The sequence below is a fragment of the Camellia sinensis genome, chromosome 3 (assembly GCF_055761805.1).
Source record: "Camellia sinensis isolate YWXY chromosome 3, ASM5576180v1, whole genome shotgun sequence".
NCBI lineage: Eukaryota > Viridiplantae > Streptophyta > Magnoliopsida > Ericales > Theaceae > Camellia > Camellia sinensis.
The window spans coordinates 64,020,968-64,093,056 of NC_138963.1; the positions used below are offsets into that span (position 1 = coordinate 64,020,968).

Here is a 72,089-nt window from a genome sequence, read left to right on the forward strand (position 1 = left end):
ATTATTATATTTTTGGTACCAAATTTTTTGTCTAAAAAAATAAACCATTTTGAGATCAAATTATATTGTTCCTAAAAGTCTATTTATTAGTTTTTTTCAAAATTTTATAGCTAAAAGTCTTATTTTTGACTTTTCAGGGCAACCTTTTAGCAACTATCCTCACGACGATGGAAATTAGTCTCTAAATGTCTTTCATAACAAAATTTTCACTTCTAGAAATTAAAAAAAAAAAATGATCTCTAAAACTCATATATTGTAGTGTTAGAAGTGAAAATATCATAAAATTAACAAATAATTAAATAAGTTACCAACACAAAAAATGACTTATCAAAAGATTATTGGATATGTTTGGTCTATGAAGCACGGACACGGACACGCGACACGACACGGACACGCAAAAACGCAAATTTTCAAAAAATAGGGGACACGACACGCGGGGGACACGTTCAATATATATAATTAATTTTATTTATTATATGTCATAAAATTATTAAAAAAAATCAAATAAAGGTAATAAAATATACAAAATAACACTATTAAAATTATAAAAAATAAACATTTAATTGATTTAACATCATATATATCGTTCACAATTAACATAAAATAGCATTCCATCACTACATAACATGTCATTCGAAGCTACCAACCATCATTTGTTACAAAATGCATGAAAATCAAACCACAAAATATAAAATTATCCAATGTACCAACAACTATTACAAAATCCATAAATATCAACCTAAGTAGAGGAAACTATTACAACATCTTCACCACCGCCTCCATCTTTTCCTTCATCTGTAAATAGGACCGCCTCCATAGCCGATTCATCAAGTGAGAGGTTAGCTATCCCAAGCATTCTAATTTCATTAAGTGAGTCAAAGTTATCTTCGGCAATGTCCCACATTTTTGTCTCTCCTTGCAAGTATTGGGAGCTCCTCCTTGATAAAAGACGAAGATTGCTATAAATGAACACCAAATCCTCCGCTCGTTGAGGGACCATCTTGTTCCTTCTCACTGAGTGAATAAAGGAATAAGTACTCCAATTTCTCTCACAACAAGATGAAGAGGCAGGTTGCACAAGCAATCTCAAAGCTAGTTTTTTAAGAGATGGTGCATATGCACCATATGCACACCACCAAGTATAAGGATCCATGTGCCACCTATTATGAATGGAATTATACTCTGAGAATGCTTCAACATAACCCGGAAATTTTTCCAAACTCAGTTATCACCTTGGTTCGCTTCGTGATATCTTCAAAATACCTCTTAAAACACTTGTTCCTCTCACGTGTCACCTCTTCATCCCTATGTGGAGGAACTCTATTTTGATCCTCATGGAGCCACTCATCACTATAATACCTACAATCCAAAATAGGAAAAATAATTATTTCAAGAAAGACTAGATAAGTCCATTAAAATGAAATATCTAAAACAAATTTAAATGTCGTACTTACTTTGGATTCAATGAATGTGCCATACAATGGAGAGGAGTATTGTTTTTATTCCAACGATCCACGAGAATTTGATGCACCACATTGTAAAATGTAGATTCCTCATCTATTCTTTTCCCTTCATGCCTATAAATTGACATCTTCACTTTCTCTATCATTGAGTCCCACATATCATATACTAAGTGAAGGCAAGGTTTGTCCGTATCACAAGCCCTAAGCATGTCATGTATAGGACCCATGAAGGAAAGAATATAATCAATGTAATCCCACCACACATCATCCAAAATCTTTTCTTTCACAAATTTTGCCTTCCCAACATCATCCTCTCTATAGCGATTCCACTTGTCACTAATTACCATTGCTTGAAGACCACGTTTTATAAGCTTTAACCTTTTGAGCATAACAATTGTGGAGGCAAATCGTGTTTTGGCAACCGAAAGCAACTTCAATGACACAAATTCATTATACATAGCCAATCGCATTGTGTGATTAGAGATAAAATTCTTAATCATCAAACCATCTCCGGCAATATCACTAATCCAACTACATTCTTCATATGTGACTTCATTCCTCTCAATATTCTTTGCAGCACAAATATTTTTCAAAGCTAGATTTAATGTGTGCACCACACAAGGAGTCCATAGAATATGAGGGAATTGAGCTTCAATGAGTTATCCGGCTGCCTTACAATTATGAGCATTATCCGTGATGACTTGAACCACATTACTTGGCCCAACCTCATTAATCACTTCTTTCATCAAATTTGTAATGAAATATTTGTCTTTAGTTTCTCCAGAACAATCAACTGCTTTAATGAACATAGGCCCACTTTCACTCACTGCCATAAAATTAATCAAAGGCCTCCTTTGAGAATCACTCCAACCATCACTAACAATGCTCACCCCTTTTTCCTTTCATGTGCCCCTAATTGGTTGCAACAATTTATCAATATTTGCCCTCTCTTTTTGAAGTAATGTGGTTCGGAACAAATTATAACCGGGAGGCAAATATCCAGGAATATTATGATTTGCAGCAAATGTGTAAGAGCTAACATAGTAAGGATTTCTTGCAAGATTAAAAGGTACCCCCCGAGTAGAACATCCTAGCAATTTCAAAATGCAATTGCTCTCTATCCCTTCAAGTTGAATGCTTTCTCAATAGCACTCCCACTCCCACTCCCACTCTCACATGTTCTCCTCTTCTTTGATTCATAAGCATAACTATTACCCACTAATACAGTGGAAGGAGGGAATGGTACATTTTTGGGAAGAGCATTTTTAATTCTCAGCTCAGCAGCATCATTCTCATTTTGCAGTTGTGAAAGTTTTTGACTTGTCACTTTCTTACAAGCACCAATTCCCTTTCCTGGGAGTTTTAACAAGTGTGCCCTTACTCTTGTATATGAACCTTTGAAAGTATTATTACAAAATTTACATTGTAATTGGCAATTTCCTCCTCCTTCCCCAGATTTTGCTAATTTAGTTATATATTTCCACAATGGTTTGTTCTCATCAAAATCATCATCAGGTATATCATTAGAACTACCACTCGTAGCCATTGTTTCAGAATTAATAATTGGTCCCTATAATAAAATTAATAAATATACATTATTAAAATTATATCCTCAAATAATAGAAAAGAAAAAATAAAATCAGAATATAAAAAAAAGAAAAGAAAAGAAAAAATAAAATAAAACAAAATCAGAATTAAAGAAAAAGAAAAGAAAAAATTAAATTAATAAAAGAAAACAAATAAAATAAAAATCAGAATCAGAATAAAACAAAAAAATGAAATAAAAGAAAAAAATGAAATAAGGGCGAAGTAAATTGTGAGGAAAGAAGAGGCTGAGACAGAGAGAGAGAGAGCTATCGAAGAGAGAGAGAGAGAGCGATCGAAGAAGATCGAAGAAGAGTCGTACCTTAACGAAGCAGAAAATCGACTGAGGATCGCAGATCAAACAAAGAAGATCGAAGACCGACGACAGACGACCGACGAGGAGCAACGATCGACAAGAGAAGACAAACGACGAAGTCAGTTCCTCTCTCTTTCCCTCTTTCTCACCCTTTCTCTGCTGTTTATCTTCTATTCGAAAGCCGATTCGAAGTAGATTAGGGCAAATTTGATCTATTTTTGATTATTTTCAAATCGACCCCAAAAAAATTTAATAAACTGTGAAATTGCCCCCCGTGCGTGTCCCAAACGTGTCTATAGCGTGTCCAAAACGTGTCCGGATGTAAAAAAAATTTTAAAAAAATGGGACACTCTCCCATGCGTGTCGGACACGTGTCCACCGCGTGTCCGAGGCGCGTCCGTGTCCGACACGTGTCTGACACTGGTACGGAGCCCTCGGAGAGGTGTCCGTGCTTTCATAGTGTTTGGTATAATTTTCAGAAATTTATTTAAAAAAATAAAAATTAATTTGGTTAAGAAATAAAAAATTAAAAGTCACACTTGCTAACAGATGCATCACACTTGCACACTTGCTTATTGACATTGCTAGAATCTCTCTTTCTCTTTTCACCGTATGGACTTCAAGTTGGGAAGCTCATGTTTGCAATCTGCTACACTTGTTTTCATGATTAACTTCATTATGGTCATATGGCTTGGTCACGATCACGGTCATGGTCATTCTCATTCTCAATCTCATCATGCCTGCACAGACAAAGATCACAGTTACGAGAGCGGGAAGCTATGTGCAAGAAATGACAAAGAGAGTGCTAGTCTGATCGTTGGCACGCCAGTGAAGACCAAAAGACTGAACATAAATATTCACGGGCTTACTTGCATGTGATGGCTGATCTGATTCTGTAAAAAATTAATGTATTATTGATTGATCATATTGATGTTATATATATTACAATGATTCATGATTCCTATATATAGAAGAGGGTGAGTGTGTAGTAGGTAAGGAGTAGGTGAAGTGGAGGTGGTAGTGGTGTAGTGGGTTAGGTTTAGTGGAGTAGGTTTAAGTGGGTGAAGTAGGTGATAGGTTTTAACAGCCCCCCGCAAACTCAAGGGGGATAGGAACTAACCAACTTGAGTTTGGAGAGAGTTACAAAACAAGAAAATACATAAAAATAAAAGAGGATAGGTGACACTGTATGGTCGTGTCAGACTATTGGTGAAGACACTGGATGGTGGTGTCATAACGTTGTAGAGGACACTGTATGGGGGTGTCATAACGTTGTAGAGGACACTGTATGGTGGTGTCATAACGGTGTAGAGGACACTGGATTGCGGTGTCAGACTGATTGAGAAGACAGTTTATGGGGTCATGTCGGACCGTTGTAGCTGACAATGTTGTGACAGTTGTTGTGACAGTTTACAGAGTCTTGCTGGACCCTTGTAGAAACTAACCGGAATCAATGTCGGGACAGTTTACAGAGTCTTGTCGGACCCATGAAGGAGCTAACCGGAATCAATGTCGGGACAGTTTACAGAGTCTTGTCGGACCCTTGAAGGAGCTAACCGGAATCAATGTCGGGACAGTTTACAGAGTCTTGTCGGACCCTTAAAAAATACACTGTATGATGGTGTATATAGGCTGCCCAAATATATATATATATGGATATATATAGTGAGCCCTCAAAAATCGCGCCCTCAAAAGGCGAGCCCACTTCATCAAAAGGCGTGCCTGACAGAAAGCGTCGAGCCATCAAAAGGTGAGCCAGAGACGCGGCGAGGCACGTGAGCGACAGAGTGGCGTGTCGGCCTCGGCTATTTAACCAAGGTTGAGGCGGAGGCTGTGCAAACCAGTCTGAAACCGCCGAAAATCCTTTGAAAAAAAAAACTCTTCCGTTTCTGAGAAAGAGATTCTGGAACACTCTGTTGCCATTCTGTAACCAACCTTTCTCTGAAACACTCAGCAACCCATAACATGGCCTCGTCTTCCCGTTCAGCTACCCAGAATATGGCCTCTTCGTCCCGTGGTCTGCTCACTCTCTTTCCTGACCTCAACGAGTCAACAAGAGAGATAACTGGTGCGGTGGCCAGTGAACCTCAACCAAGCGCCTCTGGTTTTGCTCCGTTGAACTTTCCGATGCGGTCGGTGGAGCAAAAAATGGCGGTGCAAACTGATATTGAGGCCAATCAGTATACTTTGAAGTCATGTGTGGAGACCATGACGGCGGTCACAAACCTGTCGCACCGGCTGCAGACTAGGACAAATGAGGTGCAACAGTTAAACTCCCAGCTGGCTCTGCTCCAACGCATGTATAAGGATGCGCGAGCAGAGATAAGTGTGCTAAAGACAGAAAACAAGGAGCTGAAGCGGAAGGCCACCGTGATGTTCCGATTTGGAGGTCCGCCATATGCTGCAGTGGAGGAGCAGGGAGTAGTGATCGTGCCCAGTGGAGTGGGAAACACGGAGGCAACACCGTCAAGGACCGCCCAGGACGGAGGCAAGAAGAAAAGACCGGCGGAATAGGCGAAGAAGTGAGGTCGGTGGGTGGCCGTCGGCAGAAAAGAAAACAAATCTTTGGGTGTTTGTGTTTTGGGTTTTTTTTTTTTTTGTGTGTGTAAAATTGTGATCGGGGTTGATCCCTGAGATGAATAAAATATGGTTTGGTGTGCAAAGCTATATATATATATATATATATTTTTTTTTGTTTTGTGTTTTTTTTTTTTTTTTTATTGTGAAAAATGGAACACAAAAAAAAAAAAGATAAATAAATAAAAATTCTATTTTGTGGTGAGGGAGGTGCAAAAGGTGATTAAAAGAAATAAATAAAATAAATAAAGAAAGAAAAGAAGAAAAGAAAATGGGTTTGTGAGTCTGTGCAATATGTTATAATAAACATATATATATATATATATAGATATATATTAAAATAAAAGAAAGTTGAGTGGGTTGATTTAAAAAAAGGATTGTGGGTTTGAAAGTGGAAAATAAAGAAAAGAAAAGAAAGGGGATCATGTGGTGAAAGAAAAAGGAGCTGTGGGTTTGAAAAAGTAAAGTGAGAGAGAGGAATTTCGATGCAAGTTTTCTGACTCTTCTCAAAAACAACACAGTAGTGTTGACATCCTTGGGCACCACATCAAAGATGAGAGAGAGAGATGAGATGAATCTGTTTGGAACAGCCACAGCCATGTACTTCCCATGGCGATGGAACAGCCACAGCAGCGTTAAACTCCACAAATGCCTTCTCTGGATCTTGATTCCTCAGAAAATTCTTTCCAGATTTCAAATGGGAAATCAATTCATGCTTCCTTGGATTAACAATTACTTCATTTTCTTGTATTCTACCACTAACAAGAGCATAACTCAGAGTGGGGGCATAAGACTCGATCTTTGCTTGCCTTCTTAGTGCTGCATTGATCTGGCGCAACTGCTCATTCAGCCGTTCCAATTCTCCTCTCCTGTGTCTTGCAAGCAGTCCTCCAACTGTGGCCCCTACAAGGGCTACAAATAGCAGTAAGGGCATGTCGAAAACAGATCTATCAGCCTCACATGTTTCTGCCAGAGCTTCAAAAGGCATACGCAACATCAAGGCATTAGTGACAATAAGTGCCATGGCTGGGGATCTTACAGGAACCATCACCTGAGCAACTAAGTCTTCCAGAGTGGTGTCATAATCTACTTGTGTATGGACAGTATCACAAGTTCCTTCTGATACAGAGGTGTTGACATCATTTACTCCTGTAAGCATAGACCGACTGCCTAGCAGTGGCAAAGACATGGAGTTTGAGAGGAATTTGGCCGGAGGAAGATGAGCGGCGGTGAAATACGGCGGCGGAGTGAGGGCGTGTAGAAAACTTTAGCGGAATTTGGTTGAGGTCCGGCGGACGGCTAAGGTGAGATTGCCGCCCGCCGGTGAAGCGAAAATATTAGGTTCTAAACCTGCTCTGATACCATGTAAAAAATTAATGTATTATTGATTGATCATATTGATGTTATATATATTACAATGATTCATGATTCCTATATATAGAAGAGGGTGAGTGTGTAGTAGGTAAGGAGTAGGTGAAGTGGAGGTGGTAGTGGTGTAGTTGGTTAGGTTTAGTGGAGTAGGTGAGGTGGTAGTGGTGTAGTGGGTTAGGTTTAGTGGAGTAGGTTTAAGTGGGTGAAGTAGGTGATAGGTTTTAACAATCAATCAGCTGGGTGATGATTGTCGGATCCATCATATTTGTGAAACTCGATTGGTTGGTGGTCGATCTTGTTTGTACCCTCTTTTCGGTTTTCCCTCTTGGTGTTACTATACCGATGCTTAGAGACATTACTTGTATATTGATGGAGAGGACACCAAGTGAAATTAATATTGCTAGTCTTGAAAAAGATCTCAAACGTATCAAAGGAGTTCATGATGTTCATTACCTGCATGTTTGGGCCATCACAATTGGGAAAACTATATTGACTTGCCATGTAATAGCTGAGGCTGGTGTTAACTCAAATGAAATTCTTGTCAAGATTAAGGATTACTGTGAAAGAACATACAACATTCATCATGTAACTATACAAACTAAACAGGGATTATAAACTCTAGTTTGTTTTCTGTCTTTCTTTTCTGTTTCCTTTTTTCTTTGTTTCTTTGCTTGTATGCAGAAAGTTAGTTAAACCACCTTGATTTTGTCAAATGGGATAGAATCTGTTGATTTTTAACCTGGACAAAATTTAATTTTCCCCTTTATCTTTTGAGACTAAAGTATTTTATCCTTTATAATCCAAAAAGAATCAGCTGTTATTTATTTATTTTTTCATCTAAATTAATGAAAGGTGTAATATGCTTTGTCAATTTCAAGAGTGGGCCTTTTCAAAAATAAGATAAAACACTAGTACCCTCATCTTCATCAACTACCTCCAAACCAAAGAACCCTAACTCTAACTAGCAATACCAGTCCTCCTCCTCCAGCCATCCTTTCTCTCTCATCTATCATCTATGACCATTGCCGTGACATGCCAAGGGAAAACAACTTCAATAACTCCATGAAATGCCTCTTGCCTAGATTGACGAGATTGTCGGATATTTGTATGCATTCTTGTGTTGCATCAATGGTCCTCCTAGTTTCCTCAAAGTTTCAATTTGGTCTTTATACTTTCTGTTTTGTTCAATTTTGGTTCTTACTACTTTACAATCCTGACCCTAAGGTTTAGTGACTATATTCTTGCCTAGGAGGTATTTGTCTCTCCAACACGTTGCGAAACTGCATTACATATTAAAGAACTCACTATTCAAGACGCAATTCAACAAGAAGAACAAAGAGGAAGATGCAAATAATTATATAGTGACAATCTATTAAAGTTTTGGCATAAAGATAAAAGTATAGCTACATTAAATCTACTAGATCCTAATAGAATTATTTGAGTAAAACAAGTGGTATATACTTATAATGATATAAAAGAGTTTAAAATAGAAATCGAAAAACTCAAAACACGCAAAGATTTAATAATTAAAAGGGAGTTCAATAATTATAATAATATAGGGTCTTATAGTAATTAATAGAACCCTTGGGTATATATTTTATTTTTTATATAACCTTCAAGGACTAAATTGTACTTGAGGAGCTTAATTAACACAATCATAAAAACTAATACGAAACAAGGGTCAAACTCGATTTTAATTATAATAATATAAGGTCTTATAGTAATTAATAGAACCCTTGGGTGTATATTTTATTTTTATATAACCTTCGGCGACTAAATTGTACTAGAGGAGCTTAATTAACACAATTATAGGAACTAATACGAAACAAGGGTTAAACTTGAGACTATGGCTCTAATTCATCTTGAAATAAAAACACTTCTACCCTTATCTTCATCAACTACCTCTAATCCTAACCCTAATCCTAACCCTAACCCTAACCCTAACCCTAACCCTAACTAGCAGTACCCTTCTTCCTCTTCCTCCATCCATTTTATCTCTCCTCTCTGATAATCGCCCCGACTTTCTCACCCATCTCTCCTCTATGACCATTGCCATGAAATGCCATTTAGGAAAAACAACTTCAACAGCTTTGCGAAATGCCCTTTGCCTAGATTGACAGATAGTTGTATGCATTCTTGTGTTGCGTAGAGAGCATTCTTGTGTTGCGTAGAGATCATTCTTGTGTCTTTGTTTTTTTTTTGTTTTTCAAATCTTTCCATTTTTGTATGATTTAAAAAAATCATAATTAAATTAAATTAAGTTAAAAAGTTAGGAATACAATAAATAATTAGAAATTTAGAATTAATTTGTGATTTAATTGAATTAATGTTGGTTAAGTTAAAAATAGTGTATGATAGAGGAGAGAGACAAAATAAGAAATAGAATAGAAAACTTAAGAGGTATTAAAGTCATTTCACATCTACCATTAACCGAGTTAATTATTATACTTTAATTCAAAATCACATTTGAACCATAGGCCGCCATAGGTTGTAAAGTACCGTGGCCATTACCGAAGTGAATTTTGCCCTTTTAACATATCCTAGAGAGTCCCCATCTCAAAAAAGAAAAAAAGTCAACTTTACATCAACCATCCATTTCCTCCATTCTCTGGAAAAACTTCTGTCGTTGCAACTTGAAGTGGAATTGTCATCTACAAGATTCAGCAGTCACAACTTAAAAACTCCAAAAAACAAAGATTCCAAAAAAAGTTTGAGGCACATGACATGAAGTGAAGACCAAATAATAATCTCATAAAGATGGCATGGTTTTTATTACAGAAGTAATCCAACAAACATCAGTCCAAAGGGAACGCCAAACTTACAATGCCACCGATTTTGCCCTACAGTATCTCCCAATTGAGATATTCAACTTCCCACCCAAGAGCCGCCTCAGCATCAGTCATTTTCTGCTAACCATATTTTTAGTTTCAACTGTCACAAGCTTCCTTTTCATCACAACTGGGAAAAAATATTCTACAAGTCTCTATCTTGCCTAAAAAAAGGGGGAAAAGAAAAAGAAAAAAAAAGTTTGTGCTTGGTATTGAATCTTCGGTTCTTCCATTGAATGTCAACTAAGTAGAACAGCAACCTCCCTTTGTATTCCCTGATGAATCGCTGACATTGATAGTTGTCCCTTGACCAGGAATTGCAGTGGCAGCGGCTGCTTCCTGGGCTGCCAATGCTTTCTTGCTTATGATGTGGTATATCTCCGTCAAAATGGTTTGGAATGCCTTGTCGATGTTGAGTGCTTCCAATGCTGATGTCTCGAGAAATGAAAGTCCTTCCTTCTCAGCCAAGACCTGACCATCCTGCTCCGAAACAGCTCTGAGATGGTTTAGATCAGACTTGTTTCCAGCCATCATGATTACAATGTTTGAATCTGCATGGTCTCTTAATTCACGGAGCCACCTCTGGACATTGTCAAAGGTTTGCCTCTTAGTTATGTCATAGACGAGGAATGCACCTACTGCTCCCCTATAGTAAGCACTAGTAATAGCTCGGTACCTCTCCTGGCCTGCAGTATCCCATATCTGTGCCTTAACTGTCTTTCCCTCTACCTGTATCAGAAAAATTGTAAAATATGCATTAGAATTGGCATCATTTCTTAAACTAAATGGGAGAGAAAAATTAGAGAGAACACTCAATTCCAATTTTGATATGAAACAAGTGCCACACATAAGCACACATAATAAATTGTGAATCCGAGCTATTATAGATTAGCATATGACTAGTAGGCAAGTAATCGAGCCAGAAGAGCCTTAATGAACTAACTGTAATTGGAATGGGCTAGAAATGTCTGCTTACATGGCATAAACAAGTACCAAGGCTAGTACTATTAAAATTCCTAGATTACTTACTGGGCAGTTTCCAATTTCCTTAGTATAATTGAGTTGAATCAAAATTGTAAACTGCAGCAAATAAAAACTAAATAATCAATTTCATCAATATTCATAAACTTCATGAAAAATGTTGGTAAAGTGAAACCATATCCTGGACACCGTTATGAAAGTATCATACATACATATCCTGGACTCCGCTACCAAAGGCTATTTCTATTGAAGAAAGTATGCACATCAATCCATTACAGATCATAAGGTCCTGTAAATTTTATGCTGCAATTGGTCATCCCATTCAAACTCTCCTTACAGATACAATACAAGTTCCATTCTGTTTGGCAGCATGGAATCTAAGCCCTGGTTTGTCATTTGAGGATATTATTATAGTCAAACTTTAAAACTAAGATGGCTTCCAGTTCCAATGCTAGTTGAATTCTATGGTGCCAAGTACAATCATAGAGCATTCACCTGAAGTGGAACTTACCATCCAAAGACTCTTCTTGAGTTCTTGACATTCAGTATTAGAATTTCACACTTGCAATTTTTCCTCACTGACCCCTAAACCCACTCTATTTTTCTGCCAGAGATTTGCTGACCAACGTGGAGGGGTCGCACTTTGCATGGGTCTCGGATTAGTTGGGGTTTACCCGGATACCCAATTATTAAAAAAAAAAAACACCAAAACCTACTGTGCTACAACTTACAACCAACATAGTGTCAGCATTAAATTTCAAACTTGAAGTATGTAAGATGTAAATCTACATAAATGAAAATAGCCATACTGCAAGTTTGCAACAACTAATAGTTAAAAGAATTTAATGTCAGATAAAAATAGGCACAAAGTTATATACACATGTGTGCAATATTCATAAACATATTTTTGAAAAATCTATTGTGGGATATTTGCAGCGGGACAAAGTGCAGGGGATCCACGCAAAAAAACTAAGACCAAACAATTAAATTAAAAAAACCCAGAAACGTCAGAAGTTCTAAACAAACATTCAAATTAGACAAGTCAAATTCAAGCCCGATTGACAACCAAAAAAAAAAAAAGTGAGGGCATCAGAGAGTAGGGAGAAACTTCACCTGAAGAGTTCTGGTAGCGAACTCAACACCGATCGTGGATTTGGACTCCAAGCAGAACTCATTCCGGGTAAATCTCGAGAGAATATTGGATTTCCCAACCCCAGAGTCTCCGATCAACACGATCTTGAATAGATAGTCGTATTCGTGATCTACTTTATGCGCCATCGTTTTACCTTCTCTCTCTCTCTCTATCTCTTCTCCCTCAAACCTGCCATAAAAGCCACAAATTCAGATCCAAACCATTCAATACCACACAGATCTCATCATCAATATCAAATCAAACCCTAACAATCAATCAATCAATCACACACAAGCAAATACATAAATATTACCGTAATGTAGAGAGAAGAAAGCAAGTGTAAATCGTCGATGAGAAATACAGGAATTGCTGGGACTATGACGATGATAGAGATTCTAGTCTACCATGTGTTTGTTGATTTGCCAAGGAGAAATGAAACGGAACAAACAATGAAAAATAAAAATAAAAAGGTTATTCTGAAACGGCTCGTGTGCAGATAGGCTGATATCAGTTACGGTGGCATGGAATGGTATCGCCAGATAGATTTTATTTTATTTTAGATTATGCTTACAACTGTTTTTATTGAGCGAATCTTATAATGTCAAAAAAATATATAAACAAAAAGGAGGAAAATTCTCATAAAAATATGTAAATTGAACATAAATTTAGCTCCGTTTGGAAAGTTGATTTCTAGGCTTTTTTAGTTATTTTAATAACAAAAAATAAAATAAGATTTTTAGCTCAATAAGACAAAATATCACATCTAATTCATAATCATTATATTCTTTCTCTCACAAAAAAGTCAAAAATCATTCCCTAATCAGGTTTTTTAGTCCTAGACTAAAATAGCCAAAAAAATCAAAAAGCCAACCCACTTCCCAAACGAAGCTTTTGTATAAGTTTAAAATTTATGTAATTTTATAAATTTCTTTAAATTTGTGTTCAACTTACCTAATTTTATATTAGGGATATTAATCACTTTAAGAAACCACTTAAAATAGTCAAAAGTAAAAAAAAAAATTAGTTGACCCGTCCTAAAATATTGCTCTCTTATTCTATTTTTAATTATCTTAAAATATTAGTCTATTTTAAAAAATTAAGGACTAGAATGACATGAATTTCTTATTTTTCCATTTTTTAAAATTTATTAATTATAACAATTGATATTTTCAAAAAAAAAAAATTAAAAGGATAATTTTGAAAATCTAATATTTTTGAAGTGTAATAATTATACTATCAAAAATAATTATACTACCAAAAAGTCAATTATTCCTTCAACTTTTCTGCACGTCTTTGTAAAAAATCAAAAAATCAACAAAAATAGTTTCCAAATATACCTTGAAATTGGCTTTTCTCCGGTCTATACAAACTAGAGAGAACCTTTCAACCTTGAGGAGCAAGTCTTTTTAAGATTTCATCTTCTACGTAACTCTTAAGACTTTATTTTGACAATCTCGTGGGGTTCTACAATGACCTTTGTTACCTTAGATCTGTTCTTCAAAAGTATGTTGGTGATTTGAACCGTTTATCTCATAGGTCTCGAAAAGAAAACATATATGCAAAAAAATAGATTAATTGGGTATCGATAAAATACTGTGGGAGCCGAGTTTCGAGGACTGCAGAGAGGGCCGTGTACATACTTGGAAGCTTATTGAATGAACATCCCTATTCGGCCCCACCTTGCATCTTTCGGAAGACGAACGCCTTAATCGGCCTCTGAGCCAGTTAAGCGGGGAGCTGAGCGAAAGTTGATTTATAACGGAAAAAAGCCGAGTGAGCATTGGCAGGGTGGATTAAAAGTGGGCCAGACCCTGAGGCCTAGGGGGCAAGTATAAATATAGGAAAAATAGCCACAAAAGAGGTATGTGAGAACTAGTACGTTTAACTTAAGATACAAGCAATCGAGAGAGTATTTACTGACTTATCCGTCGGAGTGCTAATTCCAGCACCCCCCACCGGAGTGTGCATTTTTTTTCAGGTCACTAGCTGAGGATCTCGAGTGCCCCGTTGGATCAAAAGAGTATTTCCAGAACCACTCCCCCATAATTGGCGCCATCTGTGGGAATACTCAAGCACATCCATAATGGGCGTGACGGAAGATCCTCCAATAGTCGCTGACGACCCTACGCCACAAGATGAAACCACTCTAAGCAACATACTTGGGCCAGAGAACATTACCGCAAGAAGGGTTTTGCACTTCGATTCACCCTCAACATCAGCACAAGAGACCATGCAAGTGATTATGGAGCAAGCGAAGCAAAACGAACAGCGGTTGGAAAACATGATGGTCGAGAACGAGCGCCTTCGACAAGATTTGGCCTTGGAAGTGGCAAAATCCCAACAAACCGCACATCAAGACCCGGGATAACCTCTGAGAAGGGATGGTTGACGATCTCGAATTCGGAGACATGATAGTGGCAGTGGCTCTGACTCATCATCCTCAAAATCTACAAAGAAGAGACGAGTCAACATCTCTAGTTCTTCTGAGGGAAGTCCGCGTGCACGGAAGAAGCGAAGAAGAAATGATTCAGATGAAGAGGATCAGCATGACCCATTTGTGCGACGGATTGCAAGGGCAGTGCTACCCAAAAAGTTCAAAGCACCGTCATTCACCTTATATGATGGTAAATCAGACCCCACCAATCACATTCGCTATTACAAACAAGCCATGACGCTCCATGCAGACAATGAGGCCCTCATGTGTCGAATATTTCCAAGCAGTTTGGGATCACTAGCTGTCAGGTGGTATTATAAACTGGAGCCAGCTTCAATCAAGAGCTTCCACCAACTCCAAAAATCCTTTAGGGCAAGGTTCATCACTAATGAGATCCAGTTGAAGCAAGCTGATTCTCTGTGGGCAATGCAAATTCAACTGGGGGAAACCCTTCGTGTGTATTCGGTGCGGTATTGGGAATGTTTTAATCTAGTAGATGATGCCTGCAATGACTCCATGGCCATTACCGCCTTAAAGATGGGGTTACATCCAGACAATGCCCTCCACAGCTCTTTGACTAGACGGCTGCCAAAAATGGTCTGGCCATTGATGAAAAAAGTTGAGGAATACTGCAAAGTAGAAGATAATGCCCTCCGGGTCAAAGACGGGCATAAAGCCACTAAGTCGGCCTCGCCTGAAGTCGTATAGCCGATAAACTCTGTACCACCACGAAGCCCTGAATCACAGAATCGGGCTAAGCGAGATAGAAGACGGGATTCACGTCGATTAAACGACTAATGTTTACACCGAGCTAATGAGCAGCTTCAAGTAGATAGCAAGCGCGCGAGGCATGCCGACAATAAATACACGGAGTTATCGAACCTCCCGACACCTTCCGTTCTTCACCTTCCGTTCTTCAAATGGCCATAAAAAATGGTAGGACCTCCCGACACGAAGAGACGGGATAGGCGGTGCGAATATCACAAAGATCACGGTCATGATACCGAAAGTTGCTATTCTTTGAAAGACCACCTTTAGGAGTTGGTACAAGACGGTCGACTCCAGCAACACGTCCGAAAGAACAATTCAACCAACACAGTTACCCTATGGCAGGATTCACCTCCGCTCGGCGTCATCCATATGATATACAACCTGCCAATAGCCCCAACCATACATGCAATTCGGTCGCATCCAAGCCTCCAAAAACAAATCACACCAGCCAAACGGCCCCATAAAGCTCCGAATATTACCTTCGACGATTCCGATTTGATCGGTGTAATACTTCCCCACATTGATCCATTGGTCATCGAACTACGCGTAAACTGATTCACCTTTGAACGCGTTCTCATAGACCAGGGGAGTACTTCGGAGGTTATGTATTACAAGACTTTCATCAAACTCGGGTTCGCTGAGTCAGACTTGTCTCTGGCTCCTTATCCATTATTCGGCTTCAACGTAATCCAGAATACCCGTTGGGCAAAATCACACTACCAGTTCGAGCGGGCTCCCGAACAGTGGATGTGAAATTCTTGGTCGTCAAGCTGCCTTTGCCGTATAATCTTATCATGGGACAAACTTGGTTGCATACCATGCAGGCCGTGCCAAGCACCTATCATCAACTACTTCGCTTCCCAACAGAACGCGGCATTGAGCATATCCGTGGCTCCCAGAAAATTGGCACAAGCATATTATCTCCTTGCTACAAAGACACCAAAAGAGCTGGAAGTGAATTCTATTAAGGTGCCGGATCGAGGGAGCCTGGACGATGTTGGGCGGCTCCCAAGTGAAAAGGCCACGGAAGCCTTAGATCGAGTTGAAATTGACGGAAATCCAGAAAGGTTCTTCATGGTCGGTGCCTTCTTGAATGAAGCTAACATACAGTAGCTAATTTCCTTCTTGCTCAACAACCTTGATGTATTTGCGTGGACACCATATGAGATGCCGGGTGTGGATCCATCTGTTTCGCAACATCGTTTAAACGTTGACCCTAAATTCAAGCCGATTATTCAGAAAAATCGGCGGCCAGCCGCAGAACACACTGCTGCCGTTGTTGAGGAAGTTGACTGGTTGCTCGATGCCGGGGCAATCCGGGAAGTCACCTACCCTACATGGCTGTCGAACACTGTGGTTGTTAAGAAGAAAAATGGGACATGGGGTGTTTGCGTGGATTTCACAGACTTAAATAAAGCTTGCCCCAAGGATTGTTTTCCTCTCCCCAGAATAGACCAACTTGTAGATACCACGGCGCGTCATCAACGTATGAGCTTCCTCGATGCCTACAGAGGCTACCATCAAATAGCCATGCATCTGGAGGACCAAGATAAAACTGCATTCCTCACCCCAAGAGGAACCTATTGCTATAAGGCTATGCCTTTTGGGCTGAAAAATGCAAAGACAACTTACCAAAGACTAGTCACCGCCATGTTCAAGGAACAACTCGGCCGTGCTATGGAAGTGTATATGGTGGTTAAGTCCAAAGAAGAGCAAACTAATCTAGCTGATCTGGAGGAGACATTCGACATTTTACGAAAGTACAAAATGAAGCTGAACGTTTCCAAGTGTGCATTTTGGGATCGGATCCGGCAAATTCCTTAGCTATATTGTCAACCACCGACGAATCGAAGCCAACCTGAGGCAAATCACAGCAATCTTGGAACTCGGCTCCCCTCGATCGGTAAAAGAGGTTCAAAAGTTGATGGAGATGGCCACCGTACTCAACAGGTTAATTCTTTCATACCTTATGGCAGGGTAAGGCTTTTGAATGGATCTCTGAGTGCGAAGCTGCTTTCAACGGTCTGAAGACCTACCTCCGATCAGTTCCACTCTTGACAACACCTTTAGCACGTGACCCGCTAATTTTATATCTGGCAATCTCCGACCGGGCCGTCAGCGCCGTATTGTTAAAGGAAGAGCTTGGGGAGCAACGACCAGTGTATTATGTGAGCAAGGCAATAGTTGATACCGAAACACGTTACTTTCTGTTGGAAAAACTCATCATTGCCCTTATCATGGCAACAAGAAAACTGATGCATTACTTTCAGGGGCATACCATGGGGGTACTAACGGACTACCCCTTCTGGGCAGTACTTCGCAGTGCAGAAGCATCAGGGCGGGTTTTAAAGTGGGCTCTTGAACTCAGCCAGTATGATATTCAGTTCCTGCCTAGAACCTCAATCAAGGGGCAAGTGCTTGCTGACTTTGTGGCCGAATTCACTGGGGGTCTTTGCCAACTTGAAGTCTGATCAAATTCAACCTAAGTCGAACTGGAGAATTTATGTTGGGGACATTTGGCAGTTGTACTGTGATGGATCATCCAATCAACGCGGCAGCAGAGCTGGAGTAGTGACCATGGCTCCCGATGGAGCAATAATTGAGCAGATTGTCAAACTCGGCTTTGAAGCATCAAACAATGAGGTCGAATACGAAGCCCTGTTAACCGGCTTGTGGAATGCACATCTCCTGGGTGCTCGGTGTTTGCTTATATTTTGTGATTCAAAACTTGTGATCAATCAACTAAAGGGGGAGTATGCGGCCAAAAACGACTGTATGGCTGCTTATATGAAAACAGCAAATTCCTTGCTAGCAAAATTTGATCATCATGAATTGAACCAAATAACCCGTGATCAGAACACACATGCAGACGCCCTGGCTTGCCTAGCCTCTGCCATTAACTCAGAGACTAAACGGACAATTGGAGTGGGTTTTATCCCTAAGCCGAGCATTGGCCCTTCAAAAGAAGTCCAGATCATTGTCATAGAGTCAGGTTCGAGTTTGATGGACTCCATTGTTACATTCCTATCTTTCGAACAGCTCCCCTCGGATAAGAAAGAAGCACATAAGTTGCGAAACAAAGCCCTGCGATACTACTTGGATCCGCAAGGAAAGCTTTACAAAAAATCCCTTTCTGGCCCATACCTAGAATGCGTTCATACGGATAAAGTCAAGGAACTCCTGACTGAAATACATGAAGGTAACTGTGGTGCCCATTCTGGCGGGCGCTCTTTGGCCCATCGAGCTGTAACACAGGGGTATTATTGGGCGACAATGAGAGCTGATGCCGAATTTATGTGAAAAAATGTGAACAATGCTAGAAGTTTTCTCCCTTAACCCATCTGCCCGCTGAAGAGTTAAGCTCTATAACCAGTCCCTGGCCGTTCGCCCAATGGGGACTTGACATCGTCGGACCATTGCCTTGCGCCCCGGCCAATAAGCGATTTTTGATTGTCGCAACAGATTATTTCACAAAATAGGTGAAAGCGGAGGCACTAACGCACATTCGGGATACTGATGTGAAGCGTTTTGTATGGAGAAATATCATAACATGATTCGACATTCCGAGAGCACTTATTTCATACAACGGCACCCAGTTTGATTGCGATGTCTACCGAGAACTGTGCAACAAGTATGGTACTCGGCCCTATTTTTCCACCCCGGCTTATCCTCAGAGTAATGGTCAAGCTGAAGCCTCTAACAAATCTATTTTGAACGCCATCAAGAAGAGGCTGGAGAAAGCTAAAGGCAGATGGGTCGACGAATTACCGAGTGTGTTGTGGGCTCATCGAATTACTCCGAGGCGGTCCACTAGGGAGACGTCGTTCGCTTTGTGCTTTGGAACGCAGGCAATCATCCCCTTGGAGATTGGCCTCCCAACCTTGAAATCAAAAGTTTTTGATATGGGCCGAAACGACATGATGCTGGCTTTGGATTTAATTCTGATTGAAGGACGAAGAGACCGTGCTCTTGCATCCATGGCACGGTACTAGCAGCAGCTTGCTAAGTCGTATAATTAACGTGTTCAGCTGCGCCGCTATACACCAGGAGAGTTAGTCCTAAAGAAAATACTTCCAGCTACCAGGAATCCGGCTGATGGAAAATTGGATCCTAACTGGAACAGCCCCTATCAAATCGACTCCATCGCAGGAGTAGGGGCATATCGGCTCAAAGATATGTTTGGGAGGAGCCTGCCACGGCCTTGGAATTCAACGCACTTGCGTAAATTCTATCATTAAACCCGACATGTGGGACATGATACTTGTTTTGAATGGTTCACCATGTACATATTTCACTATTGCAATGCAAAGTTTCCTGTTTTCTCATTGCGAAATTCAGTTCAAAAGTCTTCTGATTAAGCCTCCAGATTCGGAGCGGCCTTCGTGGATCTCGCAATTGGCCAAGACAAAAAAGCCTCTGAATTCGAAGCCCCATTAGTGCATGACACTTTTGGGCCGATTAAGCCTCCGAATTCAGAGCGCCCTTCGTGTATCACAATTGGCCAAGATAAAAAAGCCTCTGAATTTGGAGCGCCCTTCGTGTATCACGATTGGCCAAGATAAGCCTCCGGATTCGGAGCGCCCTTCGTGTATCACGATTGCCCAAGACAAAAAAGCCTCCGAATTCGGAGCCCCATTAGTGCATGACACTTTTGGGCCGATTAAGCCTCCGGATTCGGAGCGCCCTTCGTGGATAGCTTGATTGGCTAAAATTTAAGTCTCCGAATTCGGAGCCCCATTAGTGCATGACACTTTTGGGCCAATTAAGCCTCCGGATTCGGAGTGCCCTTCGTAGATCTCGCAATTGGCCAAGACAAAAAAGCCTTCGAATTTGGAGCCCCATTAGTGCATGACACTTTTGGGCCGATTAAGTCTCCAAATTCGAAGCGCCCTTCGTGTATCAAGATTGGCCAAGATAAAAAAGCTTCCGAATTCGGAGCCCCATTAGTGCATGACACTTTTGGGCCGATTAAGTCTTCGAATTCGGAGCGTCCTTCGTGTATCACGATTGGCCAAGACAAAAAAGCCTCTGAATTCGGAGCCCCATTAGTGCATGACACTTTTGGGTCGATTAGGCCTCCGGATTCGGAGCGCCTTTCAAGGATATCACGATTTGCTAAGATTTAAGTCTCCGAATTTGGAGCCCCATTAGTGCATGACACTTTTGGGCCGATTAAGCCTCCAGATTCGGAGTGCTCTTCGTAGATATCATGATAGGCTAAGATTTAAGGGTGTGTTTGATTAGGGGGATTAGGGGAGGGACTATTTACTATTTGGATTGCTTATTTGAAAGAGTGAGTAGTCCATCATTTGTTTTTTTTTTAGTCCGCCGGACATGGAGTCCAGCCGGACTCCTTATCCCCCATATGGGGGATTATACTATCCTAGGGGGGGTGTGGGAGAGTTTTAGAGGGATTATTTACTGTTGGGATTAGGCGATAAAACGACCATTTTGACCCTCTACTATTTAATTATGTATTATATTTAGTAAAATTCAATTAAATTTAAATGTCACAATTTAAAAATAAAATAATTTTATTTAACTTTTTATTGATGTTTTATTTATTTAATTTTTTAAAATAATTTTTTATAGATATTTTATTGATGTTTTACTTTAAAATTTTGTTTATATTTTATTTAATTTCATTATTTAAATGTTAATAGATGTTTTATTTAATTTCATTGTTTAATTATTATTATTTTTAAAAACAAATTTATTTAAAATTTTAATTAAAAAATAACATATATTTTTATTGATATTTTATTTAATTTATTTATTTAATTTAAATAATAAATTTATTTAATTGTGTAAAAAATAAAATAAAATAATTTTTTATTTAATCTAGCTAAAAATAATTAAAATATTAAAGATATGTTTAATATTGCTATTACTTAGTAAATAATTGAAAAAGGGTAAAATAGTCTTTTGTTCATTTATCCTATCCGGTCCGTCTAATCAAACGTTGGATTCACTAAAAATAATCATTTCCAGACATCTAATCCCATGAAAAAACAAACACAAGATACATATCCAATCCAATCAAATAGTCTGGGGGATTCACAGTCCCAAGACCCCGGACTCAAGTCCGATGGATTCTAATCCTTCCTTATCCAGTCCGTCCAATCAAACACACCCAAGTCTCCGAATTCGGAGCCCCATCAGTGCAACACTTTTTGGCCGATTAAGCCTCCGGATTCTGAGCGCCCTTCGTGGATAACACGATTGGCTAAGATTTAAATCTCCGAACTCGGAGCCCCATCAGTGCAAGACTTTTGGGCCGATTAAGTCTCCGAATTCGAAGCGCCCATCCGCACATGACGCGCTTGGGTCGAATAGTAATCTGGATTCAGCGTACTTCTCATGAATGTTATGATTAAAAAACACGTGTTGTTGACAAAAGATAAAACATGCAAGCATCTAAAATGAAGCTAAAATGAAATGTTTCATTACATTGACCAATTGGCTAGAATGTATAAGCTTAAGCTGAGACATGCAAACATTTAAAACAGGATGTTTTATTAAATTGACCAATAAGTACATAATTTGCATCTAATCTGTGTTGGAGCGTTTACAAAATGTTCAATTTTATTCGGCATCACCCTCATCGTGGCTTTTCTCGATTTTGAAAGCGCCAAAGGGAAAGTGCTGACGTTGGTATAACGGCGACGCCGATTCAACGCATGTTCCATGGAGAGCCTCTACGGCTTGTAGAGCCTTAATCCACTCGTGCCTGAAACCCCCGTTCTCGCATCGGCATACTTCCTCGGCGATTTTCTCCTTGGTCTTATCTATCCCCACCTTCCGGCCGTCGTGGAAGCCTTTCTCATAACCCTTGGACCTTGCGGTCTCTACTGTAAACATGCTTGCCGTATCTCGATCGGCAATCGCATGACTTATCAGCCGTTGGGTCACCTTTCCTCCACGACTAGGTTAGATTGGCCGGCAGCACGCGACTCGGCAGTTTTGGCCTTCCTTAGTTCACGCTCGGCTTTCTCTGTGCGAGCCTCCAAGTTTCGAATTCGTCCGTTCTTCTACTTTATCTCCCGTCGCGCGGCACGTAGATGCATGCCGATTTCATAGGCGGTATACAGTCCTTTCACTACTCCGTGGATGCCTTCCCAAAACACTTTGAAGTCCTGTCGATCGACCATCGACTGCTGGACTTCTGGTGGAAAAATCTGTCGAGCGAAGTCGACTGCAATGTTTGGGTCGTGAACAATTGAATCTGCCTCAATTATCAGTTTATTCTCCATAAACACCGCAAAACTCAACGGGCGTAGTGTCGCACCGGATTCATCTCTCGGTCGTGATCGAGGGGAGTTGCCCTATTGCTGTTTTTCCCTTCGGAGAGACGACGATGTGGGGACTGACATTTTTCCCGTTCCTTCGAGGTCCTACTTCTCGTGCGCATGGGCTCGGCACTTAAATTCATCTCAGTATCCAGCTCAGGGATCTAATCGGCCCCATATCTAAGCCTGGTGTCGATCTACTTATGAGCTGCAGCCACTCTACGAACTAGTTGCATCCGGCCTTCCAGTTCAAGCATTGGCTGGGATAAGGGCAAATTCGCTAATCTAATCGACCCAATATCTAAGCCTAGAGCCGATCTACTTATGAGCCGCAGCCACTCCACGAACTAGTTGCATCTGGCCTTCCAGTTCAAGCATTGGCTGGGGCAAGGGCAGATTCGCTAATCTAATCGGCCTAATATCTAAGCCTGGAGCCGATTTACTTATGAGCCGCAACCACTCCACGAACTAGTTGCATCCAACCTTCCAGTTCAAGCATTAGCTGGGGCAAGGGCAGATTTGCTAATCTAATCGGCCCAATATCTAAGCCTGCAGCCGATCTACTTATATGCCACAGCCACTCCATGAACTAACTCTGTTCGGCAGCTATTTATTTGGCAGCTATTCTTTGGGATGTTTAAGTTATTCATCTTATGTTCCTACATCCTATCGGATCGATGGTTAGCATGCACAACAGACAGTAACCATTTTATCCAAAGTAGTGAAAAGCAAAACTCTTCATTAACAACAATTGAGTACAGGCAATAACGCAAAGCAAGGGAAATTTTCATTCATAAAGTGAATACAGATAGTCATCATTTTATACATGAAGATTATCTTAAGTGAATAAAAGTCTACTAAAAAAACAAAACATGTTTGCAAGAACATACATTCAAAATTCCAAACAAAACTAAAGTATCACCCAAATCAATCTTCGGAGTCAGACTCAAGCGGCTCAACATCTACTTGCTCGTATGGAATCGGCATGGCCAATTTCACATCAGCGGCAACAAGGGCTTTGAGCCAGCTGTGTTTGAATCCCCGATTCTCGAATTTGAGGACTTCTTCTATAAAATTTTCAAGGGCGGTGCCCTTCCCATCCTCGAACGCTTTGGAAGCCTCGAGTTGGCTATTTCCTTCGCCTTCTTCGACTCTTCCAATTCGGCCTCCAGCTTGGCAATCACCTCCTTGGCTAACTTGAGCGAATTTTCGCTCGCGTTTGCCCTCTACTCGGCGGCCAATCTGAGCTGGGCAGAACTTCGCGCCCTTTCCGTCTCGGCTTCGACCCTTGCACTCTCCATTGTCGCTCTCGTCACCTCAAACTCGGCCTTGCTCCTCTCACCCTCAACTTCTGATTTCAAATGGCCAATTCTTTCAATGGTGTCATTTTGGCGGCGACTTATTTCGGCTATCCTTCCGACCGTCTGCAAAACAGGGAGTTAAAACCAAAACAAAACCAAAACAATACACGTAGAAAGCGGAAGTTAGGATCAAGTCACATACCAGAAAGGCCGACTGAGCGGCTAAAGCTATTGCCACCAAGTCCGGCTCCGCCCGAAAGGTTGCCTTGTCAGCTGGCAATGAGACCGAGGAAGCCAAGCTCAATGCCACGATTGGATCTTTCAAGGCCGACGCTTCAGAGGAGATCGGCATGGTTTTTTTTATCTTTGGTTGAACAACAAAAGGAGCAACCACATCCGACTCCTCTAAGCGCGGCCGTTTATCAATAGGGTTTTTCTTAGAGCTGGCCTCGCTCTTGGCGGGATGTTTCTCCCCCCTCCGATCTTTTGGGATCGACCATTCGACTACCAGTTCAGTGTCGGCCGTCTCAACTTGCGACGTTTCTTCTATGACAACAGGCTTGGAGGATTGAGCCGTGGCAGGTTCGGAATGGATGGTCTCGACTCTGCACCGGGCAACCATCTGTTCGATATTTTTCCTTCGTGCTAGTTACATAAGCAATTCCCCTGCCATGTTCTCAGGATAGGAGCCGGGGAGATCTCCTAAATCAGTAAAGATATCTTTGAAGGGGATTTTCCCCCAACCTGAAGTGGAAGGAGGATCAGATTGATTAAGGCCGACTGTTTCAAACACCGAGTGAAGAGCCTCGTTGACTTCGGCTTCCAAATCATATTGGCTCGGTTGTTTGGCGATATCCTCCGTTACTAGCTCTACAGCCTGCTCCAAATTGGAGGTTTCAAAACCGATTTGCCTAAGGCTTTTGAAACAGGGGAAGATGAGAGCCGTAAGATATTATTCGCCGCATGGAATCAGAATGTTTTCCGCGGCTAAAAATGTTGTGTAAGTCGGCTCGTACCTCAGAAGTATATGGGCGGCTCTCTCTTGTTTCTGGATATTTGGACAGCCAAAAAACTAGAGTGTGGTTTTGATGTCTGCAAGAATTGCGTCGTCAGCCGAAACCAGAACTTTTTTCAAATTATTGCCTGGACGAATATAAAATTATTAGTACTTCGAAAGAAGACCGAGTAAATATAAAGTAGATAAGCGTGAGGAGCTACAAAGCAACCTGGCTCGCCTTTCCGTCTAGGTATAGGGTCTAGGCGATCCTCGCCTTCGCTGAATTCCCAGTTACCTCAGATAACGACTATGACATCGTCGACTCGTTTGCCAGAGTTGGCAAGCATAGTTACCAACTGATGGTCAGTGTCCTTGGCCCTGAGAAAATAGCGCCCTAGTCGGCTAGATGATTTGGCCAAAACATAACAGTGCCGAATGGCAGGTATGCCAAGGTTGGTCTTAAGATGCCGATTCAACTCTATAATCCCCATTACGATGCGGAAAAAGTTTATGTTGGGTTGTGAAGGAATCAAACCCCAATGGCGAAGGACGGCCCTAAGAAATGGGTGAAGGGGAAAACGGACTCCGCCCTCAACGATAGATAGGAGAGGAAAGATGATTGTACTTTCATCATCCCTCTCCATATCAAGAGTGTTGTCTGTCACGAGTGACAGATGGACATCGTCGGGGATGGAAAAATGGCGTCGAAATCCAGAAATACGGTCCGCAGAAAGTAGGTCTTTCAAATGTTTAGCCATACTAGCAAGTTTAAGGAGAGTGCTAAAATAAAAATAAGCAAGGAAATGGGATTCGAAGAGAAGGGGAAGAAAACTTACAAGGAGCAAAGAAGACAACGACAGACGGAAAGAAGTTGCAGAGGATGCGAAATAGAGGATGTATATCAATTGGCAGTCCAGGAGCTTCGAGTATTCAAAAAACATGCATTTGAAGAGACAATGAAGTTTCAAATTGTAATAAATGAGGGAAATGTACAAGGGGTGGGAAAATGAAATAATGACCGAAAAGCGTGTGCGTTCTAACATTTACGTTGGAATGAGGGTAGCCGCCGAATCTATATTTTTGACCTTTCAAATCCGAAACCAAACACGCCAACTAAACTGTTGTTAGTGGGATGTTTGGGGGGCAATTGTGGGAGCTGAGTTTCAAGGACTGCAGAGGGGGCCGTGTACATACTTGGAAGCTTATTGAATGAACATCCCTATTCGGCCCCACCTTGCATCTTTCGGAAGACAAATGCCTTAATCGGTTCCTGAGCCAGTTAAGCGGGGAGCTGAGCGAGAATTGATTTATAACAGAAAAAAGTCGAGTGAGCATTGATAGGGTGGATTAAAAGTGGACTAGACCCTAAGACCCATGGGGCAAGTATAAATACATGAAGAGTAGCCACAAAAAAGGTATGTGAGAACTAGTACGCTTAACTTAAGATACAAGCAATCGAGAGAGTATTTACTGACTTATCTGTCGGAGTGCTAATTTCGGCACCCCCGACCGGATTGTTCATTCTTTTTCAGGTCACTAACTGAGGATCTCGAATGCCCCGTTGGATCAAAAGAGTATTTCCAGAACCACTCCCCCACAAATACTAACTTATCTTATTTTATTTTATAAAATGAGCGATTTTAATTTAAAATTATATTTACCGTCAATTTCATAAAACAAAACATAATTATTTAGTGTGTCTAACATTTCTGATCACGTTGATTTTTTTTGCATATATGTTTTTCTCTTCGAAACCTACGAGATGAATTATTCAGATCACCATCGTAGCGGCCTACAAGACCTACAAAATGGAGTCTTGAGGGTTATGGAGAAGATATAGTCTTGAGAGGAGCTACTCTCCCTAAATTGGCCATTTTGATATTTTTTGTAAAGTAATGATTTAGATTTGGATAAATTATACTCACCTCATTCGAAGTTTGAAAAATATACAGTTAGTCTATACTTTTAGTATTATTACACTAGATTCTCTTGAGATTTTAATTTACATAACAATTAGACTGTTTTTCATTAGTAATTTGTGTTAGAACCCTGCGATTCTCTGTGTAAATGTGTGTGCAATTTAGTTGAATAAATAAAGTAAGTAACAGAATAGAACAATTCAGAAAATAATTAAATTATGAATTTATAGCTTACAGCGCGCACAGACAAATATCTTTAAGTCGAGATTTGTGTTTGATACAATCTCCTTCGCTCTTGCTTCAGTACTTCGAGATTTACCATCGTTTATTTCTTAAGACGCAATGACTAATATTGAATTTGCAACATTAAAAATTCAAGCTTGGCTAACCAAAGCAATGCTGAACTCTCTATTTCTCACATACTCTTCCTAAAATTCTAACTTGCAGAAAATGCAAGAAACAATGGAGAGTGAAAACTGGAGAAGGAAGAAACGAAAAAAGAAATGAAATGAATGAATGAAATTGTTGGAATGGGGAAGGCTATTTATAGCCAAACGGATGCCTATTCGGGTATGCCTTCATTGATGTTATGAATGGACGAAAAGGTAACCGGTAAGAAGGAAAGCGGTTGAAAAATTCAAATTTTGAATTTTGGTACAAAAACGAAAGCGAAAACGAATTTTGAATTTTCGCGCAAGATTTAAAAAAAAAATTCAAAAGAATTTTGTTCAAAAGTATAGAATGGATTAATTTATCATGGTGGATCAGACGGTTGGTGGTGTGCATGTGGTGAATTTGGGTCCAACTCATTTTGTCCATAACTCTCCTTCTTACAAAACTTGTGTGTCCTTTGGGCCCAACCTAAAGTCTAAACTTCAAGATTTATATATTTATATAAAACCTCTTGACTTTCCTATATGGGTTCGTTTGTTTTTAGAGGTAGAATAGAAAGGATTGTTAGTGAGGGACTGCTAGTGAGGAGACTAAGAAAAATTGTGTTTGTTTGATAACCAATAGACTAGTAATAATTCATGTTTGTTTTGAGAGATAGGAGTGGGATTAACCATGTAAAATTACACAAATACCCTTATTGTATTAGTATCAAATTTGAATTTATACCAACTAATAAATGCTTTACCCAATTAAACTATTTAAAAACTAAAATTAAAATTACATAATTAAATATAATAAAGAATTCAACTATTAATCTATTTATTATTATTATTAAAAAAGAAACCAACCAATGGTTTCTCCAAAACTAGCCCATGGTTTTGAAAAAGGTCCATCCCATTAGTGTGGACATGGCCTTTTTTGATTATTATTTTGTTGATTTTGAGAACTTGTTGGATGATATTTGTAATCTGTTTGTGAATTTATTAATCTTTTTTGTCATTATTTTTTGATATTTGTAATTTTGTTAAAAAATTTAAAAGCAGTTGATTTTTTTTTTTTTGGTGTGGAAATCATTGATTGTTTCTGAGTGTGGTTAAAAATTTGGATGAGGGATCTATTTTTCTGATCGATAATATGGTGGATAGTATGGTCATTTACATTATAATCCCAACGGCTTCTTTTTTCAATACCAAGTCCCATGAGGGATTGTTAATCCGTTGGTTTGAAGGGATTCATAGTCCGTTCGAACTATGACCCCGGTGCAACATTGTCTAAACAAACAAGAGGTATGTGTACTGTTCATCATTCCTAGTCTAATTCGGATTGTGAAAGAGGAAAACAAATGGGGCCTATGGGACAAGCGCATTTAACAAATGTGTAGGAAGCCCGCCAAAACTCATTTTCACGAAACTCAAATGTGAGTTGAATTCCCATTCACCAGTAAATTGTTTTGAGTAATCAAATGCACGATATTATTCACTACGTGACATAGAACATGTTACCATCCGAACGCGCAAAAAATAACGCATGGGTCCCACCTTAATTAATACTCAAAATTGGCAAAAATTAAGTTATTATAAAATCATTTTTCAACAATTTGTTAGTTATATGAATAAAATATGATGTTGTTATCTATTTTTTATTAAAATATATATTTATCTTTATTTATTTCAATATCTACCTACAATTAGCATTAAAAGTTTAATCACTCTAATCTTATTAAAAAAAGATGCCAATGTAATTATAATAAAAATATGAGATTGATTGTCTTTTTTTTCAAATATTAAGAAAAGTGAATGTAATTTACTCTTTAAATTTTATTTGTCCATTAACCCATTAAAGCCTCGTTTGGCATGCGAGTGTTTTAGTTTCAAAGTCAAAAAATTACTAAAAAACTAAAAAGCCTATAACATATACCAAAAAGTCAAAGATTTCATTTTCTCTATACTTTTTGCATATTTTTTTTTGTAAAAAATCAGGAAGCCATTTCAAACATAGTAGTTTTTTTATCTCATATTTTAGCTAAAACGTTAAAAAGTTATTAAAATAATATATTTCCAAACGAGGCCTTAATATATATATATTTTTATTTGGATCTAATATTAAGTTTGTGAATTATAAGTGAATCAAATTTAAATTATTAATTTTTTTAAAAAATACAGATGCGACGGGTAACCAATTAAAATTTTGAGCGGGAGAAAACCTTGGTCATTTTAGATATTAGGGGTACTTACGTATAAGTCTTAATAAGTGGACTTATTATCTAATAGGTCCTATGGAAAAAATTTGTCATAAAAAAAGTCATTAATTGTAAATTTTAGCGACAATTTATAAAAATCATGACAAAAAAGTTACTAATTATCAATTTTAGCGATATATATAAAAAATTGTCACAAAAAAATTATTTTTAGCGACAATTTTACCAAAACTTATTTTCAATAGGACTTGATGGGAATTTAGTCCAATTATTAGGACCTATTGGTAGTTTACCTTAGATTTTATTAATGTGTTTAATGTATATGTTAAAAGAAATTAAATAGCAATTTGGGAACTTGGTAAAAAGCTATCTTTTTGGCTTTTTACCAAGTTTTCCCAAAAAAGTCACAAAAAAGATAAAAAAGTCAACTTTTTACTAATTTTTCAAAATAATATATTTTGCATAAAAATATGTGTGATAAAATTTGTATGATATTATAGTAAAATTAGAGGCTCACAATTTGAGTTTTTAAATTTATCCACAATGATGTCGTAGGAGAAATATGTCCTATACAATTGAGTATATGACAAATTAAAAATTAACATTTATTATACCACATTATTATAAATCAAATTATGAGCGGTATTTTGTGAGTCTTAAACTTCTTTTATATTTTTAAAGTTTTTATACTTCTAAAGGCACACCTTAACATTTTTTTTTTTTAATTAGTGTAAGATAACATCGTTCCTTATATTAAAGGGAGGGAAGGACGCGGCGTCGTTTCAAGTAAGACAACAAGTTTGCATGTTAAGGTGCGTGGGTTGGCACTAGCAATGGCAGATTGGCAAGCGATTACCGCCAGTTGGGAATGTCAGTTGTTTTACATGTGTTTGTCTAGCACTGGTCCATTACTTCGTGCTAATTTATTTTTAAATAAATTATACACTTTTTTCCAAGGCTTAAAATAAATAAATACATTGTGTTCCCTTGTAATTTATATAGCACTTTAATCTCATTTTTATCAATAATTTGTTAGAACAAATCTAAGGCTGCTAAACAAAATACCTTGTAAAAGTATATAAAACAGTATTCTTTTTATTTTGCCTAATTAGTTTAGTTAGTGTGTATTCTAACTATACCTTTTATTTTAGCTAATCAATCAAACTAACTTAATTAATTTTTAATAAAAAATATTGTAAATATAAATAAGAAATACAATCTTTTTTATAACATGCTGCATATGCACCCAGTATTGATGTAGTTAATGACGTGACATTTACAAATATTTATTTTTTTTAAAATATGTTATTAAATTAAAATTTTAAATAATATTTTTACACTATCATTTTTTTCAACGATCATATTCTTTCAACGATATTATTTTTAAATGACCATATTCTTTCAACAATAATATTTTCAAATGATCAAATGGGTTGGGGCAAAGAACAAATAGCAAATATGGAGCAAGCAGAGATACAACAAAGATGGAGGTAACAAGCAGATATAGGAAAAATGATGAGAATACCCTTTGCCTAGCAATGGACGCTAGCTATTTGTGAAGACTCAACATGAACAAAATGTTTTTTTGTGATGCAGAGCCCTTTCGAGGAAGACCAAAACAACCTTACTGGCAAAAATGTCTCATATAGTCATTTTGCCTCCTCTTTGGTGTTGCTTTTAATTCTATGGATGTAAAAATGATGTTGCCTCCTTCAATATATATATATATATATATGATGCCATCATCTATTTTACACAAAAATATGTATTTTACGTTATTTATTTTTTGTGTTTTCGCAACATCTGCATTCGTTGCAATTCATTTAACCTTACTAACAAGAAGGTTAGTATAATTATATCAAAATTATGAGGCTTACTATAGTTTTCCTAACCTTATGGAAGGCCAGTGTAATTTACCCTTCATTTTTGAAATTTTGATTTGTTCAATTTTGATATTAAATTTTAGGACAATTATCATGTCTCCGCAATAATACGAATTACTCATTGAAACTTTGAAAATTACATTCCCTTAACCACCACTATATCACCTTCCCCTTTATTTCTCCACCACCCCCAACTTCTCACCTATATATTCCTACTTTTCTTAGCCATTACTCCCCTAGCATCCGTAGTCCCCTTACATAGAAACCTTATTTGTCCCTTTCTGAAATGGCTTTAATGGTAGCTTTGATGTGAATGTTTGATTGTGGTTGTCATGCGGAAAAGTAGCGACAAGTTGATGGTGTATTGTGTGGACCAACTATTCAAGAAAAGACCCAAGTGATGGAGACTAGTGGAGAGGCCGTGGGGGATTTGGATGGGAAGGGTTGTGAATGGAGGTGACACTTGATTTTGGGTGAGGGGTTGAAAGAGTAATAATGGTGGTGCATATTTTTTTTTCTTTAGTGGTGTTTGTGGGGGTAGGTGGTTGGCAATTATGGATGTAAGGTTACCGTGGTAACTATTGATTTATAGCAAGAGGAGTGATTGAAACGCCCTTCAATCACCACCCCCACCACCCCCACAAACGTGGCGGGTGGTGATTGGAGAGGAAAAAAAGGAAAGGAAAAAGAAAAATTTGACCAATCAGAGAGAGAGGGAGTCAAAGGGGGTGGGGAGAAAAGGGGATCCGGATCATTTTTCTTGTAGCAATAATGGAAAGGTTGGGAGATAGTCGGGCAGGGGCGGAAGAAGATGAAGGGAATTTGGTATTTTTCATTTAGTTATGGAAGGGTTATTAGGGTCATTTTATTTTTTGTTAACACTTTTTTTTTTTTTTTTTTGGTAACATTGTTATTGTTAATAGACAAATTTTGAATAAGAAAAATTTGTAATGTCTCAAAAGAGGGGGAATCAATATTTTAAACAAGAAACAAACTTCAAAAGATATATTTATAATTTGTCCTAAATTTTATACATTGTGTCAAATTGGTTCAATCACAAATGGACGTTACAACTGTTGTTTAGCGGCTCCCTTTCCCCCTAGGCCCTTTCCCCCACCCCCTTACGTGTAGGCTAGATATATACACTGTATTTCCTCGTTAAAAAATAAAATAAAATCAGCAGTTCCATTGTAAAACCAGCAGCTCCATTGTAAAACCGCCGAATGCAAAGATTCCAAAACAAGTTTGGGGTATGAAGTGAAGACCAAATAATAATGTCATAAAGATGGCATCAATTTTATTACAGAAGTAATCCAACAAACATCAGTTGAAAGGGAACATTAAACTTAAGAATGCCACCAATTTTGCCCTACAGGCTCTTCCAATTGAGATATTCAACTTCCCACACAACAGCCTCCGTATCAGTCATTTTCCGCTATATATATCAACAACTATGAATGTATGACATGAAAAAGCGATAATTCCTTCTAAGCCAGTAACCATATTTTTAGTTTCAACTGTCACAAGCTTCCTTTTCATCACAACTCGGAAAAAGTATTCTACATGTCTCTTCTATCTCGCCCAAAAAAGGGAAAAAAGAAAAAAGAAAAAAAAATAAACAAAAAACAAAAGTTTGTGCTTGCTACTGAATCTTTGGTTCCTCCATTGAATGTCAACTAAGAAGAACAGCAACCTCCCTTCGTATTCCCTGATGCATCGGAGACATTGATAGTTGTCCCTTGACCAGGAATTGCAGTGGCAGCGGCTGCTTCCTGGGCTGCCAGTGCTTTCTTGCTTATGATGTGATATATCTCCGTCAAAATGGTTTGGAATGCCTTGTTGATGTTGAGTGCTTCCAATGCTGATGTCTCAAGAAATGAAAGTCCTTCCTTCTCAGCCAAGGCCTGACCATCCTGCTCTGAAACGGCTCTGAGATGGTTTAGGTCAGACTTGTTTCCAGCCATCATGATTACAATGTTTGAATCTGCATGGTCCCTTAATTCACGGAGCCACCTCTGGACATTGTCGAAGGTTTGCCTCTTAGTTATGTCGTAGACAAGGAATGCACCAACTGCTCCCCTATAGTAAGCACTAGTAATAGCTCGGTATCTCTCCTGGCCTGCAGTATCCCATATTTGTGCCTTAACTGTCTTTCCCTCTACCTGTATCAGAAAATTTGGTAAAATATGCATTAGAATTGGCATAATGGATATTTTAAAATCCATCATTCCTTAAACTGCATGGAAATGAAAAAGGAAGAGAGAAGGAACACTCGCTTCCAATTTTGAAACAAAAAAGTGATGCATATCTTGTAATATATTCCATATGCAGACATACTTTCAATTTCAAACTATTAAGTGAAAAAATAAATTGGGATTCCTAAATATTATAGATTAGCATATGATTAGTAGACAAGTTCAAACCAACAAAGCCTTAATGAACTAAATGTACATAAGTGCAAATCTGTTCACACACATATGAACAATACACAACATTGGTCCCACCAAAAACTGAAAATAAGCCAATCAAATGTTGTGTATTGTTCAAATTGCGTGAACAAATTTACACTAAAATGTACATGGAATGGGCTAGAAAACTTTGCTAAGCACTTCCCAATTTCAACAGTACAAGTGTGTTGAATCAAAGTTGTAAACTACAGTAAATGAATACTAAACAATCACATTCATCAATCTGCAGAAACTTCAGGTAAAATGTTGGTGAAGTGAACCCATATCCTGCCTGAACCCCATTATTAATGTATGATATATAATCAAATTACCAAGGGACACTTGTACTGAAGAAAGAATGCACATCAATCCATTACCGGATCATGTGGTCCTGTAAGCCTTATGGTGTCATCCCATTGAAAATCTACTTACCCCATTCTGTTGCCCATAACATCAAGTAATTACCATAAAATACGCCATGTTAGGCCTCAAGGGATCCAAGCCTTGGATTTGTCATTGCAAGTTATCGTACTTACAACTTTTGAACTACAATGGCTTCCAATTCCAATGCTCAGTTGGATTCCATGGTGCCAAGTACACTCAGCACATAAAGTATTCACCTAAACTGGAAATTACCATCCAAAGACTCTTCTTGACATTTCAGTGTTAGAATTTCACGCTAGTAACTTTTTTCTCTGACCCTTTCCTAAACCCACACTTTCTTTTAGATGTACTGCCAACGCTTTTCCTACTGTTTTACGAGTTACAACTAACATGGTGTCAGCATTAAATTTCACATCTCGTTGGGCAACCTTCACTTTTAACCAAAAAATCACTGTAAATTATCACATCACACTCTTTATTTTTCTAGATATCTTTTCATAAAAAATCAAAAAATTAATAAAATAATTTATTCTCAAACCAGCCCATGTCAAATGGGTATCATATATATACACAGGCACAAAGCTATATGCCGGTTTGTGGAATAAAATAATCTATTCTCAAACCAACCCACGTCAAATGGGTATCATATATATACACAGGCACAAAGTTATATGCCTGTTTGTGGAATATTCGCAAACGTAAATTTAAAAACATCTAATTACATAAAACTCTGTGCAGAATTATAAAAGTTCTAAACCAACATTGAAATTAGACAGATCAAATTCAAGGCAGATAAAAAATTAAAAAACAATAAAAATCAATAGAAGGCACGACAGAGTAGAGAGAAACCTCACCTGAAGAGTTCTGGTAGCGAACTCGACTCCGATCGTGGATTTGGACTCCAAGCAGAACTCATTCCGTGTAAATCTAGAGAGAATATTGGATTTCCCAACACCAGAGTCTCCGATCAACACGATCTTGAATAGATAGTCATATTCATGATCTACTTTATGCGCCATCGTTTTATCTTCTCTCTCTCTCTCTCTTCACAAATTCAGATCCAAATCATTCAATAACACACAGATCTCATCAGAATCAAATCAAACCCTAACAATCAATCACAAACACAAACATATAGCATATAGATTACCGTGATATAGAGAGAAGAAAGCTAACTGTAAATCGTTGATGCGAAATGCAGGGACTAGGATAGGATGATAGCCTTCAATGTGTGTTTTGCTGATTTTGCAAAGCGAAATCAGAGAGAAAGAAACGATCACAAATGAGGAAAAAAATCTTCGAAACGGGCTCTGTGTCCCCTAGGTTGATATCATCAGTTACCATGTGGAAATGTATTTGTAGATATTTTTCTTTTTTTTTTATTGGGCAGGACTTGTCTTTCGGGGGCCCACTCTCGGGCCACCTCGATGATCCGGTAAGACTTTTCCATTAGATTATGGACAAATTACATCATAGCGAGGCAGAGAATAAAACTATTAAAATATGTGGGTATAAGTAATTTTATGACGAGATAAAAGTGAAAAATAGTGGGAGTATAAAATGCATTAAATTTTTTTTTTCATTGAAATGTAATTCTCGCTTAAATTACTGATGAAAAAAAAATTAAGGTCAAGTTTGGCATCTTTCAAAAAATCTAAAAAGTCAAAAAGTCACTATCCTATTTAAGTCACATCATCTTATTTAAATCACATCACCTCTCTAACACATCACTTCAAACCCAACACAAATCCAACCCATATTTCATAAAAAGTCAAAAAGTGCACTTATTTAGTCTTCCCAAACTTGGCCTAAATTGATCTAATAATTATAATTACATTATTAAATTTTATTTATCTATAAAATTATAATCATTTAAGATTTTTGTTTAAATTTAAAAAAAAAAAATGAAGTTTTCGATAATGAGCTAAGTGAGCCACCTCTGTTATGTTTGCTTTGGCAAGCTAGCAAAAAGTTAATTTTTAATTTTTTTAGCCAAAAAAGTTAACTTTTTTACTCAAGTCACTATCCAAAAACTTAACTTTTTTGACTAAAAAAATTAAAAGTCAACTTTTTACTAATTTCTTAAAACATCATAATGATTAGTCTATTGTAATAAAGAACATCGATTTTTTTATTCTCATTGAATACTTATGATTAATCATTTTGTTTAGAGATAATTTTTTAAAAAAAATTAATGATAATAAATAATAATTTATCATGTATTCTAATAATATAACAAGGTGACAAAATTAAGTGACATATAACTATTTTAATTCTTAAAATTATGTTTATTGCTTATTATTTTTATAGTAAATATGATATGATTATGTTATTTTGATTATCGAATTAATTTTAAATTTTTGAATAGATAATTTACACTAATAAAAATATTATAATATGAACAGTTGGATTCATTGGGAACACATGTGATCTCACAGAACTCCAAACATTTCCTCCAGCTGGGTTTATTTTAGTTGGATTCAATTGGATACCTTTGGGTGTATTTAATTGAACGGACTGAATAAGGGAGGATTAGAATCCATCAGACTTGAATTCTGAGATTATGAATTCTTTGAACTATTTGGTTAGATTAGATATATATCTTGGGGTTTCTTTTCTCATGGGATTAGATGTCTAGAAAAGATTATTTTTAGTGAATCTAATGTTTAGTTGGACGGACTGGATAAGATAAATGAGTAAAAGACTATTTTACCATTTTTTAATTGTTTACTAAGTAATAGCAATATTAAACATATGAGGTACTTACGTATAGGTCATAATAAGTGGACTTATTGTCTAATAGGTCCCATAAGAAAAATTTGTTATAAAAAATGTCACTAATTGTAAGTTTTAGCGACAATTTATAAAAATCATGACAAAAAAAAGTTACTAATTGTCAATTTTTAGCGACATATATAAAAAATTATCACAAAAAATTACTTTTAGAGACAATTTTACCAATACTTATTTTTAATAGGATTTAATGGGAAATAAGTCCAACTATTAGGATCTATTGGTAATTTATCCTAAAGGTATCTTTAATATTTTAATTATTTTTAGTTAGATTAAATAAAAATTTATTTTATTTTATTTTTACACAATTAAATAAATTATTTTTAAAAAATTAAACAAATTAAATAAATAAAATATCAATAAAAATATGTTATTTTTTAATTAAAATTTTAAATAAATTTGTTTTTAAAAATAATAATAATTAAACAATGAAATTAAATAAAATATCTATTAAAATTTAAATAATGAAAATAAATAAAATATAAACAAAATTTTAAAATAAAATATCAATAAAATGTCTATAAAAAATTATTTTTAAAAAATTAAATAAATAAAACATCAATAAAAAGTTAAATAAAATTATTTTATTTTTAAATTGAGACATTTAAATTTTATTGAATTTTATTAAATATAATACATAATTAAATAATAGAGGGTCAAAATGATCATTTTATCACCTGATCCCAACAGTAAATAGTCCCTCCAAAATTGTCCCACACCTTCCCCCGGATAGTATAATCCCTTATATGGGGAATAAAGAATCCGACTGGACTCCATGTTCGGCAGACTACAAGCAAAAAACAAATCATGGACTATTCACACCTTCAGATAAGCAATCCGAACATTGAATAATCCCTTCTTAATCCCCCCAATCAAACACACCCTTTGTTTCATAGATAGTGTTAGAGATCCTAAAAATTTTATTAAATTTTTTATTAAATGTATTATATGAGTATGAGACTTACATGGGACCTACATGATGTGAATTCTACACTCATATAAAATATTTGATAAAAACTTTAATAGAACTTTTAGAATTCTTAATATTTTTTTTTTGTTTTATTTATTTAATTAACGGTGAAGAGAATATTGGTCCTTATGTTACGTGGGGAGAGGAGGACGCGGCGCCGTTTCGGGAAAGTTGCATGTTAAGGTGTGGGTTGGAGCAAGGATCCTTTCTTGCCCTACTTATTTGGTGGGTTATTGGGTTTATTTTTTAGTTTAATTTTGATACTACAAATTATTTATATTTTTTGATGGGTTATTGGGTTTATTTTTTAGTTTAATTTTGATAATATAAATTATTCCTATTTTAGAATTTATCATGTATATTATACATGTAAAAAATTAAGTTGATCGGATATCAAAAGAATTAAAAATCATTTATTAAAAAAAATTAATAAACAATTTTATTGTTTAATAAAACTTTTAATTCACATGATTTTTGATATCTGATTATTTTAATTTTTTTATAAATATGATATGCATGATAAATCATAAAATATAAACGGTTTAAATTATTAAAATTACCTAAAAATGAGTCTAATGATCCACCAAACCAAATAGGGAGCCAAGAAGAGGATCTCGTGTGGGTTGGCAGTGGTAATGGCAGATTGGCAATTTGGCAGGTGGTTGTCGCGCCAGTGGGGAATGTTAGTGGTCTCCCATGCACTTTCACATAATAATGTGCAATTCTAATCATGTAAGGAAAAGGGAAAGATACCATTTAAGGTGGGTATATTATATGTATTTTATAATTAAAAAATAAAATAAAATAATTTTATATTATTTGAGTTATAATTAAAAAATAAAAAGTTATAATTAAACGTCAATTGAGGTATAAAAAAAAATTTATAAATTATAACTAAAATAATATTATAATTAAAAAAGAAAATTGATCATAACTAAAAAAAAATAATATAATTAAAGATGTATATGATACACTCCGTTCATGGGTGTGCATAATAGAACTTTCCTAAGGGAAGGGAAAATAACATCAAAGTGGGTATCAAAAAAAAAAAAAATTACAAATTAGTATTAATATTTGTACACTTTAATAATTAAAATGTTATATTTTATTATTATTCTAATTTTTTTTTTCCTGACTCACTGTTACGTTATTCCCCCTAATCATAACTATAATAATGATGATGTGTGGTCCAAAACAGCAAATATTATCTACCAACAAAGGTTAGAGATTCTAAATATTTTATTAAATATCTTTTATGAGTGTGGATTTTGCATTTATATGGGACTCACATTCATGTAAAATATTTGATAAACAGTGATACTATCTATACCAATTAGTACATATAGTTTTATTTTTTGATAAAACATTTGATAGAAATTTTAGTATTCCTAATATTACTATTATCTACGACTGGACCTATGCATTTTTATTATTTTGTAATTTTGATTTGTTCGACTTTGATATTAAATTTTAGGACAAATTCTGTTTAACAATAACACAAATTATTTCTTAAAATTCAGGAAATTATATTAAAAAAATAATATTCTCCATGTTAATGAGGTTAGTTGACCTAATAGCTTATGCTGGGACAAGCAACATAATTTTACATAGTGCTCAATTTATTTTGAAATTTTTTATTTGGAGTTGTATTATATGCATCTTTAATTACGATCTTTGTGGGTTTTGGTTATGACTTGATCTCGTTTAGGAATTGGCTATTTTAATTGATTTTTTAACTTTTTATAAAAAGATGTGCAGAAAAGTAGAGAAATTGATGTGGCAACGGATTATTTTGGAAAGATGGGTAAAAGTCATCTTCCAGCTTTTAATCCATTTTAAATCACATCATCTCTCACATTTTTTACACATTTTTTCAGAAAAGAAAAACTAAAAAAAGTTAAAAAATCATCTTTTAACCATCTTCCCAAAATAAAAAGTCATCTTTTGGCTAAATTCTAAAGTTTCCGAACGAGGCCAAGTGTTAATTATAACTTATTATGATGGCCATGATGATATAATTTTAATTATGATTCATGAATTCTTTAATTATATCTTATATAATATTTAGTGATAATTTTTTTAAAAAAAAATTATGACTCTCATAGGATTAAATTAAATACCATAACTTGAATATAGAATTACCCTTTTATTCTCATTTATCCAAACACAAACCAAAGAACTCCACTTCTTTCTCATTTTTTCACCAATCCCTCGTTTGTTACTCCTTTTCTTACCCACCACCCTCTGACCTTCCCTCTTGCTTTTCCACCACCCCTAACCCCCAAACCTACCACAGCGCACCATTCCTTACACGTTTCTTAGGCACGACTCCCTTAATCTCCACTACCCCCTTCCCCACACAAACCTTCGGTTCAACCTTTCAAAATGATTTTGATGATAGATACTGGGTATGGATTTGATTATCTATACTATTATATTAATTGAAGTCTAAAATTTGGCATAGTGAAACTTTTGTCATATGACATTTGATAATAAATAATTTAAAAAAAAAACTACTCTACAATAATTTCTCACTCAATCACGCTCTCCAAACAACTACTCTACAATAATTTCTCTCTTCTCCAATAACTTACTTTTATCATTTTTCTTTTTTACTTTTTATTTTCTTCCTCCCTTTTCAAAATGGTTTTCTCTTTTAAAGGAAGGGTAAAGGGCTATTTTGAAAAGACCAAAAAAGGCTATCTTTTGGCTTATTTTCAAAAGTCAAAAGCCAACTTATTTGAGCAAACAATTATTTGAAAAGTTGAAAATAAGTCGAAATTATAAAAATATTCTTCTATGTATGAAAGAGAACTAAAGTAAAATTGTAATTTTGCATAATTTCATGAGGGTAATATGACCAATCTACTTCTTTGCCTGTTGATGTGACAACATATAAAAATAATTTTGAAAAAGCAAAAAAGCAAATTCTCCCCCCCCCCTCCCTCCTCCCTCTCTCAAATGGTTTTGGGCATAAGCCAAAAAGTAAGGAAATAAAGAAAAAAGCTGCTTATTTCTATTTTTCCAAAATAGACCAAAAACATTTAATTCAATTATGGCAAAGGAAGTTCAAACCAAAGGAAGTACAAATTTTGTTTCTCTTTGACGATAAGTTATTTAAGAGCTTTTCACTTTTATATTTTCAATGATTGGAACTTTTGTTTTTTTTCTTTTGTTTTTGGTATAAACCTTTTTTTCCCTTTATAGCGATTCTGGTTTTGACCCGACTCTTGTTGCATTCCAGACTCGGGCTTGTGGTTTCTGAATGTTGTTCATTGTCGTTTTTCCCTTTATTCCTCCTTAAATGTGGTTATTGGATTGTAGTTGTGTGTTTAGAATATGTTGGTTGCTTGATTTTTCCAAACCTTTGTTGCCTAGATTTTTGCTCCTTCGCTCTAGCGGCCATTCTTGTGCTCGAGCGGGCTTTGCAAACTCTCAGTATTTTTGCAAACTTGCAAATGCTGGAAGAGTGTATTCTACACTTGAGCGGCGTTTCCTACGCTCGAGCAGGTGGGCGCTCGAGCGTCCAATCTTGAGCTCAAGCGATGTCTTTCATCTGCAAAACTTTTGAAAGTGTGCATTTTGCGCTCGAGCGTCACTTCTTGCGCTCGAGCGGAATAATGTGTCTGACACTCGAACGTTACTTCTTATGCTTGAGTGGACTGTGTGTATATCAGTTCGTAATAGCTACACTTTATATCACTTTTTCATTCCTTTCTCTCTCTAAAACTCTCCAAAACCCTAGATCTTGAGTTTTTCTCTCTCTAACACTCACCTTCTCTCTACATTTTCATCTAGATCCATTAAGTTCTCCACCCTAGTGTCTTCGAGAAAAAGGTAGAGCGTCTTAAGATCTTCATTTTGATCCGAATAAAGTTGGGTTTGAGCATCTTTGGAGTTTCATCATTTCCTTGCTCATCTTCTCTGGTCGAGGTAGAGATTTTCTACACTTTCATATAGTTTTTAACTTAGTTATTCATTGTTGTGTAACAATGGTGGGATATGGGAGTGGTATGGACAAACCTAGGGTTTGGGTTTAAGATCAAAAGAGGGGTTTTTGAGTGAGTATGATATTAAAGGTTATGAGGTTTGAATATGAGGTATCTTGTGGCAAAGTAATTGATTTTGGCCTTTAGGTTGATATTTGAAACAAAATGGGGGTTTGCCCTAAAATGATTCAAATATTTATTTTGTATAAATAAATATGAAATTAGTGTTGTAAATATGAAATTGGACGAATATTGAAATAAATGGTGGAGTTAGATATGTATTACCTCACACCTTTGGAAATTTTGAATGAATTATCTGCCTTGAGATTGAATATCTGTTTAGAAATAACTGTATTAGGTTATCGGTGGAGGATAGCTATGAGTATTGTAGAAATTGCATGAGGATTAAGTGAATTGAAACTAATCTCTTGTTGATTGTCATTGAATATGACTATGTTTTAAATACATTGTATATGTATGATTATTTAGGAGAAGAAATGGGATGTACTCTATTGTTTGGGAGGAGATAGGGGATGGACTTTACTGAAATTAAGTTGGCTTGTGTGTCCATTGTGAAAGTCCCAAAACAGCACGGATACATGGGTGCTGATCCCGGGGACGAAATTTTCATAAAATAGTAGATTGAAGTGTTTACGTGGTAATTGTGTTGGTTGGAGAACCACTGAGCTATAGTCTCAGTTGGGTTGTTGAAAGATAATGAAATTGACTCATGAATTGAAATGAATTGAAGGAAAATGGATTAAGATATGAACTCAGTACTTTATGATTATATAAAATGTGAATGTTTTGTTGTAACGACCCAGAACCGTATACCATGATTACCAGTAATTAATTATGTATTAGTATGATTTAATTGAAGATTATCTGTTGAACTTAGAAAATACCTGTTGAGATTACGACTTCGGGACTGAAATTGATGGCCGTAATGGGTTCGGAAATTGAAATTGAACACGCCTATGTGATACCGGGAATTTTTAGAGCCATTTGGGAAAATAAATTGAGGACTGAATTTTGTCTGAATCGCTAAGCCTTGTTTGGCTCATGTTTATGGCACAATTCTATATTTATGATATATAGATAAGGATAAGGACTATGTTGACCATGTATTGACTCAACAAAAGAGGAAAGAAAATATCTAAGAGAGAGAGAGAGAGGGAGTTCGTGAGAAAGGGAAGAAAATGGGAAATCAAGCTTAAATCTTCCTCAATTAAAGAATCAAGGTGAGGATCTTCTCTAAATTCTTGAAGTAAGGTTGATGCATCAATGATCTCATGTTAAATAAGAGGATTGAAAGGGGAAATATGTTTAATTTGAGCATGCATGGCATGAATAGATGATTTATGGTTATATTTGTCATATTTTGAGGAAGAACCTCCATGGATTTAAGAATGAAGCTTTTATGCTCAAGTTTATGATTTTCTATTTTACTCCAAGATTTGAACTTCTATTGTTCCATATGGGTTTTGATTTGAAGTTTTGATGTTGATTTAAGATGGGTTTTAAGTGTTTTGGGTTTTGGATTTCATAAATGTGGAAAGTGATTTTGTAAAGAGGAGAATGAAGCTTGGAAGAAGAACCAGAAATTCAGATTTTTGCTCTGTACGCTCGAGCAGAGGGAAGCCCGCTCGAGCGGTGAAAACAGCTTCCCAGCAGTTTTGGGACTTTTTACAGTACGCTCGAGCGGCCAAAGTGGCGCTCGAGCGGGAAGGCCTTTTTCAAGAAAATTTTGGGGAAGTTGCAGACTTGATTTTAACATGTTAATTGCATCATTTATCATCTTATAAACATGAAATGAGTATGAATCAAAGTAAAGAAAGATTAGAATGAACATGAAATGAAGTAAAGGAAAGAATGAAGTGCATGAATTACAGGATTTAATGATAATGTGTATTGAGAAATGTGTGATATGTTGATATTTGCAGGTCAAGATTTGAAGACCGTGCATTCGGTTTCGGAAACCCTCTGTGAGTAACATTTCTGTAAAGATATGTTATTATGAACTATGTTTTAAATGTATTACGTTATGCTATGCTTTGAAATGAGAATGTTTTCCGTGAATGAATGTCCTGATTTGCGAATCTAGTATGGCATCCATAGATAGTTGGGTCATGGGGGCGGGAACATGCAGGCCCATGCGTCATGAGTCATGGGGAACGGCATGGAAGGACAAGCCCATGACTAGTTACGAGATCTCGTAGACTGTTGACTGATAGACTGTTATGAAGGTTCTGTGGAGTATGCCATTACGTATGTTCTTATGATGACTGATGACTGATATATGTTTATGATTGATTTATTGTGAATTTATGAAAATGTCGGACTTCGTTCACTAACCTCTTTACTGTTATGTTACTTGCTGAGCTCTAGCTCATTGTTTGTAATTATGTATTATAGGTGAGCATACTGGAAGTCAAGCCTAGGCGGGTTCTCGAGCCGAGCCGCTGTTTTGAAGCCTAACAAGTGTTTTGTGTGCTCCGAGCCGGGGCTAGGCCTGGAAGGCCGTTTTGTGAGCTTTGTCTTGTTGTATATGATCTTTTATTGCATGTGATGTACAGTAAGTGGGTAAATTAACACCTTTTTGGCATGTAATGTATGTTCATATAAATGCACAGCTCTTTGGACTATTAGTGGTTATTGTTTTCGCTTCCGCGAGCCCCTTTTATTTATGTTTTGTATAGCAAGGCCTGTGGTAATCTAGGATTACTGGCCGGTCTCGTTGCCAAACTTCTAGGGGCGAGTTTGGGGCGTGACATTTGTCACAGGCATTGTATATACACATTGTATTTATAGCTTTGTTAAATCTCATATATTATGTTAGATTATTCTTACTGGGTTTTGGCTCACCTTATTTGGGAAAAACCATTTTTAGGTGTTGGTGATATGCCTCCGCTAAGGCAATAGTTTGGATATTTCTTTTGTTGTATTCTTTTGTATAGCCAAGGGTTTTAACTGTATTGAGCTAGGCTCACTTTTGTTGTAACCAACAATGACTTGGAAAGATGTAAGTCTATAGGGCATATGATTACCTGTTTAGTTTTCAGTTCTTTTATCATTGTAACACATGTTGTACATTCAGGACGAATAGTTTGTGAACGTATATCACATGTGTTATCTTTTGTATACGGACTTTGATGAATGAAGGCATATTATTTCTATTATCCTTTCGCTTATGGGTTGTATTTATTGTATTATTTTAGGGCGTTATAATTTGATATCAAAGCATACAGAGTTTGAATACTTTGGGTACGTGGGAAGTGGTTATTACCACAATGGGTTTGTCCCGCTTAGTTGAGACGTTAGTATGTGTTGTATGCTTATGTGATAACATGCTTATATGATTATATAGGTATGAGATTTAGTTCCTAAAATATTGATTGGGTCTACAGGTTTCTAGAAGTCTTATTAGAAGAGCACTTGATCACTGTTGTTTCTAATTAGAACTCTAGCAATGTCGCGGGACGATCATTAACTAGGAAGGAAATTCGTATGTGTTTATGTGTCTATGTGTTTATATGGACTAAATTACTGTTGTCCACCGTATTAGGATGCGAGTGAGTTAGTTTCGATACATTTGTAAATGTGCTAATCTCTTGTGTTACCTTCATTAGGATGTCAGGACGTGGTGGTGGTAGGCGTGGGAGGCCTAGAAGGCATGAGATGCCTCTACTGGACGATATTCCGGAACAAAAGGAAAGAGTTGGTTAGGCCAATGTGGCCGAACCAGTGGGTTAACAGGCCATGGGCGTCTTAGTCCGCAAAATGGTCGGAGCATTACGAGAATCCATAGACATTCTCAGGGCTGACAATCAAGTCCAGGCCCAAGTAGCTGAAGCAGGGGCCACCATTTCTGAAGAGAGAGTTTTTCCGATCAAATCCAGATGAGTTTTTAGGTGATCCCAAGGAGCCACTGAAGGTAGATGAGTGGCTAAAGCAAATAGTGAAGACGTTTAAGATGCTTGGCATCGAGGACAACCAGTTGAGGGTGACCTTGGCGTCTTTTCAGCTGAAGGGGGATGCGGTCCATGATTAGAGATTATGAGTGCCTTGTGGAGGCAGTGGCCCATCTTGAGACCATTATGCAGATGAAAGATGAGAGAATGAGGGGGCTTTAGGAGGAGCCAGGACAATCAGGGGGACAGTTAGAGGCAGAGGGGTTCTAACCCCCAGTTGTCCCTAGGAGCTCAGTTGAGGAACACTTTTCCAGTACCGAGTTCGGGTTTTGGGAGGGGTGGTCAGGGAGATGTTACTTGTTACAAATGTGGTTAGTTGGGCCACATGTCTCAAACTTGCCCGCAGAGGAAAGGAGAGCAACAATTTACACCGTCTTCGACTCGTTCACAAGGCCAGAGTCAAGGAAGAGGGTAGCCGCTTACTTGTTATTAGTGTGACCAGGTGGGGCACATGAAAAGATTTTGCCCACAGTTGGGTGGCACATCTAATGTGTCTGGTCCGAGGCAGATATAGAGCCACTAGCCTACATAGTCAGCACAGGCCTTGAGAGCTAATCATGGAGCCTCTTCGGCTCAGTCAGTGCATCAGGCTTATGCTCCGAGGGGTGAACAGGTTGAGCAGAGACCTACGGAGCGTGTGTATGCTGCTATTACGCCAGATCTTGTACTTGCTTCTTTTGTAATGAGAGGTACCTTCTTGTTTTCCAATTCAGTTACTAATGTATTGATTAATACAGGTGCATTCCATTCTTTTATCTTGTCTACATTTGCATCGGTTTTGGGGTTAGAGTTGGCTCAGTTAGCATCTCCTATTTGTGTAGAGTTACCTATCAGTGGTGAGGTTATTATGAAGTAGAGGTGTCATGGTTGTGACATAGAGGTTGTCGGTCGTTGACTTCTATTTGCATTTGTATTGATTGATATGTCTAGCTTTGACATTATATTGGGTATGGAGTGGTTGTCTTCATACTGGGTTGTTATAGATTGCTACCGTCAGAGGGTTAATGTATGTATCCTAAGCGGTGATTGTTTTTATGTTTTGGAAGACCGGGTGGATAGAGTTTTATCATCGGTATATGATCCGTGTGGGCGGAGTGAACTTAGTTGCCTTCTTGCAACCTTTTTGGGTGGTGACTGGGTAGTTTGTGAATACCTGGATATTTTTTCGGAGGATCTTACCAATTTACCACCTCACTGAGAGATCGAGTTCTCTATTGATTTAGTGCTTGGCACGACACCGATTTCTATGGCACCATACAGGTTTGCACCTGCCGAGTTGAGTGAGTTGAAGATTTAACTCTAGGAATTGCTAGATAAGGGTTTTATCCGCCCTAGTACTTTACCTTGGGGAGCATCGGCTAATTTTGCTAAAAAGAAAGATAGAACGTTACGACTTTGCATACATTGCCAGAAGTTGAACTGGGTGACTGTTAAGAACAAGTACCCAATACCTCGTATAAATGATTTGTTAGATCAATTGAAGGGATCTTGTTGCTTTTCTAAGATAGATCTGAGATCGGGTTATCACCAGTTGAGGGTAAGGGAGGAGGATATCCCAAAGACGCATTCTGTACGCGGTATGGCCACTATAAGTTTCCAGTAATGCCTTTTGGGCTAACCAATGCACTGGCAGTGTATATGGATTTGATGAACCAGATCTTCCGTGAGTTCCTGGACCGTTTTGTGGTCATCTTTGTGGACGACATCTTGATTTACTCACCCTCTGAGGAGGAGCACGAGGAACACTTATGGGTGGTACTTAAATTGCTTAGAACCCACCAACTGTATGCTAAGTTTGGGAAGTGTGAATTCTGGTTGAGAGAAATTAAGTTCTTAGGCCATGTGGTATTCGGGGAGGGTGTGATTGTAGATTCATCCAAGATAGAGGCAGTGCAAGATTGGGAGCAACCTAAGAATGCCTTTGAAATCCATAGTTTCTTGGGGTTAACCGGGTATTACCGTCGATTTGTGAAGGATTTCTCTAGATTAGCTTCACCACTGATTAGACTGACGAGGAAGGAAATTAAGTTTGTGTGGAATGAGACTTGTGAGAAGTCGTTCCAAGAGCGTAAGGTTAGACTTACCACTGCTCCAGTATTGATTATTCTGAAGAGGGGTTTGGGCTATTTGGTATATTGTGATGCCTCATGGGAAGGTTTGGGTTGTGTATTGATACAAGAAGGGAGGTAGTAGTCTATGGCTCGCGGTAGTTGACAACACACGAGAAGAACTATCCTATTCATGATCTAGAATTAATGGCAGTGATATTCGCCTTGAAAATTTGGAGGCACTATCTGTATGATGAGAGATTTGAGGTGTTTTTTTTATCACAAGAGTCTAAAATATCTGTTTACACAGAAAGACTTGAATTTGAGGCAGAGGATGTAGATGGAGTTCATAGAGGATTATGATTTTGAGTTGCATTATCACCCGGGGAAGACCATTGTTGTAGCCGACGCCTTAAGTAGAAAACCTGTTAGCAGTATGGCTAGTATTACCATTCGGGAGTGGGAGATGTTGGGTGCTCTTGCGAAGTTTGACTTGCATCTTGGTGAGTCTGCAGCCTTATTTTCAGTGGTTGCACAACCTATACTTGTAAACTGAGTGTTAGAAGCGCAAAGGGGTGACCTTGAGGTAGAATCCCTTCGAGAGAAGATTTCTAGTGGAAAGGTAAAAAAATGCTTGACTGTGTATCCCGTCCAGAGTGTGAGATATCGTGGCCGTTTGTTCGTACCGGAGTCTTATCGAGAGAAAATACTTTGAGAGTTTCACCATTCATGCCTTGCGGTATATCTAGGAGGCACAAAGATGTATCACGACCTTAGTCGCCAGTTTTGGTGGAGGGGTATGAAGAAAGATGTAGCTGTGTTTGTATTGAAATGCCTTACTTATCAGCAAGTGAAGGCCGAGCATCAAAGGCCAACGGGTTTGTTGCAACCCTTGTCTATAGCTGAGTGGAAGTGAGAGCATGTCACGATGGATTTTGTTGTGGGCCTTCCGAGGACTTAACGGGGTAGCGATGCCATTTAGGTAGTAGTTGACCGGTTAACCAAGTTTGCGCACTTTATACCTATGTGCGTAGGTAATTCGGTAGATTATCTTGCCGACCTGTACATTAGGGACATAGTGAGGTTGCACGGGGTCCCAGTGACGATTGTTGAGGATAGAGATCCGCGTTTCACAGCTCGGTTATGACAGAGCTTGTAGAGGCACTAGATTGACTTTTGGCACTGTGTACTACCCTCAGACTGACAGGCAGCCCGAGCATACTATTCAGATCCTTGACGATATGCTTCGAGGTTGTGTCCTTAACTTCAAGGGTTTGTGAGAGAGACACTTGCCGTTAGTGGAGTTTGCCTATAACAATGGCTTCCAATCGAGTATTGGCATGGCATCATTTGAGGCCTTGTATGGCTGACCGTGTAGGTCTCCTGTGTGTTGGGCCAAAGTGGGTGATGTACTTTTGTTGGGTTCAGAGTTGGTTCGGAAAACGACATAAAAAGTGGCACTTATCTGTAAGAGGTTGGTTACGGCTTAGAGTCGTCAGAAAAGTTATGCCGACTGTAGAAGACCCTTGTCTTTTGAGGTGGAAGACCATGTGTTCTTGAAGATATCACCTAGGAGGGGTTTGATGAGATTTGGGAAGAGTGAGAAGTTATCCCTTCAATTTATTGGACCTTTTGAGATTCTTGAGCCGGTCGGAGAGGTTGCTAACCGTTTGGAGCTGCCGCCACAACTTTTTCGGGGTTCATGATGTGTTTTATATTAGTTTGCTTCGAAAGTATGAGCCGGATCCATCGCACGTGTTGGATTGGACCGACTTAGAAGTAGATGAGGATACCTCGTATGAGGAAAGACCGGTGAGAGTCTTGGATACACAGGACCAAGTCTTGCGAGACAAGACGATATCCTTGGTTAAGGTATTGTAAAAATATCACGGATTTGAGGAAGCAACTTGGGAGAATGAATTGGAAGTCCGTGAGAAATATCCGGACTTATTTGTTGATGTTTGAATGTATGTTGAGATTTTAATTATGTTAATGACATGTAAAAGTATTGTATATGTTTTAGAAATACAAGGACATTGTACATGTTGTGGGTTTTTGGAAGCATGGATTCAATATAAGCATTGCATATGTTTTGAAAATATGGAATATTGTATGTGTTGCACCACTTTGGAAACATCGTATATGTTGTGTAAATTTGAGAAATTGGGTTTATCACAAACATTGTTAATGTTTTGGGAATATATGAATTGTGCGTCAATGTCGGAACTTACGTATTGAGTTAATGAGAATGAGTGACTGGAAAATATGTCATGGTGAGGGAATTGAATGGTTATCATTGTTGAAGTTGGTTCTAACTTAGTTTTGAAAACTTGATTTGAAATTTTAGGGACGAAATTCCTTAAGGGGGAGAGGTTATAACGATTCCGGTTTTGACCCGACTCTTGTTACATTTTAGACTTAGGCTTATGGTTTCTAAATGTTGTTCATTGTCTTTTTTTCCCCTTATTCCTCCTTAAATGTGGTTATTGGATTGTAGTTATATGTTTAGAACAGATTGGTTGCTTGATTTTTCTAAACTTTTGTTGCCCGGATTTTTGCTCCTCCGCTCGAACAGCCATTCTTGCGCTTGAGCGGGCTTTACAAACTCTCAGTATTTTTGCAGACCTACAAATAATGGAAGAGTGTATTCTACGCTCGAGCAACGTTTCCTACGCTCGAGTGGGTGGGCGCTCGAGCATCCAATCTTGAGCTTGAGCGATGTCTTTCATCTATAAAACTTTTGAAAATGTGCATTCTGCGCTCGAGTGTCACTTCTTGCGCTCGAGCGGAACAATGTGTCTGATGCTCGAGCATCACTTCTCACGCTCAAGCGGACTACGTGTATATCAGTTTGTAACAGCCACACTTTACATCACTTTTTCATTCCTTTCTCTCTCTAAAACTCACATTCTCTTTACATTTTCACCTAGATCCATTGAGTTCTCCACCCTAGTGTCTTCGAGAAAAAGGTAGAGCGTCTCAAGGTCTTCATTTTAATCCAAATAAAGTTAGGTTTGAGTATCTTTGGAGTTTCATCCTTGCATTGCTCATCTTCTCTATTTGAGGTAGGAATTTTCTACACTTTTATATGGTTTTTAACTTAGTTATTCGTTATTGTGTAACAATGGTAGGATATGGGAGTGGTATAGACAAACCTAGGATTTGGGTTTAAAATCAAAAGAGGGGTTTTTGAGTGAGTATGATATAAAGGGTTATGGGGTTTGAATGTGAGGTATCTTGTGGCAAAATAGTTGATTTTGGCTTTTGGGTTGATATTTGGAAAAGGGGGAAAGTGGTTTGCCCTAAAATGATTCAAATATTTATTTTTTACAAATAAATATGAAATTGGTGTTGTAAATATGAAATTGGACGAATATTGAAATAAATTGTGGAGTTAGATATGTATTACCTCACACATTTGGAAATTTTGAATGAAGTATCTGCCTTGAGATTAAATATCTGTTTAGAAATAACTGTATTAGGCTATCGGTGGAGGATAGCTATGAGTATTGTAGAAATTGCATAAGGATTAAGTAAATTGAAACTAATCTCTTGTTAATTGTCATTGAAGATGACTATGTTTTAAATACATTGTATATGTATGATTATTTGGGAGGAGAAAGATGATGTACTGCATTGTTTGGGAGGAGATAGGGGATGAAATCCATTGAAATTAAGTTGGCTTGTATGTCCATGGTGAAAGTCCCGAAACCGCACATATACATGGGTGCCAATCCCAAGGATGAAATTTCGTAAAATGACAGATTGAAGTGTTTGTGTGATAATTGTGTTGATTGGAAAACCACTGAGCTGTAGTCTCAGTTGGGTTGTTGAAAGATAATGAAATTGGCTCATAAATTGAAATGAATTGAAGGAAAATAGATTAAGATATGAACTTGGTACTTTATGATTATATAAAATGTGAATGTTTTGTCACAGACATTGTATATGCACATTGTACTTATATTTTGTTAAATTTCATATATTATGTTAGATTATTCTTACTGGGCGGGAAAAATCATTTTTAGGTGTTGGTGATATGCCTCCGCCAAGGCAATAGTTTGGATCTTTCTTTTGTTGTATTCTTTTGTATAGCCAAGTGCTTTAACTGTATTGAGCTAGGCTCACTTTTGTTGTAACCAAGCAATGATTTGGAAAGATGTATGCCTATAGGGCATATGATTACCTGTTTAGTTTTAGTTCTCTTATCATTGTAACACATGCTGCACATTCAGGACGAATAGTTTGTGAATGTATGTCGTATGTGTTATCTTTTGTATACGAACTTTTATAAATGAATGCGTATTATTTCTATCATCCTTCAGCTTATTAGTTGTATTTATTGTATTATTTTGAGGCGTTACACCCTTTCCTTTTACAATCATTCTGTTACATGATTTTTATTTTTTTTTAAACTTTTTTATTTTTCAGAGAAGGCGATTGAGTCTATTGAAAATGTCCAAATGGATCAAATAAAGATGAGAAATTGAGGAAGAAAGAAATGTAATTGAAGAAGAACAATTATTAGGCTTAGAGATTGAGAGAGAGGTCTTTATATAATTTTTTTTTTTTTTTTGTATATATTTTAAATATATGCAGAAGAAAAGTTCTTTGTTTCTTTTTACACATTTATTTAACAGGTTAATAGAGAAGTCAAAAAAAGAAAAAAAGGAATAATTTTTTTTATTCACTGTGTTTTCAAAAAAAATTTCCCCCCATCTTTCATTAAAACTTAGGCAAATTATTTTTCAATTTCCAAACTGTTTCTAAGTTCAAACTTTAAAAAAAAAATTGCACACACAAAAAAATAAAATAAAATAAAGCCTGATAATAATAATAATAATAATAATAATAATAATAATAATAATAATAATAATAATAAACAAAATAATCCCTTTTCTTGGTTGGCTAAGAACAGTAAGTTGAAAATATATTTTGAAAACTTACTTATTTTAGAAAAAAGAATGAGGAAGAAATAGATATTCAGATTTTTTTTTGAATTTCAATGTTTGATAGGGTATATATGCACACTCATACATATTTTGAAAGTTACTTATTTTAGAATCAAAAAAAGAAAAAGAAAAGAAAGAAGGAAGAAATAGATATTCAAAAAGAAATAGATATATGAAAAATGCTTCCTACCTCCAGCTGGGGGTGACACCCAGTGAGGTGTCAGCTGGGGGTTGGTCCAGAAAAAATAATTTTTTTTTTTTTTTTGATTTCCGACCAGTGGGAGCGCGCCACGTCACTGGGGCGCCACCCCACTGGGTGTATGAAGCATTGTTGTAGATATATAGACACACACTCATGTATTATCTTCGAGTTTTATAGGATATACATACCCACTTACCAACTTTTGCAATATCTTTGACTTTTTTTTGAGCTTTTAATCTCGTTATTTCTTTCTTATTCTTTATTTTTATTTTTATATTTATTTTTTTATGTTTATCGAATCTCTTTGATTGCAAATGCTTAGGGGTTGTTTGGAGTGTCCTAAATAAGTATATTTTTTATCTTTTTGGACTTAGTCTTTCAATTTATATTTAATTTTTTTATATTCAATTTTTTTTTTTAAATTTCTATTCAGTTAAAATGTTAAGTTTGGCCAAAATTATCTTTATATTCAATTTTTTTTTAATTTATATATTCAATTTTTTTAATACACTATTTGAAATTTATATTTATTTTACGAGGGAGTCATGTACCCATAAAGTTTTGATAATTATGCTACTACCGCTATTTGTGAAGATTATATATTGTTTATTCTTAATAAAATTGCAATAATGTCGCTCCTTAAATCAGGTAAAATTGCTTGTATTTTAAAAATTTTATGAATGTTTTATTATATTCTTTTGGTCATTCTTGGACACTCTTAACTAACATGTCAATGTAAGAATTAATTGATAATTTATCTCTCATTATGGAGTTTGTTTAGTTAGTTATTTATTTCCATTGTGGGACTCTTTGTTGAGTTGATGCTGTTAGATTTATTGATTGTAAATTCAGTTGTTTGTCAAGTTAATATTGTCGGATTTATTAATTGTAAATTCAGTTGTTTGTTTGTCCTTATTGTTGGGTTAATAGAATTTAGTTGTCGATTGTGGATTTATAAGTCACCATGATATAAATCTCATGATGATTATAAGTTTAATTAGGGGTGGGCAACGGTTTATCCGAACCGTTCAAACCGCCCAATCCGCTCAACCCGCATATAAATGGGCGGTTTCGCAAACATAATGCGGGCGGATGCGGTTTGAAATATGACAAATTTGCGGGTTGCGGGCGGGTCGCGGTTCAAACCCGCAACTCGCAAAAACCGCCCGCACTTTAATTATTATTATTATTATTATTATTATTTTTATATACCAACTTTGTAACTTTTACAGGAGTACCATTATATTATCTATGACACTAGGATCCTTATTTTTAAGTATTTCTCAACTTTCTTAATGCCGTAGAATTATCAAGTCCTAAACTTGGTTTCTTATATGATTTTCATTGGTGATTCATCCACTTTTTCCTAATAAAATTTTCCTTCTAATGGTCGATGGAACTTACAGTTTGATTATTGATTACTGAACTGACAATTCTAATTGAGTACAACATTCAATGCATTGATATACATTTTTTTCATGGCAAAAATGCTAATGTAGAGTCTCTTTGGTTTGGGTACTTTCATTTAATGCATTGATATTCAATTTTTATTTGTAAACTCATCAAAAAATTGTTATCACAAATATATAAAATGAATTTGATGCCTAACTGCGCTGGGAAAAAAAAATCGAAAATTAATTTTTAAAGAAAAAAAGTGTAAACCGCAAACCGTCCACAACCGCCCGCACATTTGCAAACCATATCCGCACAAACCGCAAACCGCACTGCGGGCGGTTGCGGGTTGATTTTTTCCCAAACCGCATAGATGCGGGCGAGTCAAAACCGAACCGCAAACCGCACAAAACCGATCCGCGAACACCCATAAGTTTAATAAAGTCTTGTTATTGTTTGTTATGAGGAAAAAAAATTAATATAATGATTAATGTGTATCCTTGTATGTTGAATTTTTAACTCCGTCGCTGGTTTAAATAGATGGATAATGAGCGGTGATAGATGGTGATATAGAGACAACTTGATGGTGTGCGATGTAGATAAACTATTCAACAAAAAGACCCAAGTAACAAGGAATGTAGAGCGGCTATGGAAGGGTTGGGTAGAGAGGGTTGTGGCTAGTTGTCGATGGGTGAGGCGTAGTCTTGGATGATGTAGATTTTGGGCTTGAACTTGGTTGAGGGATTAACTGATGGTGGTGGTCTGTGTGGCTATTATTATTATTATATATTTTTTTAATTTTATGATTAATTACATTTTCATTCTTGCAATTTGATACAATTTTATTTTGATTCTTATAGTTTTAATTTGAACAATTTGATCCCTAAATTAGTTTCATTTGATTCTTTTTTCTAATTGGAGGTTAAAATTAATAATTTTGGGACATTTATCAATTTTTTAAGGTTTCAATTTGATTCTTCCATTTAAATTTGGGGTTAAAATTAATAATTTTGTGACATTTATCAATTTTCTAAGATGTACACATAGACAATTAACAAAATTAACACGGAAGGACTAAATTGACAATAGATTTAAAGTGTAAAAATTAAATTAATCAAATTAAAATTATAATAACTAAAGTGAATTTTAAGTTACATTACAGGTTTGAAAAGTGTAAATTCTAATTCTGATTCTAATTATAATTTTTTTATTTTTTTATTTTTTTATTTTTATAGTGGTGGTTGTAGTTGTAGGGCATGGGATGATGGTAGAGGTTAGGAGATCTGGATGTGAGGTCACTGTGGTGGCCATTGATGTGTGGTGGTTGTGATGGAAGGGGTGGTAAGAAAGAATGGTGGAGTGCAAGGCCGGCCCTGAGGTAAGACGGGTAAGGCCGTCGTCTCGGGCCCTCAAATTCTGTCTAACATATAGGGCTCCGAAATAATTTTAAATCTTAAGTTATATTTGGTTAATTATTTTGGTCTTATGTTTAGTTTATTGAAATGAATTTGAATTAAATAATCATTTCATTATAATGTTCATTCTCACTTTTGGTTTATAAAAAAATATTACAAACGAAGTTATCATTCACCATTGTGAGAGAATAGTCATTCTATAAAGAAATTAAGAAATGATCATTTCATTCCATTTAATTTTATTTTAATGAACCAAACACTACATTACAGTATTAATAGTTTAAAAATGAAGTTTCAAGACTGGTGTTGAAAATTGTTGGGCTCACTCCAATCCATATCTCATTGTTAAGTTGCAAGCCATGGCTTTTAAAGCTATGGATAGGAACAAAAATGGGTTTGGTAATATTTTTCAAAAGGAAGAGATGGTTGCTTGGGAGAATTGAAGGGATTCAAAAATCCCAAGCCAGGGTTTATACTCATAACCTCCATTTACTTGAGAAAGAGTTGGTTGATAACTACAACCAAATTCTTTACCAAGAAGAGTTGCTTTGGTTTCAAATGAGTAATTGGATTAGTTGGGGGGGCTGCAAGACTAAGTTCTTTCATTTATCCACTTTGATATAAAGAAGGAGACTTAAAATTGAGGTTCTTAAGGATGACAATGAGGATTGGGTGGATGATCCTTCTGCTCTCAAGATGTTGGTTTCTACTTACTTTAAAAATTTGTTTGAAGACCCTATTAATACTACTTTGGACCATTGTAAATTCTTTGATGAGGACAATATAGAGCTTATTAAAGGGATCTATGATAATGAAGTTAAGAGAGATGTGAGAAACATTAAAGCCTTCAAAACCCCTGATAAGGATGGGTTCCAGGCTATCTTTTACCAAAAATACTGGGATATTGTTGGCCCAGATATTTGCTCATTTGTCAAAAATTGTTTCACCAATAACTGCATCCCTGAGGATATTAACAGAACCTTGATTGCCCTCATACTAAAATGCCTAATCCTGAGAGGGTCAAACAATTCAGACCTATTAGCTTGTGTAATGTTACTTATAAAATCATTACCAAAATTCTGGTTGACAGAATCAAACCATTGCTGGATAATATTATGAGACCTAACTAAAGCAGTTTTATTCGTGGTAGGAATACCAGTGATAATATCATTTGTCACCCAAGAAGCCATTCACTCTATGAGGTATATAAAAGGCAAAGTTGGCAATATGATCATGAGAATTGATCTGGAGAAATTTTTTGAGAACAAAAAGCCTAACATTTTTGAAACTGTGAAATTCATTTATGCCTTTTCCATCAAGACCAACCAAGCATTTAGCATGTCCATCACCAATCGCAGACCTCAGTTTATGCTAATCAAGTGGTTGTCCCCTCCTACAAATGTACTGAAATTAAACACGGATGGCTGCTCTAGAAAAGCTGGTCCCAGAGGATTTGGAGGCCTGCTAAGGGATGAAAGAGGAGCTTGGACATGCGGGTACTATGGCAGAATGAAAAATTGCACTAGCCCCGAAGTAGAGTTATGGGCAGTGTATAAAGGTCTCACCATCATCCTTTGGAAAGGTTTCGACAAAGTGGTAATCGAGACTGATGCGGAGGAAGTTGTGAAGCTGCTTGAAGATGGCCTTGAAGAGAAGCACCTTCTTAGAAGATTCGTAAAGGACGGCAGGATTATCTTCCATGGTTGTCAATGTTCTGCTCAACATATCCTGAGGGAAGGAAACTTATGTGCTGATACATTAGCAAAGTTTGGAGCTAGCCAACCTGAATACATCCTTGTAAATGATCCCCCAGCTGAAATCAAAGAATTGCTGGTTTGGGACATGATGGGTAGAGCTACAGAAAGGGCTTAGCCTTGTTTAAACTTTGTTTTTATTCTAATATACTGTAAAAAAAAATAATAAAGTTTTACAGTTTGAATTGGTGAATTATTTAAAAGTAATTGATAATTATTTGCCAAATATACGAATTATTTATAGAACATTATTTGACTACACCAATTACAGTTTCTAGAGAAATAATTTTTTTAAAAGTTGAAATAGATTAAAATTTCCAATTCAATCTACTACACGAGGAAAAATTGTGAATACATTAATAATGTTAGCAATAAAAACTATTCAAAATTTATTTCGATAGTTATGTTTTATGTCAATCTCAATAACTATGATTTATGATTTATGATTTGTGTCAACTATAAAAATCATATGAAATTTCTCATGAAACATAATATATAACTATTGTGAAAAATATATTATAATTGATTCACTTATAATACAATAATTTAAAATTGAATTTTCAGTTAATATTTTAAGTGATTTCCATGGATAAAAGAATAATAATTTTAGTATTTATATATACAACAAATTTTGTGTAGGTACTAACAAAAATAATAAATAAAAATAAATCAAATATTGTTACTATTTTATTAATATATAGTTTAAAATATATATAAAGGCGGGCCTCATTTTTTGGGTTCACCTTGGGCCTCCAAAATGTCAGGTCGGCCCTGGTGGAGTGGTGGGAATGGCTGGGGAAGTGGAAAGGATTCTTGATATAGAAAGAAATGGTTATACTTTTGTTCCAGATACTCTGTTATTTAAGAAGGAAAAAAGAAAAAAAAGAAAAAAAAAGAAAAAGAGAAAAAAAAAAACAGTGTTTTGGTTTCAGTTTTTTAAAAATTGGAGTTTTTTATTTTTTGTATTTTTTTGGTTTTAGTGAATATTTTTAAAATTTTAATTTTTTTTTTACTTTTTTAAATGCACCTTACTTAGATGCATTTAAAAAGTAAAATATTTGTAAAAAAATATTTTAAAAAATTTAATAAATATACAAAAATATGAAAAATGTACTGAATTTATATATATATATATATATATTTTTATTTTTGATATTTAGTGAATTTTTTTAAAAAAAAATTTATGAAAATTATATTTTGTAAGTGTATTTATGTCAGGTGCGTCTAAAAATTTAAAAAATTACTTAAAATATTAAAAAAATTCAATAAAAAAAAATATGAAAAAGAAAAAAGTAGAATTTTTTAAAAAAATGGAAATAAACATGGTGAGTTTAAAAGGTGACCAAATATATGCAACCAAATTATTCCCTCATGCTAATTTTTGTAAGGATTAGTGAAGAGAAATTTTTTCTTCATAAATTTTTTTTATAATTTTTTTTTTATAAATTCATAATTGAAATACAATCTGAAGAAAAATCTAATAGGCAAAATAAAATTAATGTGCAAAATTTAGGAAATTTTTTTTTTAAGGTCCCTATTATTAAGATTTTATAAGATAAATAATATATAATATTTTCATAATAGTTAAAATCCCTCAACATTTTTAGAGAGAAAATTCGACTTAGAGAAAATTTGCTCGACTCTGAGAAATTTCAATTTTCATGGAGAAATATATCTGATTTTACAGAGAAATTTCAAAATTTTTCAAAATTTCTCTGAGTCGGAGCCGAAATTTTTCTGAGTAGGATGAAATTTTCTTGAGTTGGGCAAAATTTCTCTAAGCCAAATTTTTTTTGTGAAAATATTGAGGGAACTTAGCTAATAAAAAATATATATCTTGAACCACTCTTACTACACAAAGTTAAAAATGAATGTTTCATTAATTTTTTCTAAAATTTAACCAAATATAAAAACAAAGCGCCTTGTTGGCCGAATCTGCTTCTATAGTTCAATTTCAACCACTTCAAAGGTGTATGAGTATACAATCCTTGTTTTTAATTATTTTACTGAGGTTGGTCATGAATAATGTTACAAATGCTAATTTTGATTGTATCAATCAAATAAATCAACTAGAGATGAAATTCACGTCAAGTCATAGTCCTATCTACAAACAATTACAACATACTTTGAAATCACAACATTTAATAATTAACAGTACTTATTAAGGTTTATTTTGGAAAGATAGTAAAAAATAATTTTTTGACTTTTAATTAAATTTTAATTTTTTTAGAGAGATGATTTGAAAAGTTAGTAAAAAATTGATTTTGACTTTTTTTATTAATATTTATTTATGATGTCAAATCACAATAAAATGATCAAACTACCCCATTCAATTTAAAATATTTATAATTTCATTTATGTAGCACATTTTGACCCATGAGAAGTAGAATTGTAATTTTGTTAGTGACTGAAAACTAACTTTCTAAAGGTTTTTAAATAAAAAAAAAACTAACTTTTAACTTTTATTACAAACCTAAAAAAGTGACTAAAAGCCAAATTCTCAAACTGACTTTTTATATTGTGTAATGAATAAACTTTGGTTTCAACTGAACAAACATCCAACTAACTTATCTACCTCTAATTCAACCCAACTCAATTTTAAATGGATGATTTTGATGAATCAGGATCCTCTCCTTGAAATTTTTATTTGACTTCCTACTTGCTGGATTATTGAGCCTAATTTTAACACCAATTTCGATGATCCGAACCGTTTACATTTTAAGATTTATTGAGTATATCATACCTGTAAAAAATCAAGTTGATCGGATATCAGAAAGTATGTGTCCGGAAAACTATTTATTTAATTTTAAAAAAAAATAATTTTTAGTTGGATGATCCGAACACATGTTTTCTAATATCTAATCAACTTGATTTTTACAGGTATAATATACTCAATAAATTTTAAAATATAAACGGTTCAAATTATCAAAATTAGACCTAAAAGTAAGCCCAATAACTTTGCAAATAGAAAGTCAAGTAAGAATTTGAAAGAAGGGGTCCTGATTCGATTTTGATGCAATAAGCAGGCAAATGACGATTTGGCCCAAAAAGTCGGGTTTCGACTAGGTGGTGAATATACATGATTCCTTCGGTAAAACCTAACCCAACAGTATGAAATTACACTTTTAATTAAAATATTAATATATCTACATATTATTATATTATATTTATTTGTTAAAGTATTGACCATGGCGCTTTTTTTTTTTTTTTTAAATAACAAAAACAAAATAAAGAATAAAAAAAAATGTCCCAAGAAAGCATAAACCATAAAGAAAAATAATTGTGAAAATAAGTCCAAAAAAGCCGAAAATTGCAAGGCCCAATCCATCAACTCGATCAGAATCTATCTCTCAATTTGCCTAACCCACTTGGTTGATCTCAAAACCATCGATGGTTGGATGTTAATGAAATTTTTTCAACCTGATCCCATTTGGTTGGGTGGCGAATGACATATACCGCGATCTAACCTGTGAACACCCCTAACTATGATAATATATCCCTCTCACTCACATAAATATAAGCTTTAGCAATGAACCAATCCTAAAATTTAAGATCCAATCCCAAACTATCTATAAGCTTAAAAATATGAATTTTATGAATTTCAGACTGAGCTTAGGCTATACCAGTCTAATTTATTTTGGATTTTTATTTAACCCTATTATTAAATTCATTGGAAAAAAATTATAATACAAAATTTTAAAATACGTTACAACAATTAGAATTTCATATTAAATAATTAAAAATAGAAAATAAATTTTATTTATTGAATTACAAAATTACATCAATACATCTATTATGTTATTGAATTATATGCATATTTAATCTCATAAAAATATAATTAGTAATTTCATAGTTGATGTGCTACTCATTTATTTTTGTAGTTTTAATATTGTCACCTTACTAAAAAAATTATACACAAAAAGATTTTTTTAAAAAAAAGAAGAGAGAACAAGAGAACAAACGAGAAAAAAATAATATCCATTATTCATTGAATAGGAACCTAATACAAACTTTTAGATGGGTTTTGAAAAGCCCATCGCTGGTCATGGTCCAAGACCAAATCAATGTCCAATGATCTGGCCTGGTCCGTGAGCTAAGGTTTGAGCTGGGTTAAACAATCTACAACTTAGACTCAAATTTTTCATCAAATTTAAATTCGATGGAAATTTGATAAAAACGATATTCTAATCGTTTCACCAAATTAATATTAAATGAAAAGAGTTTTATTTTATTTTATTTTATTTCCATCAAATCAAGAGAATGTTTAGGGTGTATTTGGTTTGGTTTTAGGAGATAAATTTTTTAAAAAAAAAAAAACTTAAGGAAAGAGTTTAGAATTTTTTTTAGTTTATTTGGTTGTATATTTTGAAAATAGTTTTCGAGTATGAAAGTTTGGAATAATTTGATATTTTGTTGTAGTTGAGTAGATGTATGTGAGAGAAAAAATGATTGAAAAGGAACAAGAAGAAATAAAAAGTGATTGATTGATGTGTAGAAGAAAAAGTGATTTTGAAATTTTTTTAACAAAACAAAATATTGAATTTTTTTTTTTCAAAAGTTATGTTTCCAGAGTTAAACCAAACAAAGACCTTAATCTTTCATCAAATTTCGCAAGTGACCATTAGTAAACGACTGATCAGACAATTGGATAGACGACCGGATTAAGAAAAATTTACGCTAAATTGGACAAGCGCCTGAACATCCTTCCAATCGATCAATTATTGTTTAGTTAAAAAATCAAAAAATCACTATAAATTGTCATATCACTCTCTCTACTTTTCTAACATATTTTTTCACAAGAAATTAAAAAATTACTAAAATAATTTATTCCAAACAAAATCTTAATATCAAATAAAACTTCTAATTTAAAACTTGGAAAAATTACTCATAAATTCCATATTGAAAAATGTTACTCTATCTAGCCCTGAGTGTTTTTTTGTAAACCATTTAAGTTTTTTTTTTTTTACATCACAACATCATCATCAAAATAACATCAAACATCATTATCAAAACAACATCAAACATCACAATATCATCATCAAATAACATCAAACATCATCATCAAAACAACATGGCTCATCAAACATCATCATCAACACATGGCTCATCCCTCCCATTGCAGCACAATCACCATCGATATTCCCTCTTCTTCTTGTCGAGGATGAAGCATGGGGAGGAAATGGCGGTGGCCTGGGCAGAGATGGCAAAAGTGAGTTATTACCTTGGGCGAATGAGTTTTGGTCTCTTTCATCTATGCCTTGTAAGACAGCAGATGAGAGGCAGATCAGAGATAGAACTCGTGTCATCAAGATGCTCTGGTTCTCTCTTTGCAATCGCCGGTGGGATCCAAAACCCAGATTATCGCCGCCCAAAAAACCCCAATCTGGGACGACTCTGTCCACCGACTATCCATCTTCTTCGATGGCAAACCGGTTCTCCTCTCCGCCATCTCCGGCGCCACCTGGCGGCCCGCCGCCGTTTTCGGTATCTCCATCACCAGATCTCGCGATGCCAATTCGATGGTGATCGAAGTCGAAGGGAATTTCAAAATTGAAGCTAATGTTGTTCCGATTACTGAGAAAGATTCGAGAGTGCATAACTATGGAGTCACTGAAGAGGATTGTTTCGCACATTTAGACCTAAGATTTAAGTATTACTCGCTCAGCGGCGACATTAATGGCGATGTTGTGATGTTTGATGATCGAGTTTGATTCCAACATCAGATTTGAGAAGATTCATCAACATTAGCGATTCATCACAACTTCAGATCTATACACATTATGTGATTCATCACATAATGTTTGATATATTGGATAATGTTTGATGTTTGATGAATAATGTTTGATGTTGGTGATGTTGGATAATGCTTGAAGTTTGATGTTGGTGATGTTGAATAATGTTTGATGTTTGATGAATAATGTTTGTTGACGTTGCTGATGTTGATGATGTTGATAACGTAGTTGATGTTTGTTGATGTTCAGAAAGAAGTGAAATCATAAAAATGCCTATAGTGAGCTTTTAACGTTTAAATAGGACTTATTAATCTATAAAACAAAAGGTAAAACTAAATAGTTTAACAAATTAAGATTTAAAATTTATTGATGTTTTGCACATAAAACTTTACTCAAATTTAATAATAATAAAAAAAAAAGTAACTGTCGAGATGCTTTTAGACTTCTCCTCAAATGGGCATATGGGCCTCAAGTATACATACACATCACGTCATTCGTGCATCGTCTTTTTATTCGCACAGAGAGAGACTCGCAGATTTGATAGAGAGAAGCCATATTTGGTCGCAAAAGATGAAGAAGGAAGACACAGTGAAGCTGATCAGCGCCGATGGTTTCGAATTCGTCATCGACAAGAAGGCCGCAATGGTCTCTCAGACCATCCGTAACATGCTTACCTCTCCAGGTCCCTCTCTTAGGCTTTACCGTTTGGTTTCTGAGAAAATTTCATAATGATCGAGAGATTTTGATTTTATTTTCCCTTTACTCTGCGATCGAATGTAAAGTTTGAGATTTTACTTTTTGGATTGTTTCAGGGAGCTTCGCTGAAACGCAGCACGGAGAAGTGACTTTCCCGGAGATCAGCACCACAATTCTTGAGAAGATCTGCCAGTACTTTTACTGGTCTCTCCAATATGCCAGGTTTTTTTTTTTTTTGGTTATTATTTTTTACCCCTAATATTTTATTTATTTATTTATTTGATGATGTTGATGTTTGGTTGCTGAGAAAATATTAGAAATAAAATAAATCAAATGGAAATCTCGAACTGTAGACTTTTTCATGGTTTGGTGTTGATTTTGTGTTTCATTTTTTGTATTTTCATCCACGTGAATGAGTGAATGTGAATGATCTTGAGTTTGGATTTTCTTGGCCATAATTTCACTTTAAAGAAAAATTTGTAATTTGGCATGTCAGAAAAGGTAAATACTAACACTTTACTTTCAGAAAAATAAACAGATCAAGCACTTTCAATTTGAAAATTTATTTTGTTCAAACAAAACACAATTAAGTTTCTTTTTGAGTCAATGAAGATGATTTATCCATTCTATTTTATTAAGCCAACTCTTGAGTTGGAGTAGATTGAAGCTGGATCACGCTGAGAATTGCCTCAAGCAGTTACCTACCCTATCTAAATATTTTAATCGGTAACTGTCGGATCTAACTGATTCACATTCACAAGTGTAGAAAATAAATTTAAATAAGTTGGAGAGAGAGATTTACTGAATGAACCATTATTAAACTAACTGGTAAAACTTATGATCACAATACCTTACTCCTTCAGGATCTTTAAAGACAACAAATTGTACTTTTGGTTAGAAACACTGAGCTTAAGTACAAATTGTACTTATGATCAAATTTGAAGTTACTCCTACTCATAAGACTAATAGTGAAGATATTAATAATCCCATTAAATTAGTGTGGTATTCACTATCCAATTGGATTAGTAAGATAAATTATTCCCTGGTCCATTGTTTGATTTGCATTGGATAAGAAAACATATGAAGGTAAAAGAGTATTTTTATTTTATTTCTCAACTCAGGATATATACTTTCACCCCTACCCCATTACTAATAATCCTATAAATTTGTCGGATTACTTATCCATTGGATTAATAATCCTGAAACAAAATTTCAAAACAAACACAGGATTATTGGGCCCACGTATTAATAATTCCAATCTCATATTCTAATCCTGTCAATCAAATATGCCCCTAAATTACAAACACTGAGCTTCCAAACTACTCCTATTCTAGTTGCTACTTCCTATTGGTTAGATTACAAAGAGTAAATCTGAGTTTGAGAAGAGTCTTCCCCTTCTTCTTTAAATGGCTTCTCTGTCTCTAGATTACGCCTGTACCTGCTTTTGAAGAACTGCCTCTACCATGAACTTCTCCTAACTGCCTTGGCTTCTCTTCATGCCATGTGTCCCATGTTCTCGCCTTTTTTAGAGTAATGCAACAGGACTAAATTGGCTGGTGTCACAACTGCCCTGCCACATGCCCTTTCCCTGCTTACTATATTTGCTTTTCATAGATGTTGAAGTATTCCTACTAAAAAGCACCGATGACACCAACGTGCGAAACGACACAACACATATTTTCAAATAATGCAGAACATGACACGTGACGGATACACTCAAAATATATTTTATATACTTATTACATGTCATATATTTAAATATGTTATTCTAAGAAAATGAAGAAAATGCAACATAACACTAAGTATGTGAGAGTCACGATTCACTTGGAGTTGAAAAGGATGTGAGTCGACTAAGTCTAACTCGTTGAGGAAAATGTAGGTTATAGCATTGAAGAAGAAAATTGGAAGAAGGAGAGAGGAAAAAGAGAGACAAAGAGGGACTAAGAAGTACGGACACAATCACGCAACATGATAAGGACATGCTTACACAAATTTTCAAAATATGTAGAACAAGACATGTGTGGAACACATGCAAACTATATAATTTTATATATTTATTATATATCATATATAAGGATAAATAAGTATTATTTGTCATATATATGAATACTTAAGTAAAAAATAATAATTTTTAAAGTTTAAAGGAGGAGAACAAGTATAAATATATATATATATATATTTAATCATTGGATTCCAAGTTATTTTATTCGAACTTGTAATGTGTTTTATGTGTCTAAGTATTTGAGGAGTGTTGTGTCGTGTTAGTGTCAGACACGACACGTTACCTTCTTATAAGTGTCCATGCTTCTTAGAAGAGGGAGAAGACCACGAAGCATTGACCGTTCCTTCTCAACAGACCACGAAGCGTACTCATGTTTTGATTTTTCTTCATTTTTTAAACATTTTAGACCCCACTTACATTTTATAATATTCACGTTTCCTACGCAAGTCGAAAATATTTCCCGAATCTGTCGCTAACGTGTTGGATTGAAAAAATAAATAAAAAATTATGACACTCCAAATTGTTTGTTTGACACGTGTCCTTAAGATGCCGATGTTCGTAATGAACTTCCTTGAGAATATGAACAATTGAAACATGGTTTTGTGCTTAGTAAAACTTTATTTATTGCTTTTCTTTATACTTTTTTTAGCTGTTTGATTTTGTTCAGACATGGTAGCTGTAATATGTTTTGACTTATACAGAAGCATTTCTGTTGGCAGTGGGAAGGAGACTGAGTTCCATATTGAACCCGAGCTGACCCTGGAGCTGATGATGGCTGCTAATTATCTCCACACTTGAGAGGATAACCTCTTCTTGCTTCTTGGGCAACGAGACCTGTTAAGCATTGTAAGCCTTTTACACATCAAAGTTTTCCTCAAATGACATCATCTGCTGAAATTTCCTTTTTCTTCTTTTGCGTCGAGATGTAAATCAATATGTCAGGATTACATTATTGCATGCATTCAAGTACGTAGCCCAAACTTGCCATGTTCCATCATATTTTCTTTCAAAATTTGGGGATCCTTAACTTAATTATTATTTATCAGGGATACTCGAGAGTGTGTTTGTTGCCCAACGTACAAAGATTTGAATATTGCTGTAACAAGTTTTCCCGGTCTTCTTTCAGTGTCATGTTGCACTGGGAACAATGGTAGGAACTCAACTGGATGCAGATATTGAAGGATGTTATATTGGCAAACTTCTAAAAGCAAAGGGTATATATATTGGTTTGGTCTTCAAGTTGTGCTTTAGGTGGATTGCTTTGTTCTTGATTTATCTACCTAACGCAAATGCAGTAGTGTAATTGATGAACAGTAATTGGATGATGGAGACAAATAAAAACATTTCACCTAAATAAATTTGTTTATCATTAATCACAAAAATATTTTTTCCTTGACTTTCGTTTTTTATTGTAACAATTGCAAAAGAATACATAAAATATTTTTTTATCAAAATAAATGGAACCTGGAGATTGGTGTTGATAAATGATTACTATTTTTTTTTTTTTTTGATGGGCAAAAAAAATCTTTATTGATGAAAACGTACAAGGTATGATAAATTACCTCAATAAAGAGGAGCTTGGAGCTAATACAAAGCTCCAAGTGCCAGTTAGTGAGGAACCAACAAAAAGAGAGCGAAAGATGATGCCACAACAACAGACAAAGAAGGAAAAACACAAAAAACCAGATAGCATAATAGCACACACTACCTGATATGCCTCAAATTAGCCATCAGGCCTAACCACACAATAATCTAACTCAGCAGCAACCAGAGCATACCAGCAACCAGAGTATAGCATACCACCATTTCTTGAGAGGAGCCACTGATAGCAATATGCCAGTGCATACCAGCCAAAAAGATGCAGACACAGAACATAATAGCAGCACAAACCAGCCCAACCTCAGCCACTGCTATTCCAGCCCAGAACAGACCAGCAGCCCAAACCAACCCCTGATTTGTCTGCAATTGAAAATTAATAAGGATCTTAATAGAAGCTTTCAGCCAGAATGCTCCTCTGAGGCCAGAGAAATTGGGTTGAGCCTATAGGAGCAGCATAAACTAATAAGAGATTATATTGTTTAGCACCGCAAAACCAGACCAACTTAGCTCTGCCACACTCCAATTGGTTACTATTGTTTTGTTAGTTATGAAAGAAAGAGAAAAGAAATGGAGTGTCAATTGCTTTCAAATTTTGGACCTTCCACTCCAAGATTGTGGTTGGGAGTGGCGACCCTAGAATTTTTTACAGAGCATCACTTAACAGTTTGAGATTTTTATTTCTGGTATTTTATTATTTTTAGGAATTTTTTTTCATATTTTAATCAAATTTTTTCTTTTTTAGATGCACCTAATTTAAATATACTTAAAATATAAAATATTTATGAAAAAATATAAGAAAAATTCAGAAATTGTGTTGTATTTTTGTATGTTTTTTAATTTAATGGATTTTTAAAATATTTTACTTTTTAATTACATTTAGTTTAAGTGGATCTAAAAAGTAAAATAATTTGGTTAAAATATTTAAAAAGTTCATTAAAAATAAAAAAATATGAAAAATGTAAAAATTCAAAAATTATTTTACAAACGGTTAATCAAATAGAATGATTTAAATTACTAAACGATAGATCTTTAATGGGCGTAGATCATTATTTGATGGAATCTCTTAATTTTTTTAATAAAATTAAACTACATAAAATGAAATATTAACAACATAATTTTTATTTTTTTTGGTGAAGATTTCTGATAACATGATGGGGTCATGGGACCCATCAACATGCATGTGGAGTCGCCACTGGTGGTTGGAAAGCTTTGCCAGTGTGAAAACTGTTTGGGAGGTTCATGATGTTAGTAAAATGCACCCTTCATTAGACTTGTATCTGAAAAAACATGGAGTTGGAAACACAACCTATGGAGCAGTGGGCATTTGGAGACGAAATGTCCCAAGGAGTTTGCTGCGAATGTGTGGAGACTTGAAGTTGAAGACTAATCATCATATTAAGAAAGTGTCTAAATGCATATGAAAGGGTTGGACGTATATATGTTAATTATTGGGTAAATTACACCATTAATCCTCTTAGTTTGAACAATTTGAATCTCATAAATGTTGTTTGTCTGTCATGCGTGGTTAACATTTTAGATGAAAAAAAAATCAAGTGCAAAATTAGAGGAATCAAGGTAGAATTCTAAAGCAACTATAAAAACCAACGGTATAATTTATTCTTTACGGCAGTGGTCCTTGCAGTTTTATTTATTTATTTATTAAAATTTTACTTTAGTTCCTTTAGTTTCACACGTGAACTTTTTTTGTTCAAAATTCTAACAATAAAGTAACATAATGACCATATTGCGATAAAATTGATAGAGTATGTTTACATTATTCAAATTGAAACTGCGAAACTCAAACTCATGAGGAGAAGACAGTGTAATTTGCCCTTAATTGTTCTAGAGGAGAAGACATGACTAGGCAACTCATGAGGCAAATCAAACGAATTCTCAATAGTAAATTCCTTGGGGTCTGGTTCATTGTACAGAATGAATCGGTCCAATTTGAATTCATGAATTTATATTGATTTCTACATTAATATGGTCCAATGTGCTTTTAATGACTCGATCTTTTTGAAGGTACAGATGTGTAGATCATTTATAATAAAAATTAGATTAATCTGATAATTATAACAATATAATTTCATCATATTTATGTTTTAAAAGAGAATATTATTTTGAAAATAAATTGTTCGTTTTTAAAAAATAAATACAACGAAATTATTTTTTTATAATTATCAGATCAATATATCTACCCATAGAGAAGCTTATAAAGTAAATATATTATTTTCTTAACGTACAACTTATGATAAAGTTAGGAGTCTAGAATGAATCGAGTCTATCTAAAGATAGAAGATAAGCAAAGTCTATGCTTTTATTTTTAAAAGAAGAGTAATGTTATGTATAAATGAATTTTTATCGGATTTCCTAATATTACACACGAAGTTATTACACGTGCCATCTAAAATTATTTGTATATAATATTTTCATTTTGAAAATGGTGAAGTATAAGGTCATTGTGGAGAAGAAAAACTTTACCCATTCTTGCAACTTTCAGGAACCCAAACGGCAAAGCACAAATACTAGAGACTCTGAAAAAACTACCAAATAATATTCACGGAAGTGTGAAATTTTTGAAATTTTTTTTGAAGTTCCTAGCATTGCTCAAGGAAAAATCCACGTATCATAAATGAACAATGATATATAACTCTAATTTAAGAGCTCTAAATAAGCTGTAATGAGTTGGCAAGTCAAAAAAGATGAAAAACACCAATAGAAAATAATAATAATTACACATGGGCTAATGCCACATAATTAAAGCTCATTTAGAACTCTTATTTTAGAACTACCAAACATTTTTTATCATAAAAACAAGCCAAATTTGATTGCAGATTCCAAAAGCCATAACTAGTTAGGTACATGCATCAACATTAAATAGGACAACAAACCAACTTAACACTATATATGTTAGTCTATTATTATACTTTGTATACTTTAGCATTGTTTATTATTTAGTTGTTATTACTTTGTATACTTTAGCATTGTTTATTATTTAGTTGTTATTATTATGTTTGTTTGCTTTATGCTTTCGGCTCAGTGCCTCGCGTCTCGCATGCCTCGCATAGGCTATAAGAAGCGAGCTAAGCTCCCCTTGTAAATGTACAACAAATTCAATATACATACCTCATTTTATTCACTTGCTCTCTCTCTCTCTCTATCAATTTCTCTTACATGGTATCAGAGCACAGGTGTTTTGCCTAGTTTCTACATTTTTTTTTTCTTCTTCGCAGATTGTTGTGTCTCTCGTCTGCATCACATTTGGACAGATTGTCGCATCTCTCGACCTTCTCTGTCTTCCCTATTCAACCACACCAGTCTCTTCGTCTCCTCACGACGAATCCACCGCCACCACATTCATCACCAAAAGACGTTCCACGCGCCTTCACGCGCCTCCGGAACTTAAGGCCACGCGCATTCTCGTTCTCTGACGCGCTCTACGCGCCTTTGCACTGTCCCGCGCTACTGTGCGCCGCGGCCTCCTCTGCTAATGTAAGCCGCGTGTTTCTGCATCAGCCGACGTCAGCCCTCCTGCTTTCATGCGCCGCTTGCTGTCCGCTGCTATTGTGCGCCGCGCACCTCTCTGCTAACGTGCGCCGCGCCTGTGACGTCAGCCCTGTCGCCCATGACATCATCTGTTTGACCGAATTTTGACCAGCCACTTTGACCAGCCCATTTAGTGCCTTTCTGGTCCTATTTTTTGGTCAGTTCACTCTTTTCCCACTAATTTCGACCTTCTGAATTCACTGGTACCCTCGGATTTTTTAAATTCCACCTCGAAAGTACGATTTTGCCCTCATGGATCGCCTTGACTCCTCTCACCACCCTATTTCCGTTGTTCTTGACGGGACTAACTATGTCTTATGGGCACAAGCTATGTCTGGGTTTCTCAAAGGAAAGAAACTTTGGCACATCATCACTGGGGATGTGTGCAAACCTATCCACGCAACCACGGACTCCGCTGCCACCACGGACTCCGCTGCCAAATATATCGATCATCTGGAGGATTGGGATAGTAAAAACTATCAGATCATTACCTGGTTTCGCAATACTTCTATTATATCTATCAGCCTTCAGTTTGGTCGGTTCCAACTTGACTCTGCTTCCTGTCCCGCCAAGGACATCTGGGATTTTTTACAAGAACGCTATCAGACTACTGGCCTTGCGCACCAATATCAGCTTCTGAGTCATCTTCACCGTATGCGCCAAGAAACAACTCAGACCATTAATGATTTCCTCTCCCAAATGTATTATGTTTGGGATCAGCTCGCTCTTTCTGAACCTCCATGGGATTGTACTAAGGATGT

At 35.9% G+C, this 72,089-nt stretch overlaps 4 protein-coding genes and 2 pseudogenes across 6 annotated transcripts; 3 read left to right on the top strand and 3 right to left on the bottom strand.

The window, feature by feature from the left end:
* The first annotated feature begins 3,719 nt into the window (after positions 1-3,719).
* LOC114311553 (metal tolerance protein B pseudogene) lies at positions 3,720-7,926 on the top strand (annotated as a pseudogene).
* LOC145822569 (protein FLUORESCENT IN BLUE LIGHT, chloroplastic pseudogene) lies at positions 6,191-7,503 on the bottom strand (annotated as a pseudogene). The gene has a single exon (XR_014364012.1). The product of XR_014364012.1 is annotated as a protein FLUORESCENT IN BLUE LIGHT, chloroplastic pseudogene (transcript).
* A 2,109-nt stretch (positions 7,927-10,035) lies between the features above and the next one.
* Positions 10,036-12,892, bottom strand: LOC114319298 (ras-related protein Rab11C). Its single transcript, XM_028266302.2, has 3 exons — positions 12,566-12,892; positions 12,234-12,441; positions 10,036-10,868 (listed from the first exon to the last, which is right to left on the bottom strand). Exons 2-3 carry the CDS (start codon positions 12,396-12,398, stop codon positions 10,383-10,385), a joined length of 651 nt encoding a protein of 216 aa, XP_028122103.1. The 5' UTR covers positions 12,399-12,441; positions 12,566-12,892; the 3' UTR covers positions 10,036-10,382.
* Positions 12,893-14,920: 2,028 nt separating this feature from the next.
* Positions 14,921-15,394, top strand: LOC145821566 (uncharacterized). The gene has a single exon (XM_082918091.1). The coding sequence runs from the start codon at positions 14,921-14,923 to the stop codon at positions 15,392-15,394; it is 474 nt and encodes a 157-aa protein (XP_082774217.1).
* A 17,461-nt stretch (positions 15,395-32,855) lies between these two features.
* LOC114319299 (ras-related protein Rab11C) lies at positions 32,856-35,620 on the bottom strand. The gene is made up of 3 exons (XM_082919909.1): positions 35,418-35,620; positions 35,122-35,311; positions 32,856-33,598 (listed from the first exon to the last, which is right to left on the bottom strand). Exons 2-3 carry the CDS (start codon positions 35,284-35,286, stop codon positions 33,113-33,115), a joined length of 651 nt encoding a protein of 216 aa, XP_082776035.1. The 5' UTR covers positions 35,287-35,311; positions 35,418-35,620; the 3' UTR covers positions 32,856-33,112.
* A 28,293-nt stretch (positions 35,621-63,913) lies between these two features.
* On the top strand, positions 63,914-67,565 carry LOC114319301 (elongin-C). 2 transcript variants are annotated; one of them, XM_028266313.2, is made up of 4 exons: positions 63,914-64,167; positions 64,298-64,403; positions 66,903-67,029; positions 67,230-67,565. In XM_028266313.2, exons 1-3 carry the CDS (start codon positions 63,939-63,941, stop codon positions 66,979-66,981), a joined length of 414 nt encoding a protein of 137 aa, XP_028122114.2. In that variant the 5' UTR covers positions 63,914-63,938; the 3' UTR covers positions 66,982-67,029; positions 67,230-67,565. The 2 variants fall into 2 exon arrangements, with proteins under 2 accessions (XP_028122114.2, XP_028122115.2); XM_028266314.2 differs by having other exon boundaries at positions 63,919-64,167; positions 67,310-67,565.
* Positions 67,566-72,089: the final 4,524 nt, after the last annotated feature.

Excerpts from the sequence above, each read along its gene's own strand:
- LOC145821566 (XM_082918091.1), top strand. The coding sequence starts at position 14,921 with ATGACGCTCCATGCAGACAATGAGGCCCTCATGTGTCGAATATTTCCA.
- LOC114319298 (XM_028266302.2), bottom strand. The coding sequence starts at position 12,398 with ATGGCGCATAAAGTAGATCACGAATACGACTATCTATTCAAGATCGTG. Across the intron at positions 10,869-12,233 it reads TCGCTACCAGAACTCTTCAG|GTAGAGGGAAAGACAGTTAA; the intron begins GTGAAGTTTCTC and ends TTTCTGATACAG.
- LOC114319299 (XM_082919909.1), bottom strand. The coding sequence starts at position 35,286 with ATGGCGCATAAAGTAGATCATGAATATGACTATCTATTCAAGATCGTG. Across the intron at positions 33,599-35,121 it reads TCGCTACCAGAACTCTTCAG|GTAGAGGGAAAGACAGTTAA; the intron begins GTGAGGTTTCTC and ends TTTCTGATACAG.
- LOC114319301 (XM_028266313.2), top strand. The coding sequence starts at position 63,939 with ATGGGCATATGGGCCTCAAGTATACATACACATCACGTCATTCGTGCA. Across the intron at positions 64,168-64,297 it reads TAACATGCTTACCTCTCCAG|GGAGCTTCGCTGAAACGCAG; the intron begins GTCCCTCTCTTA and ends GGATTGTTTCAG. Across the intron at positions 64,404-66,902 it reads TGGTCTCTCCAATATGCCAG|TGGGAAGGAGACTGAGTTCC; the intron begins GTTTTTTTTTTT and ends TTCTGTTGGCAG.